This window comes from Chiloscyllium plagiosum, unplaced genomic scaffold (assembly GCF_037043375.1).
Source record: "Chiloscyllium plagiosum isolate Xiang-an unplaced genomic scaffold, Cpla_swu_hap1 HiC_scaffold_13, whole genome shotgun sequence".
Taxonomy (NCBI): Eukaryota; Metazoa; Chordata; class Chondrichthyes; order Orectolobiformes; family Hemiscylliidae; genus Chiloscyllium; species Chiloscyllium plagiosum.
This window is the reverse complement of record NW_028270151.1, coordinates 98491225-98563313: the sequence shown is the minus strand read 5'-3', so window position 1 is coordinate 98563313 and position 72089 is coordinate 98491225. Positions and strand designations below refer to the sequence as shown.

General features: G+C 41.2%; 1 pseudogene and 1 gene segment (V, D, J or C); both read right to left on the bottom strand.

The window, feature by feature from the left end:
• Nucleotides 1–36715: 36715 nt before the first annotated feature.
• Nucleotides 36716–57080, bottom strand: LOC148148386 (Ig heavy chain C region, membrane-bound form-like). The segment is given in 7 exon segments: nucleotides 36716–36975; nucleotides 37116–37243; nucleotides 40075–40404; nucleotides 40860–41168; nucleotides 43123–43434; nucleotides 46520–46825; nucleotides 57047–57080. Coding segments are annotated over 7 exon segments (1413 nt in total).
• Nucleotides 57081–58216: 1136 nt separating this feature from the next.
• Nucleotides 58217–58829, bottom strand: LOC148148385 (Ig heavy chain V region pseudogene; annotated as a pseudogene). The gene is made up of 2 exons (XR_015758982.1): nucleotides 58746–58829; nucleotides 58217–58617 (listed from the first exon to the last, which is right to left on the bottom strand). The product of XR_015758982.1 is annotated as an Ig heavy chain V region pseudogene (transcript).
• Nucleotides 58830–72089: the final 13260 nt, after the last annotated feature.

Sequence of the window (72089 nt, the reverse complement as noted above, 5' to 3'; positions counted from 1 at the left end):
AGCAGGTCTGGTAGAAGCTTGGAAAGGAAAATAGAGTTAAGACATCAAGACCAGTAACATTTCTTTCTCCATGTCCATCTCCTTCTGCCTTACGCACCCTTCCTTTTTATTGAATATCTCCTGACTACCAACTTTATACTCAGATCCTCTTTTATTACCTCGTCTCCAAACATTTTTCCAGTCTCTAAACTTACATCAGACGTGTTCCATCTCTCACCGCACCCAGTTATGACTGGAGGACTTCGAACTGAAAAATAAACTGTTTATATTTCCTTAGATTCCGGATGGCCAGGGACCAGAAGGCATCAGTGGACAGTTAGAACTTTCAGCCCATCTAGTCTGCTCGACCATTCGATCATGGCTGATATCTTTCCCAATCCAATTCTCCAGCCTTCTGTCTGTGACACTAAGCTCCCCTGAATTCCGGATCCAGTATATTTCCCAGAATGGGTCTGAATCCGCCCCAACCTTCTCCACATCTGCTGGCAGCTGATACACCGCGTCTGTGTGTGACGAGCACAGTTTCAGTCCAACACAGCAAACCCGGTCTGTTCAGAGCAAAGCAATACCCGCTGCGGGATAGATATATGGGTCTCTGGCCCCAATTGTGTTTTTGCGAGGGAGTAGTTAGCTCCTTCACCACTCACGGCAAGGACTGGTGCTTCAAAATGTGGGGAGAAAGAAAATAGGTACAAAAGTTTGGACAGGTTAGGTCAAGGGGTATTGTCAGCATCAGTGGAGTCCCTGCTTCAGAGCCTGAGTTTGAATTGCACAGACCTGGATCCAATTCGCATTCAGGAAATAAAGATTTATTTCTCTTCTTTTGGTTTATCTGAATGAAAACTATTTCCTGCTTCCACACAAAGCACAGACGCGGAACTACCAGAATCAATCCAGTGATTGATTGCATCCAACTAGAAGGATAATTGCGGCAGATACACGAGACACCTCTCACCGCAAATCCCCTCTAAGAATCTCGCCTTTCTCAGCTGAAACATCTCACTGTTCCTTCAATGCCGTTTGTTTTAATTCTTGGAATTCTCTAGCGACATCAGGGATGCATCTCTGTGCTGAGTACTTCCACGATTCTGTAAAGTAACTTACTATCGCAAGCTCTGGAGAAATTATGGATGGGCAGTGAAGCTGGTCCGAAAGAGTGACGTGCATATTCCAGAAATTCGTTTCAAACGGCTGCAATTTCGAAGTGGAAACCCGAAAGTATTCGGGAAAAAGTGAGAAGTTTCGAAGGGGGAGTAGGATAAACTGAAAGTCAATGATGACTGGCAGACGTGAGGCAAGAAGTGAATGAGGTGCTGTTGGTGCAAGGCTCAACGTCAGTGCTAATGGGTTAGCCCTTACTACCCACTGTTAACACCGACTCACACACCACTCCTGGTAAATTCACAACAATTACCCTGATCTTTTGGTATGAGATTCCCTCTGTGCACATTCACGCGTTTTATCGGACGCATCCTCTTTACCCTGTCAGATTACAGAGGGGAAGGCAATAGTTTGAAAGCAAAGCAAGAAGAGGTTGCCCTTTTCGGTGCATTTTCAGTGAAGGAAGACTAGCTGTGACCTGTTCTCTCCTGCAGGTTGATATATATTCTCATCGAGCAGCTTTATTACTGCAAGGAAGTCAGAGTTACTGTGATCAAATAGTTAATTAAATGCACAAACGGATTTGAAGAACACCGTATGTGGCTTTGTCAGTGAAAGCATCTGGTAATAACCAGGCGGGAATGGTGTCAAGTGCTCTGAAATGTTCCGTACATTGAAAGTCCATTGCATAAACTTAATGTAAAAGCGGTGTTGTTGATCCAATATCGCGACACTGACGGCTCAGCATGCTTCTTGTGTTTGAGCTCAGCCCGTTGTTATTTGGTGATACCAAGACCTGCCGCCTGCTGTGGACCCATTAGTCAATGTTCTATCCTGCTCATCCAACGGCGAGATTCTGTTCTCTGTTCACCAATGATTTCTCCATCTCTTCTACTTTTAGTCTCTCGCTGTCAGAGCAAGTCTTTTTAAAATAATGAAGTGAGGCAGGAAACACTGCAGACTTGCCAGGAAATGTTGTGGTAATAACGCATCCATTGGGAGATGACAGCTCTCATTGTCTGCTGTCACCATTCATTAATTTTAGGCAAACTGCAATGACGTCATTGAAATCCTATAATTGGAGAGAAACTGCTTTTCTTCTGGTCGGTTATGAATTCTAATTACAATTGTAAATGATCATATTTTGAGCGAAGAAATGTCACCTGACCTCAGACCTAATTGACAGAGATATTACCTGGAGACTGTGAGCCCAGTTCTACACACTCTGGCGGGGAGGGGGGGGGGGGGGGAGGGGCAGGGGGGCGGGTGGGAGGGGAGGTGGAGAAAGCTACGAAACAGGTATACTCTCAAACTGTCACCGAATTTCAGACTTTTTCCAAGAGTTGGAATAGAAATTGAGGGATATTGACAGACAGAGAGTGGGAGAATGTAAAAGAGAGTGAGATGGTACAGAGAGACAAAGGGAGACAAATAGATAAGCATACGAAGGTAGACACTGAAATCAGAAGCTCTCCAATCAACGTTGTTGCTCATTGACAGAAAGGAGAAGATAAAGGTAATGAGTAAGGCCAGCCTTTCACCAACTCAGGAGAACAGCAACAGCATGACAGCCGATATGACATTTTTCCTTTTTGCAGATGACGTATGTTAGCTAATGAGAGATTCTGATATGTATACTGATTCGTGAAGTGAAACTGGCAATTACCCTGGAATTAAAACAATAAAATGCACAAGTAACCTGATTCTGTCGATATGAAAAATTAAATCTTTTTGTCTCCACGGATGCTGTCAGGCCGGCTGAATTTGTCTGTCAATTCCTGTTGTTGATTCAGATTTCCAGGATTCGCACTTATTTGTTTTACGCTAGTCGGAATACTGTTTGTGACAAAACTCCATCAATTGCCAGCACCATACAACATTCCCTGCTTTGGGAAGGCTGTCAACAAGATAACCAGTCAGAGGAAATCTCCCATTGCCACAGCAGTAAGAGTACTGAATCCGTATCACTATCCTTCCAGGGAAATTGAAATATGGTACTATATGTTTCCTTAATGAATCCCCTTTTATTTTTTTCATTTGTGATCATTTTAGCTGCACATCAATTTCCTTCTTTCTTCCATTTCTTTCAGCGTGGAAAAGGCATTTCCACCTATCTGCAGTGCGGGAGACCGGATATTCATCTACTCCAATCCCAGTTTCCATGATGAGGCACTTAACCTTACATGTTCTGATGTTTCCAGGGTACATTTCAATGAGATACTTCCTGTGCTTTAAATGACACAATGATAGGACTGAACTTTGACGTGGTCACACTGTATGGTAATCGCCCTGAGAAAATCATCCTCATTATCATCCACACAGTTGGACAGACAGACAAATCCCCCGAGGGCAGAAGAGATGTCTGGATGATACCAGTTTAACGTGCTTCACATTTGCCAGTTTCTCCGACCACCTCACCGCAGCATGTCAAAGATTTCTTCAGCACAGAAAATGCACTTCAGCTGAACAAGTTTGCACCTGTCGAACACAAGTCCCTGACTTTTCTCGTCTCATTTTCCAACAGTTGGCTCACAGCTTCAAACGCAGGTGGTAGAAGTGTACATCTCAATGCGTCTCAAATTTCTCTAGAAATTTCTGCTTGCTGCACCCTGACAGGCAGTGGGTTGTAGATTTCCACCATGCCCAATTTGCCTGTTTTTGTTTTTAAGCTGACTCTTCCAGTCGAAGTCCGGGAGCAATTTCCCTTCTCAATTATTGGCATTTCTCCATCACCATCAGTAGGATTCGAGGCTAGATGGTTTAAGCCATATGTATTTCAATTCCATTGCCTTAAGCACTCATCCAGGACGACAGGACGACTCTGTGCAATTCACTTTCCAGTTCTCTTTCCGAGTGGAGATTAGGAAGAGTAAATCATTATTGGGTTTGTTTGAATCCAATCATTTCACAGCTTCCAAACGTGTAAAAGTTCGGTACATGGTGAGGCTGGCTGCATTATCCTGATGGATGGAATGGGCATTCAGTTAAAATAAAAACAGAACTTGCAAGAGAACCTCAACACGTCTAGCAGCATTTCTGGAGAGACATTAAGAGGCAATGTTTCAGAACGTCGTCAGCGCTGTGTTTTCTCCCACAGCTATTCCCAAATTGGCTCGTTTCTGCAGCAGTTTCTTTTTGTTTTCAGATTCCCACAAGTCACAGTTCTTGACATTAATCTTGGCAGCAATGCGGAAATGTCATTGTGGTTAGTCACACGATAGTGTTTCCATTTGGAGAATATCTTTTGACCTCATTAGAAACCGAAACAGTGCAGCAAAGCAAACAGATGCATTAAGGGCAGAAATCGCTGTCGCCTGGGGGCTCTTGAATCAGCTATCTTTCATTCAGCAGACTAATGCGCTGACACGTGCAATCCAGCACATCACACGATCCTCCACAGTACGCGGTTACTGAATCTCAACTTCAGTCTGCCTTCCCAGAATGACAACTGTCCTCTATCAGATGTATTTTTTTCCAAAATAGAGCCTGGGACGCTCATTATGGAGACATAGGAACAGTCTGATCCCACTCACCGCATGCATACCCATGTCACTTGGAAGCCTCTCTCCCACAATCGGGACAGTTTGGGTTCCAGCCACTCAGTTTTTGTCTGGCCCGAGCTTTTTCACTGTCCTCGAGTCCTCATATACAAAAGCGAGAAACCTTTCAATGTCTCAGATCAGTTCGTGTCCCAAGAACATCAGAGTTAATGTCCCGTCCCCTTAAAGAGGGGAAGTTTTCTTGACAGTTTCTGCTCAGTCCGACAGTTCACCCTTGCACATTCCCCTCCCATTCCACTTCCCAAAAAGGTTCTGAAGATCCACAAAGCTGGAGACTGGTTTCCATGTTTTGCCTCCTTAACATTGTTCCGCTCTCAAATGTCAATATTTCCCCCAAATCTCTTCACTATCCTCTGTCTTGCAACATGTCCGGGGATGAGAATTCCCTTTATGAGGAGAGAGTCCAGAGGCTGGTAAGTTTCACTTTGGAGCGAAGAAGATGAACCAGAGATTTCCTACGTCTGTTTATAATGATGTGGGAGGGAGCGGTGGGGAATGGGCGCTTTGACGAACAGGAAGAAAACTTGCCACCGTCAAGGGTCAGTACATAGAGGACTGTGATTAACGGAATCGAATGTAAAGTTGCACTTTTGCACAGTACAGTCAGAGAATACTGCAGAAACTCGATGCGTCCAGCAGTATCCGTGGAAAGAGAAACGGTCAAGGTTTTGATCGTGGCACAGTTCTGATTAAGAACTCGAGGTTACAAATCAAATCGAACAACTGGCATGGTTTGTTGAGAGTGTTCTTTTTTCAAGTTTGAGCGCGAAATCGTCCTTTCGGAATCATTGAAAAAGTAGTCGGCAGAATTCGAAACTGCGTGGGGAAGTCCCAATGGATTTATAACCCATCGCCTTTCCCATTCGGACCTGTGTACACATTTAACTCCTGTGCTTAATACATCTTATGAAATGAATGTTTCCAACCTGAAACACCAGTATTTGGCTTGCCGGTCCGCAGCCTGACCCCAGTATTCGCTGTCCCCCTCTCTTGGTTCAGAACGGAGTAGGATGCTGGGCGATCCAGTTGAATTACACATGTTGACGAGAGATAATTGTGGCTCAGCAGTTAGCACTGCTGCCTCGCATCACCATGGTCCCAGGTTTGCTTCCAACGTCGGGCCACTGTCTGTGTGCTGTTTGCACATTCTACCCCTGTCTGCGTGGGTTTCCTTTCACAGTCCAAACATGTGTTCGTCAGGTGAATTTGCCGTGGTAAAATGCCCATAGTGTTTGGTGCATTACTCACAGGGAAATGAGTCTGGGTGTGTTAATCTTCAGAGGGTCAGTGTGGACTGGTAGGGCCGAAGGGCCACACTGGAGGGAATTTAATCCATTAAAGTGGATGGGAAGGATCCATTTTCATGTGCAGAGAGATTAAAAAAAACATAGCAATGGATCGGGAAAATAAAAACTTTGTTGTATTGGTCCAATGCTTTCATCGCCAGCTGAGTTACTGAGGGTTACCTCAGATTACAACAGGATCTGTACCAGATGGGTCAATTGGCTGAGAAGTAGCAGCAGGAATTTAATTGAGATAAATGCGAGGTGCTGTATTTTGGGAAAGCAAATCTTAGCAGGACTTATGCCATTAATGGTAAGATCCTAGGGAGTGTTGCTGAACAAGGAGACCTTCGAATGCAGGTTCGGAGCTCCTTGAAAGTGGAGTCGCAGTAGGTAGAATAGTGAACAAGGCGTCTGACATGCTTTCCTTTATTGGTCAGAGTCCTGAGTACAGGAGTTGGGAGGTCGTGTTGCGGCTGTAAAGAACATTGTTTAAGCCAATGTTGGAATATTGCGTGCAATTTTGTTCACCTTCCTATCGGACAGATGTTGTGAAGATTGAAAGTGCTCAGAATAGATTTACAAGGATGTTACCAGGGTTGGAGGATCTGAGCTGCAGGGAGAGGCTGATCAGGCTGGGGCTACTTTCCCTGCTGCGTCGGAGGCTGAGGGGTGACCTTCTCGAGGTTTACAAAATTATGAGGGGCATGGATAGGATTAATCGACAAAGTCTTTTTCCTGGGGTCGGGGAGTCCATAACTAGAGGGCATAGGTTTAGGGTTAGAGGTGAAAGATATAGAAGAGACCTATGGAGCAATGTTTTCACGCAGAGGATGGTACGTGTATGGAATGAGCTGCCAGAGAATATGGTGGATGCCGGTATAATAGCAATATTTAAGAGGCATTTTGATGGGCAAATGAATGGAAAGCGTTTGGAGGGATGTGGGCCGGGTGCTGGCAGGTGTGACTAGATTGGGTTGGGATATCTGGTCGGCATGGACGGGTTGGACTGACGGTGTCTGTTTCCATGATGTGTATCTCGATAACTCTATGATTCTATGTGATCTTGAAGAAGATTCGCTTTTGCCAAATCTAATGTGCAATTCATGTCTGTTTGTGTCATCTGAGGTCAAGCTATGAAAATGTTTCAAATACTCACAGCTGGTTCTGCATAGTGAAGACTGATCTTCCGGTGTTTATTCTGCTCTGATTTACACCTGGGAAGATGTGGGACCAGTGGGCCTTATCACAGCGGATGGGATCAAACATGTAAGACTGACGTGAGGAAAATATTCTCTCTTTCGGAGGATAGCAAGTCTCTGGAAATGCATCCAACAGAGTTCTGTCAAGAATGGGTACATTCAAGGCTGATATAGACAGTTATTAGTCAGCCCGCAATCAAGGGCCACGGAGATAAGGCTGAAAAGTAGAGTTGAGGATTATACAAATAAGCCGAGATATCATTGAAAGCTGTCGCTGACTTGATGGACTAAAATGCTTCTGTCTGCTCTAATGTCTTTGCTCTCATTTGGAAAATGCTAGACACCATTTAAAATGAGGAAAAACACAACGTTCGGAAGAGATGTTTGCACTCAAATTGAGTCAACATTATTTATTGAAAGGAAAATCACATTTGCCAATTTGCCAGATTTCTTTGCTAACATGACCAGCGGAGCGGACTGTTCGGTACAGTCCTTTCGAATTTCTGTCAAACACTCAATTAGGAGCCATATAATAGATCATTGCACACTGAGAGAGTTCACGGTGTTGGGTAATAAATCAGCATTAACTGTCCACTGTCTACTCCCAAGAATTCACCGAATCGGGATTATTGAACAGTTTTCAAGTTGAAAACATATAATTAGTGACATCCAGAATGGTCAGTCATCAGGCTTCAATGATTTATCTGTCTTAATGACTTGAAGGAAGTGGCAGAGTGAAATGTGTCCAGTTCCGCTGCCGATACGCAATCAGTGAGTGGGCTTATTTTGATGAGGACGTGCAAATCTGCAAAAAGATATCGATAGTATGAGTGAGTGGAGAAATCTTGCAGTTTCATGTTGTGAGTGTGCGGTCATGCACTTTGTTAGCAATCATCAAAAGACAGATTAATATTAATATGGAAAGAAACCCAATAAAAGTGTGGTTCAGATGATTTCCAAGAAAAGACGGAAACTACGTCGCCTGTAAAGTAATCCATGACCAAGATATGGCTTATCTTGTTCTATGGGCCATACTTATTTTATTGATTATTGTTCTCCAAAGATTCTTTACAATAGAACCGGGAGTGGGAGAGGGGAAATTAAGATCACCCATGATTACTGCCATCTTTCAGCACTCACACACAGTACTTTTTCTTGTATGTCTTCTTTCTCAGTCTGGTTACTGCGAAAGGGCTTGTCAACTACACCTGCTGCTGACTTCTTTTCTCACTGTTCCTTATCTCGACACAAAACACATTTTACATCCTTAATTCCTGAATCAAGGCAATCTCTAATCATTGCATAAATATCACTAAAATCTCGGCATTTCGCACGCCTCTGAATGTCATCTTCCAATATTAATTGATTCTTTACTATGTTGTAATTGCACATGATAAGAGAAAGACAAAAAAAGACATTGGTGGACCTGGGCTTCACACGTGCGTTATTGAAGTTAAAACGCAGATTACTGCCCACAATACGATCATAGAATCTTCAGGAAGCATAGAATAAGTACAGTGTTGTAGGGCATGTCAAGAGTAGCACCAGAAACACAACAGAAATACTGCTCTGGGCTACTATATTGTATGTATTTCTCAATGAGCAATAGACTTTTACATGTGTTCCATCAGGAGGTACTTCACACAAGGAAGTAACCAGTGCTGCAGACGGTTATATAATCCCAGTTCCAACTCCCGGGATCAGAGATACTCAGTGTCCTGCATATCGATATGAGGAACAGCTGTCCGTGGCATTTAGGGGCCAGATGAACTTTATGAATGCAGCTCGCACGTTGTCAGCCTCTTTCTCCGGTATATTGTTTCGTGCAGTCCCTTGGTGGAATCTCGACAAATACTTTGTTCTGCACTTGACGGGTCTTGGGTCTTGTGTTCTCAAACCCCAAAAATCGGAAGCGGAAACTATTGATTGAAACTAATTTAATTCATAACACTCACAGGACCGCAGCATTTCACATGAACTTCAACAGCGCTGAGAATGTCATCGAGAAAGGGGAGGAAAAGGCTGGAAACCTTCTTCCTAGCTCCGCTGAAAATTCCAACAACAACTCCAAGGACCGGAGCTTCACCTCTTTCTGCTCCAAAACTCTATGGTTTTCTGCCGCAGAGAATTGCACCCTCAACTCCCGCGTGCAAGGTGAGGATACCAAGCCCTACACCATCAAGGATGGTAGTTAGAGCGAGGGCAACACCGGTCACTATCATATGGACAGCCACAAACACACTCTTTTCATATGGAAGTCGATTCCTTCACACTCTCTTCATTTTACCATCATCCCAGAGATTAATCTGATAAAACAGCTTTGCACTGCCTCTGTGACAAGGAGACCATTGATTTATAAAGGTCAGAAAGTCTGTCCACAATAGCCGAAATACTGCGTCAACAACACTCCACAACTCCGACACTTGATTCATTTTGTAATGAAGGCTGCCATTTCATTTCCTGTCCTGGTTAATGGATGCACTGCATGAATTCTGTTTGTGATGTGTGACCAAGGACATTCCGGTCCTTTTTGGCAAAAGCACTTCCCAACCTCTCACCTTCTAATAAATACAACATGAAAAGGAATGTATAAGTTAACAAAAAAGAACAAAGGAAATTTACAGCCCAGGAACAGGCCCTTTGGCCTCCAAGTCTGAGCCGATCCAAATGTACTATCTAAACCTGTCGGTCATTTCCTAAGAATCTATATCCCTCTGCTCTCCATCTACTGCATCTGTCCATACGCATCTTAAATGAATCTATCGTGCCTTCCACTGCCATCTCTGCTGGCAACGCGTTCCAAACGGCCACCACCCTCTGTGTGAAGTACTCGCCTCATGCATCCCCCTTAATCTTTTCACTTCTCACCTTGAAAGCGTGACCTCTCGTTATTGAATCCTTCACCCTGGGAAAAAGCTTGTCTCTATCAACCCTGTCTATACCCTTCACGATTTTGTAAACCTCAATCAGGTCCCCCCTCAATCTCCTTTTTATTAATGAATATAAACCTAACCTACTGAACCTTTCTTCATAGTTAGCACCTTCCATCCTCGTAAACCTTCTTTGCACCCTCCAAAAGGCGTCCATATCCTTTTGATAATGTGGCGACCAGAACTGTATACAGAATTCTAAGTGCGGCTGAACCAATGTCTTGTACAATGATAACATGACTTGCCAGTTCGTATACTCAATACGCCGTCCAATGAAGGCAAGCAAACCATATGCCTTCTTTACTACTCTATCCACCTATGCAGCAACCTTCAGGATACAATGGACCTGCACTCCCAGATCTCTCTGCCAAACAACTTTTCTCAAGGCTCTTCCGTTCATTGAATAATTCGCTCTAGAATTAGTCTTGACTGCATGCATTACCTCACATTTGCCTGGATTGAAAACCATCTGCCACTTTCCGCCCAAATCTCCAGTCCCTCGATATCCTCCTGCATCACCTGACAGTCCCTTATGCTTTCTGCTACTCCAACAATCTTCGTGTCATCTGCAATCTTGCTGCTCAAACCAACAGTGTCCTCTTCCAGATCATTTATTTATATTACAAACAACAGTTGCCCCAACAATGACCCATGTGGATCACCACTGGTCACCTTTCACCATTTCGAGAAACTCCCTTCAAATACTCCTCTCTGTCTCCTGTTTCCCAACCAGTTCTTTATCCACCTAGCTAAAATACCCTGCTCACCATATGACTTCAATTTCTCTATTAGTCTACCATAGGGAATCTTATCAAACGCCTTACTAAAGTCCATGTATATGACATGTACAGTCCTTCTTTCATCGAGCAAATTGCTCACTTCCTCAAAGAGCTCAATTAAGTTGGTAAGGCACGATCTCCCCTACACAAAATCATTTTGCCTATCACTATAAACCTATTCTTTTCTAAATATAAGTAGATCCTATCCCTCAGTACCTTCTCCACCAACTTTCCCACCACTGACGTCATGCACACTCGTCTTTGGTTACCCAGCATATTCCTACAACCCTCTTGTACAGGGGGACAACATAAGCTACTCTCCAATCCTCCGGCACCTTACCTGTATTTAAGGATTCCACAAAGATATGTGTCAGGGCCCCAGCTATTTCCCCTCTCGCCTCCCTCAGAAATTTGGGATAGATCCCATCCCGTCCTGGGGATTTGTCCACCTTAATAACCACTAGCCTACCAACACATCTTCGCTACTCATGTCAGCATGATCAAGACTCATCAAACTTCTATCTCTAATCTCAACATTCATCATGTTCCTCTTCTCAATGAACACTGATGCAAAGTAATCATTCAGAATCTCACCCATTCTCTCAGGTTCGACACACAGCCTTCCTTCGTTATCCTTTAGTAGACCAATCCTTTCTCTAGCTACCCTCTTGTTTCTTGTATAAGAATGAAATGCTCAGTGATTCTCCTTAATTCTGCTCACTAAAGTTTTTTCATAACCCGTTTAAACCCGCTTGATTCCTCGTTTAAGACTTGTCTTCCAGGGGCCGTTCTGTTCTTAGCTGCCTAGACCTTATGTATGCTTCCCTTTTCCTCTTGGCTCGTCGCAGGATTTCTCCTGTCATCCACGCTTCACGAATGTTGCACTTCCTATCCTTTGCCTTCAACTGGACATGTCTATCCTGCACTATCCTTAACCTACCTTTCTAGACATCCCACGTCTCAAATGTGGACTTCCCTTCAAATAGCTGTGTCCATTCCACATTTCCGAGCTTCTGCCGAATTTTGATATAATTGGTCTTGGCTCAGTTTAGTACTCTTCCCTTAGGACCACTCTCTTGTTTATCCATGAGTATTCTAAAACTTACAGAATTGTGGTCACTGTTCCCAAAGAAATCCCCCACCGCAACTTCTAACACCTGTCCTGGCTTGTTTCCCAGTACCAGGCCCAATATGACCCTTCCCTCGTCGGACTATTGACATACTGCAGTAGAAAACTCTCCTGGACATTTCTTACAAATTCCACCCCACCCAGACCTCAGACGCTAAGCATATCCCAGTCAATGTTGGGAAAATTAAAATCTCCCATCATCACTACTCTATTGCCTCTACATCTTTCCATAATCTGTTTACCTATTTGTTTTTCTACCAAATGCTCACTGTTGGGAGGCCTGTAATACAGCCCCAACAGTGTAACTGCACCCTTCTAATTTCTCAGCTCCACCCATAATGCCTCTATACCCAAGACCTCCATGGTGTACTCCTTCAGCACAGCCGTGATATCGTCCTTGACCAGCAATGTAACTCCACCCTTCCTTTTACTTCCCTCTCTGTCCTGTCTGAAGCATCTATATCCAGGGATGTTTAATTGCCAATCTTCACGCACTTACTTCAACCAAGCCTCTGTGATTGCAATGACATGATACTCCCAGGCACCAATCCAAGCCCTAAGTTCATCTGTCTTTCACACTATACTCCTTGAATTAAAGTAGACGCATTTTAGGCTCCCAGTTTTTTTTGTGTTCATCTACTCTCTGTCTACTCTTCCCTTTATGAATGCAATCTTCATAATTCTTACAGTCTCCGGTCTCCACATCACTGCCTACTTGTTTTCTCTTCTGGTTCCCAGTCTCCTGCCACATTAGTTTAAATATTCCCAAACGCATTAGCAAAAAACCCACTAAGGACATTGGTTCCAGTCTGGTTCAGATGTAGACCGTCCATTTTGTAATAGTCCCACCTGCCCCAGAACTGGTCCCAATGTCCAACAAATTGAGCCCCTCCTTTCTACACTATCTCTCAAGCCATGTGTTCAACCTGTCTTTTTTTAAATTTCTACGCTGGCTAGCACGTGGCACTGGTAGTAATCCCGAGATCACTACCTTTGAGGTCCTCCTCTTTAACTTCTCTCCTCGCTCCCTGAATTCTTTTTTGAGTTCCTCATCTCATTTTCTACTTATATCGTTGGTGTCCATAAGCACCAAGACAACTGGCTGTTCACCCTCCCCTTTTAGAATGCTCTGCAGCTGATCGGTGGCATACCTGACCTGAGCAACTGTGAGGCAACATACCATCCAGAAGTCCCATTCCAGCACAGAACCGCCTATCTACTCCCTTCACAAGACAATTCCGTGACAATGGTCCTACGAATCGTTTTACCGCCCTTCTGAACAGCAGTGTCTGCCATAATGCCATGAACCATGCAACGGCTGCCCTCCCCTGGTAAGTAATCGCCCCCAACAGCATGCAAAACTATATACCTGTTTTGGAGGGGGATGACTGCAGGGGACACCTGCACTGTCTTCTTACTCTTTTTCTGCCTTTTGGTCACCTATTCACTATCTCCCTCAGCAATTCCACACTGTGTTGGGACCTGCTCACTAAACGTGCTATCCACGGCATCCTCAGCATTACAGATGCTCCACATTGAGTCCATCCGCAGCTCCAGAGTCGTCATGCGGTCAAACAAGAGCTGCAGCTGGACACACTTTTTGCAAGTGTAAGAGTCTGGAGCGTCAGCCACATTCCTGAGCTCCCACATCAAGCAAGAGGCACAGGCCAAAGGTCTGAGTCAACCATTGTTGCTTTGCTAGTACAGTGGAAGTTTATAGTATCCATTTGCCTTACAGACATCTTACATGTCATGATTTTCCCTTATCCATGGTCTGTGTGCGTGTGTGTGTGTGTGTGCGTGTGTGTGTGTGAGAGAGAGAGAGAGAGAGAGAGAGAGAGAGAGAGAGAGAGAGAGAGAGAGAGAGAGAGAGACAGAGAGACAGAGACAGAGACAGAGAGAGAGGAGTGCTGACAAGAAGCCTATTGTTATTTTGGTATACTCTAATTATATTCAGGGGTTCAGCCTTTTTTTCATGAATGTTCATTACTTCGGTGTTTGTTTGGAACTGAGAATTAACCAGAGTTCAGAATGGTTAGGATAATATAACTTGAGCAGCTATGAAAAACAAATCTGTATCTGCTCAAATCTTTCATGTATTGACTCACAGTCCATGACTCACGAAGGAATGAATATAAAGCCGACATGACAAAGAAAGGCTAAAAAATAACTTCCGAGGACATTGGGGCGCTATAGAGAAATATAGGTTAAGTGAGTAGTCAAAGGCCTGACAAATAGAGCTTTACGTGGATAAAAGTGAAGTTGTCCATTTTGACTGGAAGAAAAGCATTTTGTTTTGTTAGAGGGAGATTCCATAGCTCTGACATGCAGTGGGATCAGAGTGTAACATTACCTGAATCACAAAGTGCTAGCAGTACGTAATTAGGACAGTGAATAAATGTTTTCCTTTTATCATGGTGGAATTTAAACACAAAAGTAGAGAGCACTGTTGAGCTTGTATCTTGAATGCTCTAACTCTTATCGGTCACGCTGTTTATGGAAGGAAGTAAATACGTTGGAGGCAATTCGGAGAATGCTTACCAGAATAATACTTACAGAATGACTTGTCATACAAAGGGAATTCGGATAGTCTAGGCTTTTTGTCAATTTGTGGTCAGGAGAGGAAGAGGCAAATTAATTGAAACAAGATGTTTCCTCTTACAGAAGGGACGAGAATGAAGGATTGCTGTCTAAATGTCAGTGGTTGCCCATTTAAAACACATCGAGATGATTTGTTTTCTCTCAAAATGTGGAAACTCTGGCACGCTATTAAAGCAGATTTATGGAATATTTTAAAGGCAAACATAAATAGTTTATTGTTGAGAGAGAGATGGCGAAAGGTTTTTCAGGGTAGGCAGGAATGTGGATATAAAGTTACAGTTAATGAGACATATTCATGTTGAATATCTAACTCATCCCTGTTTGTATGGGATGTGGCAGCTTGATTAAACTGATAAATTGGAATTTCAATGTAAAGATCCAACAAACAAGTTATAATGCTGAAATCCTCCATCTTCAGAGCTTTTTCAGTGGTTGAATTTTTCAAGTGTTTGTTTAAAATCACTTAATTTGTGCTGTAACACTAATTGCCGATATGGAAACTGTGACACTTCCAAGGCGGAAGAGATTCCAGTAATGAATGCAGTGATCACAAAAAAAGTTTTAGTCCAATGTGTGACTTAATTCAGATTCATCTAGAACACAACAATGTGAAAGAAAATTAGTGCCAGTTCCTGTAAGTTCTATGGAGGGGCTTCTGTCTGAGTAATGCCACAGCAATGCAACAAACACCAACCTACGGCAGTCACATTAACAAAGTTGCTTTAATATGTCTATAATGTTTCCATTTTTCTGATAGATTAGAGATTTTGTTTGCTTAAAAAATAGTTGCATCAATACAAATCCTTCAAAGTGGTCAGTGGAAAATTGGTTGCCCATACAATATTCAGATTTCAATTTGTATTCGAAAATTTAGATAGTTGAACTCTGAAGAAAGAATAAATATATTGAACAATTAGGTTTCCTATATCCTCTGCTCCCCTCATTCTGCCTGTGATGTCTTTCAAAGCCCCTATGAAAGTTTTAAAGAAAAAACCTACTGTTTTCCATTGTCCCACTACCTCTGGAAGTTGATCTACTTAATAAATACAGTTGATCAAAGAATATAATACTGAATCCCTGAGCATCCAGCAATTTTATACCAGCCATCAGCCAATTGTGAATACAAGACCTAGCTTAAAATATCTTCTTTCATGACTAATTTCAGCTGTGTATACTGTGAAGAACCGGGAAATCTAATTTCTCCAGGAACAGTTGCAGAAAATAAGTTTGCTCCAGTTTGTGTATAAATGATAATTGATTCAGAAATCAAAGATGTGAAAGGATATTGCTGGAGAGCTATTGTTTAGATTGTTCAGAGGCTTCCTCTTGAAAGCATGTGACAGCAGTGCAACAAACACCTTTGCAGACCAGACCACAGCAATCGCACTAAATTTGCATCTCTAATGCTTGCCTTGTTCCTACTGATTGATGCTCTTATTTAACTAGAACAACAGAAAGCATCCAAATAAAAACCGAAAGAACTGCGATTGCTGTAAATCAGAAAGAAAAACAGAGTTGCTGGAAAAGCCATTGCTTTAAAACATCCAAATCTCTTCAGTGAAACGTTTCCCCGTCATCAGCCCGGTCCTGAACGTTTTACCTCCCATTGACCTCTCTGGTCTATACTGCAAGGAAAAATTCCATCTCCCCGACATTCTCTGCCTCTCCCCCTACCTGTGCTCTGACGTCTTGCAAACCAGTTATGTAAGTTTGACAAAACAAATCACCAACTCATGCAGTTATCCTTCTGCAGTGTGAGCAGGTTTTTTTAAAAAACAGCTGAATAAGTGCTGTAATACTGAATCCAGATTCTTCAGCCGTTCCAGCAGCTGACACACAATTGTATATGCAGACAAATGCTGATTTCAGTGACTAAACGTGCCTGTTCAATTGCAAGCCTGGTAAAGTGACAGCCTAAACTGCGATGGAGATGGGAAACCGTGCCTTCCAAATCTAAGGCGGTCTCGAAAAAATATGTTTGATACGATATGTGACCATGATTTTGCTTCATTCAGAGTACAAGAAAGTGAAAGTAAGTTGCTTATGGTAAGTTGCTTATGGTAAGATAACGTACAGACCCCTCATGGAAACACCACACAGCAGTGCAGTGATTGCCATTCCCGACCATAGCAATCACATACTACCTCTCCATGATCCACATTGTTCTTTGGGTCGGAGAGTTCTTTTCAAAACAAACAGTTTCAGGAGAGGACATCAAGGAAGCTTGAATTCAAAATTGCTTGCAAATTTGGGTTACTTATTCCTGATCAGTTTAGTCTCTTAAAATGAATATATTCAAGAAATATGTATCCCCTCACACACTCACCCTTATCACCAGCTATAGTGTCCTATGAAAGGGGTTGAAGAATAAAGTCAGTATTGATTGCAGTATCCGTCTGGATTGTAAGAAGTTTAACAAAAGCAGCTGAACTCAAGTTGCACGACTGAATCCAGAGTCTTCAGCCATTCAAGCAGCTAGTGTGGAAACAGGCCCTGCGGCCCAACAAATCCACACCGGCCCACCGAAGCGCAACCCACCCATACCCCTGACCTAACACAACGGGCAATTTAGCATGGCCAATTCACCTGACCTGCACATCTTTGGATTATGGGAGGAAACCGGAGCACCCGGAGGAAACCCACGCAGACACGGGGAGAACGTGCAAACTCCACACAGTCAGTTGCCTGAATTGAACCTGGGTCTCTGGCGCTGTGAGGCAGCAGTCCTCGCCACTGTGCCACGTTCCGCACATCAATAATATTCAATAGCTGGCACTCAATAGTAGCTGGAGGCAAATGCTAACATAAGGACTTAATTTATCTTGCTTGACCAGTTACAGGCATGGCAAGTTTGACAATCCAAACAAACTGATCAGGAATGAGTGGCTCTCACATGGTGCCTTCATTTGCCCACCACTGACAAGATAATATAATGGTGCAGAAGGGATTGGGCTTTGCTCCTGAACTCCCCTCCACTTGGCCTGACTCATGAGAATCTTGGCAAGAGCAAATTGCCGTGGAAAATTCAGCCCTGTATGTCGAGACAGTACCAAAGGTCCTCATTGGAGACATTGGAAAATTGGTTGCCTCGTCTGCATTTGGCCCTGGACCTCTTTAGAAACTAGCTGTCCATGGCTTGAAATACTTACTCAATGTTTCCGGTTAATAATGATGATTTTATTGTGGATGTAGATGTACGCTTAAAATGACTGAATAGCACTTTTCTGACTATTAGCAGACCACCTGACAGTCCATAGAACAAGATGGTTGGAAAACTGTACACTCCAAAATCTATCATGAAAAAAGTAAGTCTGAAAACAATATGTGATTAATGTTTTGTTTCATTCAGAGTACACAAAATAGAAAGGAAATTACTTTCTAGGTACTTTTCAGGAAACATCACACAGCAGCACAGGGAACACCACTCCAGGCAAGAGCATTTGCATTACTGTCTCTCTGTTATCTGCATTAGAATTAGGGCTACAGAATGTTGGTTCAAGAATATTGTATTAGGAGAGGACATCAAAGACACTTCATTGTAAGTTTGCTTGCATTTTGTGATTGAAGTTTCTAAACTTTGAATATGAATACATTCAAGAACTTGATGTCCCCTTTCTGTCGCTAATCGTTATCACCAGCAACAAAGGTTTTGAAGAACAAATTCACCATTTATTGCAGTCACCCATCTGGAGTGTGACCAGTTTCACTCAAACGGCTGAATGCAGGCTGCAGTCCTGAATCCAGAATTTCAGTCTTTCAAACAACTGACACACAATTGTGGGATGGAGCCAAATGCTTATTTAAATAACTTCATCTATCTTTTATGACCAATTGCAGGCATGGTAAGTGCGATAATCCAAACTGCGATGGAAATGAAACCTATAGTCCATCAGGAACAACTGAAGAAATTAAAGAGTCAGTTTGATCCAAAGCGCAATTTAATTCCTGATTAATATTGTATTTGGAGTAAAGGTTATTGCTGGAGAACCAGCAATTCCCGTGAAGTTATGTAGATATTTCCTTCTGCATACATGCGAGAACAATGTCAAATACGCTATTCCAGGCCATAGTTAGTACATGACGGAAACTGCTGGGCTCTGCCTCCCAAGTGTGTATTTTTTCTAGAAGTTAGATTGTGGTGGTTTTTCTTAAAAACAAGCCATTTGCAGTAATAATGTTGTGAATTGTGGTGGAGCCCTGCTGCTTGGACTGAGAGCTGGACCCAGCGCTGCTGTGAATGATGGTACCATTAATGTTGGCATGCTGCTGATGTGGACTGATCAAGAAGCTGTTGCGGGGTCACTATCCCAAGAAGGAACCGGCCAAATCTAAAGAGCTGATGGATCAATTGGAGCAATAGCAGAGTGGAAAACCTTTCTGTGCCACTATTAATGTTTGCAATTGCTGAGCCAATACCCATTGATGAGGAAAGGTCAATCCTGTATGTAGAACCAGAATCCAAAGCTCTTCAATGGAGAAATTGGACAGTTAGTTGCCCTTCTCTAATTGCCCTATTCTCCTTATTTGAGACTTTTCTAGACTGTGCAACACGTGTAAAGTATTGAAGAAATGGGTTTGTCACATCCTTGCTTACATTTCCATGTTTCAGCCTCACTGTCAGTGGCTTGAAATCCTGACACTCCTATTCAAGTTTCTAAAAATGTTTTTATTCTGAACGTAAATGTTTGCTTCAATTGACTTAATGGCACTTGAAGACCATTTGCAGCTCTGAAAACATCAACTGCTGAAAGTGCAAGGGAGCTGGTCTTTCTGCTTCTCCAGAAACTAAGAAGGTCATTGAAAAGTAAGCTGAACACAATGTGTGACTGTCTACTAACAGCTAGCAGATCTGGCTGCATTTGTGGAGTGAAAGCAGAGTTAATGTTTTTCGTTGAATGACTCATGTGCACAACTTCAAATCTCTCTGAAGAAGGGTCACTTGTCTCAAGGTAAACTCTGCTTTCTCTCCACAGATGCTGCAAAATATGTTGAGTTTCTCCAGCAACTTCTGTATTTCTTTCAGATTGCCAACTTCCACAGTTTGTTATTTTACATTAAAGAAATTATTGACTGGCATATAATCTTTGCTCCATCGTTAGTCTTGTAAAAAAACATTTTAGGTGAAGCTTGCAGTGAATGCTGCAGACCTGATGCTGGGACTGAAACCTGGAGGTTTTGGCGTATGCAAAGGATGGTATATTGCCAGCAGTGACCAATGAAGAGATTCTTCATTGATGAAGGGCTTTTGCCCGAAACAGCGATTTTCCTGCTCCTCAGATGCTGCCTGACCTGCTGTACTTTTCCAGCTCCATTCTAATCTAAAATGAAGAGATTCTTGCCAGGGTTACTCATCAGTTGACGGTGCAGCTTAGTTTCAAGAGATGCTACTCCAGTAAGAGGGAGGACAGATCAACACATTTCTGAGCCCTACTGTTCATACTGATCATTGCTGAGGCTGCAAAGGTGGGCACAATCAGGGAAATGATGGAGGCAGGCCTGAGAGATCATGGAGAGTCAAGATGTCAAAGAGAACTGGTCTATGTCAGCATGGCTTAGCAATGAGAAGGTGCCAGACTCCCTCCAAGCCATTTTCCAAATCCTACCACCTCCCAGTTAAAAGCCAGTGAATAATTGAGCATGCATTAATACAAAGTCTTTCAATAATAATTTCCAGCCCTTCAATGTTCAGGCCTTCAGTTGTTCACTTCAAAGCACTGGACTGTGCAGTGAGGCTAAACATATTGAAAACACATTGACTACCAAACTCTCTGCTTCCCAATACTATGACATCGGCCACCTCCCCTCATCCCTATCGATTCAAAAAGAACAAACCATGGTGTCCTGCAAACCTCTGTGAAAGTTGAAAAAAAATCAACATATATTGCAGTCATAGCTTTTGAAAGTGGCCTTTTTTAAGAGTATGTAATGTGAAAAGGAAATTCTACAGCGCAGGAGTTTCTGTAAGATTTCTGGAGGAACTTCCTCTTGACAACATCTCTCAGTGTTATAGCAAACACCACCATTCCACACCACAGCCCATCCCAATATTTGCATTACTCCTGGTGATTAGAGTGATTCCTCTTTTTTTAAAAAAAGTGCTCTATCAGCTCAATAGAGCCTTTTGATCTTCAGGGTTTATTTTCAAATGTTTGCAAGTCATTTATAGGTGTAAGCCTTTTGTTTAATTTGTGTTTCACAATGACTTGTGGCTGGGGACATTTTGACAGACCAGATTGTCAGGAGGATGGGAATCAAAGTTTGCCAGACATGAGGAAGCAAGTTTGAATATGATCTGATTTTGATGTGGTTTAATTATGCTTCATTTGGAATGCAACAATGTGAAAAGGGAATGTTGAAGAACCATTGATTCCTTTGAAATGTTTTGTGCAACGCGACGAATGCCAGTTCAGATAACAACAGCTACATTAAAGAGGCTGCTAGACTGCCTCCCATGGAATTTAATATTAATGACAGAGTTGTCTTAAACAGTAGTACCACCACCCTAAATGCTGAGACGGGAAATTGCTTGCTGATCGATAATGAGGTTCTGTTTCTGGACATTGGAGCTATTGTGAAAATAGTGATGAATTGGGTTCCTCTCCTTCACCCCACCTCATCGCTTCTCTTTGTTTCTCTTTCCTGCTCATCCTCACTCCCCCACCCCCCATTCCACACTACCTCCAAAATCATTGCATGGTCTCCAAAGTTTGGTGACATTTGATGAAATATGGCTACATATTTGAAGACACATGGCTATGGATTGGGACCGGCTCCTGGCCTCCTCACCTTGGTCTATCTCCCATACAATGTCGCCATTGAATGCTTCGCACTTTTTATAATTTAAGTTGGACAGAGGCCATGTGTATCCACAGAGTCAGGCGCTTTCCCTAGTAATAGTTATTTGTTTGAATCAAGCTTATAAAGTGCTTTCATGGTGAATTCAATACAGGCAGCATCACATCCACACCGTTTCACTGATGTCATCAATGAATAAAATCCTAAATACTGGGTCAGAGACCTGTAATTACTCCCGGGGTTATTCTGGTCAGATCTTTCAGTAAACTCCGAACGGATGAAGGAGCAGGAAAGGAAAAGGAATAAAATTCTTTTTTCAACAAAACAGCCAATACTGACTCATATTACATGAACCTTCAGTGAATTTGAATAATGAGAAATTACTATATTCGGATTCTGAATCAAACATTGAGTTGCAAATTGTGCTTGCAAGGGTTACATTAGCAATAGTGTATGAAGACCTTAAGTTTTTTTTTCAGAGATAAGGCAGTTAAACTTGAATCCTTGCATTTTGGATGTTTTCCCTCTGCTCCAGTGCAGACAAGTCTTTATTTGACCTCTTTACTCCCCACCCACCAGCTCCTGCCCTCACAGCCAAAACTCTCGATGTTGGTAAGAAGTGCCAAATATTAACTTGGTGATCATGCACATATTTAAAATGATTTAACTGGTACTTTATGACCAGTTGCAGCTGCGAAAATGTTGACACCTCAAACTGTGAATTAGGCAGAAACCTAAGTTTGTCAGAAACTAAAGGGAACAAATTGGCAAGTAAGTTTGATCTAATGTCAGATTTAAATCTGCTATGCTAGAGATCCAATAATGTGAAAGGGGAGTGCTGGCTGCTGTTGTAAGATTATATCAGGGTTGCCTCATGAAGAGATCCCATGGCAGTGTGGTGAACACCAACAGAGATGAGAACAATCACAGATAACAACTACTTGACTGGTTCAGAAATGCTTGGCTTATTTTGAGAGACCAATCTTGAATCAGCATAAAACATTCAAAGTTTTTCGATGGTCGGTTGAATTTTGCTTGTCTTTCAGTATTCAGGAATGGCAAGAAACAATGGTGACATACTAAAGAAATTGTGTTCTCTTCTTTTCAACCTGTACTGTCTCTTCCACACCCCAACCCCAGCATTCCCTCATTGTGGTGTACTGTAGACATCCTGTGGAAGTCAAAAGAACCCCATACCATCACGCCCAAGATGGTTAATGATGCATCTTGAAAACAAAGTCCCAGCAACATTTGGCAGATCATAGGACAGCATTGTCAATACACTCCAGGGGGATGGGTGGTGAAGGCATCAATAACGAATAACATTAGCAAGATTACAAGACTGGGATTCAAGATAAACTGCTTGGTCATTACCCCCTCATTAACTTCACCATTACAAGGGTAAAATCGGGAGCATTGGAATCTTCACTGCTCACCTGGTGATTGGTTTAATGCAAAAATAGTCAAGAAGCTCAATATGATCAAAGAGAGAACAGTTTGATTGACTGGCAAAAGAACTAACGGACCTAATTGCCACTTCCTTCACCATCACTGAGCTACGATGTTGGGCTACCTAGCACTTACACTCCACGGAATGGACTACAGAATCTCATTACACTTACACTGAAAGGACCTTTCCTGTCTATAATCTCTATTTCTGATGAGAACAACGATCAGTGAAAGGTCTGTTACACCTGATTCTCACTTTGCATGGGTACCTCTGTTCTTTTATTATCACTATGGCTAATAATGCGATTTATTAAAATTGTAGTTATTGACTAGCTTAAGAAAACTAGTCGACCAGGCTTGGAATATTGAATCTCAAGTCTGCGATTTTTTTTTTGTTAAATTGCTTTGGACTTAATTCTTGATAAGTTTACTGATGTTAAATGACTTAATATGTGTTCTTTGATGAATTGCAGTTCTGGAAACATTGTCAGTGCAAACAGTGAGGAAAATGGGAATGCAGGTTCTTCTGGATCAAGTGAAGTATTTGCAAAGTAAGTTTAGTTGCAGGCACGACTAGTCATTATATCAGAAGTTAGTCATTATATCAGAATATGACAAACCATTAGGAAATACTGGTGAGCTGGTAGTTTGTGCAATGTTATACAATGATCAATGGTAACAACTCGGAGGCAATGATTTGATCAGCTCTCAAAGAGAAACCTGCCTATGTTCACTCCCAAGTCATTTTACTATGTGATACTGCAAAACCTCTCCTGGTGAAAATTGTAGATTCCTTTTGAAGACCTCAGTTGAAGCTGCCTCCACCACTACACTATTAGGCAGAATATCACAGTTTCCGAACTATGCTATTTTAAAAAAAAAAATTCCTCGTAACCATTGTTTTATTTTGCTGATCATCTTAAGTCAGTGTCCTTTTCTTCTCAAGCCTTTTTTAAAATAGAATCGGTACAGTATGGAAACAGGCCACTTGGCCCAATAAGTCCACACCAACCCTCCACAGAGTAACAAATCCAGATGCATTCTCCTACCCTTTTACTCTACTCTATCCAAATCCCTCATGATTTTGAACACGTGTAAAATGTCTTCTTCATCTTCTGTCCTCCATAAAGAGCAGCCCGAGCTTCTTCAAACTATCCACATAGTTGTCCAGTTGCTCATCTCTGGTACCATTCTTGTGTACCTTTTGTGCACCTTCTCAAATCCCTTCCTGAAGCGTGCTGCATAAATACTAGACATGAGGGAAAAGCAGGACTGTTTATAACCATTTGTCATAATTTCCTTATTTTGCATGTGACGGTCCTATTTATAATGTTCAGAATCCTAATGATATCTTCAATCTGCACTGCCAACTTCATAATTTGTGTGCATACACACAATATGTATAAAATGCATTAAATATTAGCCTGGGATCATTTAAGAAAGCATCGGTCATTGTATAAAAATAGTTTAGATTGTGTATAAAATGAACAAGGAACAATCCAGAATAATTCTGAGTTGGAGGAGGGCTGAATTCAATGGGCCAAGAGGGCATTTGAGCACAAATCTGGGCAATGTTCAGCTTCAGCTGTACAGTACAGCTTAACATTTCCACAAGCAGGAAATGGTGGCAAAAATAATACTCTAATTCCCTGCATGATGTTGCAAAGGATATGGATTATTGTTCACCCCAGTGAGAACCGTGCTAAATATAGACTGTTCAGAGGGGAAATAAAGAGTAAGGGAGACTGGCAGCTAAAATTAAAAGGGAATCCAAAAGTCATCATTAGTCACAAACAGTGAAAGGGTAGCAAAAGAATGAGTGGGGCCAATGATCATAAATCCCCTGTTTAAACTTCAGCGGGGCAGGGGTATTATGAAGAGGAATTTGATGTCCAGTTCATGGTGAAACAAAATGCAATTGGGACTTGGATGAGATGAAGTTTGACAGAATTTTAGAAAGGCTAAAACAAAACAAAATTGCAGATGCTGTAAATCTGAAACAAAAATGAAACTGCTGGAGAATCTCAGCAGATGTCTGGCAACATCTGTGGCGGGAAAGCAGAGTTAATGTTTTTGAGTCCTGTAACCTCTTGAGATTCTCCAGCAATTTATGCTTCAATTAGAAAGGCAGATTGTCATTGAGTGTTGGTAACTGATAACAGCTGAATTGGAGACACCTGAGGGTACAGAGAAAAGTAACATTGAAGCTGCAGTGGTAATATCCACAACACCCTAATCCTGTTCAAATACAGACATGGAATCAGAGACTGGCGAATCACAACATTTAAAATATTTTTATTCAATCCAGCAAACAGATTCATCTTAGTGGTGGGAAAGCTTCTAATGAACTGTAATCTCAGCCTCAAGCAACAATACTGGGAAATCATATGGACTAACTTTATACGCTGACTAGAAAATCTAATGTGTAACATGTTTACCTAAATCATCTGATGAAGGCATATAATTCTGAATGTTCAGTTTTATTGGATATTTAAGCCGGTTTAGAAACATATAAAATAGGAGCAGGAGGAAACTGCCTCTTTAATTGTAGTTGTAAGTGTTTGTTTGAAATGTCTTAATTTGTCCTTGCGTTCAATTGAAGCTGTGAAACAAACATGGAGTCCAAACTCTGTCCAAATTCTGAGGAAGTTGACAATTTGAGTTCACGAGAAAAGAAAGTGACAGTCAAAAAGTAAGTTTGATCCAATGTACGACCATGTTATGCTTCAGCATGTGTTCAGTCTCTTTCTGAACCTGTGCCAACCTTCAAAGGTTAGGCTATAGGATGTTGCTTGATTGGAACAACATTTCCTCAATCAATATTATGTGTAGTGAGATTAGTAATTCCCAGGTTATTCCCACATATCTCCCCATGGGATTATACCAACTCTTTCAGGTCATTTCGATTTTCATCTGGAAGGTAACTCAACAGTTTATCCCAGTTTTCCAGAATTTCCACATTGTTCAATTTAATTTGAAGAATGTCTAATTCACAATCATCTTGATGAGCTTTTGAACAAAGTCCATCTCTTCAAGCCACAGAATGGTCACAGAAATAGGTGGAGCAGTAAGCCATTCAGCCCCTTAAGCATGCGCTGCTGTTCAAAATGATGATGGCTGATTATCCAACTCAGTATTCTATTCTATCATTCTTTGATCCCTTTAGTCCGAAAAAAAACTATTATGTTTTGGACTTAATCAATTTCTATGACACTGAATTCTGTCAGGGTGAAGAAAAGTTTCTTCATTTTAGTCCAAAATGCCCGAGACAGTCTCCTTAGTCCGTGAGCCCTGGTTCGGGACTCTCCATCTGTGGAGATCATCCTTCATGGTTATCTAATTCTGGGCATAAATACTGGCTTGTGCTGCATCTTGTGATCTTCGCCTGGGTCATGTATGGGGAGGGTTGTTCTCTGTATTGCCACACTTTGACAGTGCAAGTTAACCTCTTGCTGATAGCAGGCTGGAAGCAAGTTGGCCATTTGTTGCTAAAAAAGAGATAGGACTGAGTGCTCACTGCCCATATTCAAAAGGGAAGAATGACCTACTGAGGAGAGATATTACAGAACTTTTTGTAGCTTTAACGCTGGACACTGAGAGAAATTACTGACTCCCGTAGAACACACAGGGAATCAGCAAAGGTGACCCAAAGTGCTGATTCCTAATTACACATATTGCACTTTCCAAATGACAATAGCCCATTGGTTGAGAGGTTTTCCTTTTTTTAAAATTAAAATGTTCAGCGATGTATGACACACCTCTGGAGGAGGTGGGACAGGAATCCAAGTCTACTAAATCTAATTTAGGAAAATAAGCCTACTGACCAAGGGTGGGGAGACTATCATTCTATCATCAGAGGTCTGTTTTGCACCTCACACAGAATTGGTGCAATTGCCCTTAATTGCTTCATTGATCCCTGGGGATGTAAATAATAAGCCACTTGTCAGAGCATTGTGTGTTGCTCAGGTCCAATGAGTATAATGCTGATCGTTGAGTCGGAGGGTTCAAGATCTACCCTCGGGGTTAGAATACACTAATTGATACTGCCACGGCAGTGCAATCCTGAAATAATCCTGCACATCAGACGTGTATGAGGCATTAAACCAAAGCCACACTGCCCTCTAAAGGGACTCTTATTACTTTGAATTAAAGTGAGATTATATCTGGTGTCCCGGCCAATACTTATCGCTCAATCCCGATGAGCAGATGATCTGGTCATCATCTCCTTCCTGCTTTTCTCACGGTACACAAATTAGATATCACATTTCTAACATGTGACTACATGATCAAAAGTACTTCGGTTGTTGTATAGAGCATCTCTGATTGAAAATTGGCTTTGTCAGAACCTGCATGTATTATTACTCAGCTTGGCCGTTCATTTTTCACTCTCTTGACCCTCTGTTGTAAGAAAGCGCTCCTTTCCAACTTCCACCAAAGGAGAATGAGACAAAGCTCAGTGCTGTAAAAGTTCACTTTATACTAACATCTGGATCAAACTGAAATACCATTCAATGCAAATATAAAACGGACTGAACCAGTTTTAAAGGATTAAAACAAATGATATTATTCACCAAAGTAGTGTATTGAAATATTTCAATAGTTTCTCATTGCGTCAAGTACAAGCAAACAGTGGAGTCTGTTACAATCTATTTTATCTTGTCTAAAGAACAGGCTGAGGAAAAGCATTGCAAGCTCTTTAAATTCGAGATGAGGAAAGGAATACAGTGTGGAAAAGTGACTAACAGCAGGAAAATTATTCTTCAGATTAGAATAGATGTGGAGTGGAATATACTAAAATGATAGAATGAGAGAAGCTAAAGTGGGATATTGTCAGCGGAATGTTTTATAAGCTTGTTAATATCGGGTCAGTCAGGATCTTATTGAATGGTGGAACAGGCTTGAAGCGCCAAGTGACATATTCTCATTTACTGTTCATACCTCGAAAAAATTTTGTTAGTTACTCGAGCGGAGGTATTAAACACATTTTAAACTGTTACATGGGCACATGCTGATATTTCCGTCTATGATTCCCTGGGATTGATAGTATGTAGTTGACAGTGGCCCCAGGGGTTCAGCACTTGTGTCAGAGATCTGGAAAGAGATGTTTAGGATACTCTGAGGTGGTATTAAGATGTTATATAAATGCGCAGCTTTTCTACTCTGCTAGGTTAGAGAGGATTTTGCTCTCTATCAAACCTGTGCATCATTTGACTTCAATCTGCTTTTCTTTGTTGCATTATTGTATGGAGTTTATTCTCTTAAGTCAATAGCCTGGGCTTTGCCCAAAGTTTGAGAGGTTTTTACTCACAGTGGTGAGTTTCTGTATCCCATGAGGTAGATTCATTGCAATCAGGAATGGGAAATATAGCAGATCAAATATAATGTTGTTAATTTTTATTACATCTTTTAACATGGATAACTATGTGCTGTTCTATGAACCACGAGATTTAAAAGCCTTTTTCAGTGGAGCCACTGCTGATTTACCCAATGCGCTATACTGGTGAACTCACTGATACTGAAACCTCTATAACCTGGGACAATGATGAAATAGAAACTGACTGGAACTGTAACTTATCAAGAAAACTAGGGATCAGCGAGAGGTTGAGGCCGAAGCTCAGAATACAGAGGCACTGCAAACCCAAACACCCACTGACACAGCTTCTGGAGATGAGTTTTGATGTGGTTCTGCATTATTCAGTTCTGATCTCTGTGGTTTGTGGAAAAAAATGATATCTGCTAGAAGACAACTGCAAAGCTCTCTTGCGATAATGTGACACAGAATCAAGTGAAATTTGGAGTTCTCCTTTTCGGGCTTCTTTCATCCTTTCAAGTGGCAGCTGAATTTGGTGATCAGGTATCAGTTACTATCAAATTGCATGAAAGGTTGATAGTGATTACTTTATTTGCATTTCCCTATTTCTGAGGTTTGCCCCATTTCTTTATTAAAGGGCCAATTGGTGTGAGATCTCTTTAGTGCTGTCCATAGGAGAGCCGTGTTCCTGCCACTGTGCAACTTCATATTAACATCTGCCTTTAAAAACAATCTCAATCTATGGTCACATACTGGTGTCGGAACTAACCAGGGTTCATAATAGAATGACTAATTCTTCAACTGCTGCAAACCAATATGGGCTAGATTTTCAAACGGTCATTATCACAAAGGTGCTTTTGGTGCCACATTCAGTATTCAGAATGACAATTAGGTTTTCTGTTAGTGCAGAATTTCTCTCTATTACATTAAATAATAGTGTGCTGTGTGTATGTGCATGTGGTTTGTTTCTATTTATTTCTGTTCCTCAATGGCTTTGAAATTGTTGTTGTATAGGATCAAAGGCAAAGTATTGTCTCCACAAGGACATTGTTGCTGGTTTTCCTCTGAGACCAGTGCAGAACTTTACCAGTTCGTTGTAGGCCTGATACATTATAGTTAAGTTTCACCTCTGCCAGCTGGTACGACATGGAAATTTGAGTATTGATGAAAATAATTTTTTTTATTTAAGTCTTTAATATTGTACTTGGCAGGACACTCTCAAAAATTCCAATGGAAAGGGAGAAAGCATTTAATCTGTCTGGGTAATGAGTGCTGATTGGTAAAGGCATGGAGAGTGGACCAGGTGATGGTTGGCAGTTAACTGCCAATGCTTGTTGTGATTCGACTAAATTGGTGATGGCCATTCTCTGCCTCATTTGGCATGACAATACCTTGACCACTCAGGCAACCTGCCAATTGAAAGCAGAACAAAGTTCAGTTGTCAACTGTCCATCACCATCTGACCAGGCCATTTTTCCATTGGGAACATCTCGATCAATCATTGTGCACTTTCCAAAGCAACAGAACTCTTTTCTTGTTAGTACAAAATGTTGTTTCCCTTTATGTCAAAATATTTCTGTATTTGCAAACAATCGTTTGAATTTGGGAACCTTTTGTTAACGGAGTATCCAACATCCAGCTGATATGATTAAAATGGAATCTAGTTTTCGAATTTGAAATTATTTAACCCCCTGATAAGCCCACTTTGTTCATGAAGATCCTCTTTGAATATTGTATCACTCTGGCTGTTGAAAGACAGCTTTGGAAAGTTGTTTACTTTGGTCAATTTCTATTTAATGAATGACTGAAACGGTGAAAAATGCATTCTATTGCATTTACAAAACTAAGATATCTTGTGAAATCAGGAGATGTGCACAGTGCAAATAAAAATCCCATTTACTGCTGGCCTGGACAAGACTGGTAAACTTAAACTTGTGCTTATAGAGAAAGGACTGAGATCTTAACTGGCTCATTATCATCTAATGTATTGAGTTTAAACTTATGTCGATCTCTAAATTCTTCAAAGCCTTGATCCACGCTGTCTCTTGTGCCCCTTATATACACACTCTGTTCTTTGGTTCTCTGATTGCTTTATATCTTTTTGTCCATGAGTATGGCCAAGCCCCCTTAATTAGCTGTACTTTACTGATAAACTTCCTCAGATGCCCTCTGGTACTCATTCTCTTTTTGAAAGCCTGCTTAAAAGCCGGTTTCATGTTTTTGGTCTTGGTCCTTACTCTTCTGATACATGACAATAAACTTCCCCTGTCTGGCATTTGATGAATCCTTTTCTAGTTTGGAAGGTCGAACTCGAATAAATATAGGGTTAAAGACAGGATTCTTGGCAGTGTGGAGGAACAGAAGGATCTGGGTGTGCAGGACATAGATCCCTCAAAATTGCCACACAAATGAATAGGGTTGTTAAGAAAGCATTTGGTGTTTTGGCTTTCATTAACAGGGGGATCGAGTTTGAGAGCCGCGAGGTTTTGCGACAGCTCTACAAGTCCCTGGTGAGACCACACTTGGAATATTGTGTCCAGTTCTGGTCGCTCTACTGTAAGAAAGATGTAGAGGCTTTGGAGAGCATTCAAAGAAGGTTTACCAGAATGCTGTCTGGACTGGAGGGCTTGCCTTATGAAGAAAGGTGGAATAAGCTCAGACGTTTCTCTCTGGAGAGAAGGAGGAAAAGAGGAGACCTGATTGAGGTATACAAGATAATGAGAGGAATAGATAAAGTCAATAGCGAGACACTTTTCCCCAGGGCAGGATTGACTGGTACAAGGGGTCATATTTTTAAGATATTAGTAGAAAGGTATTGAGGAGACGTTAGAGGTAGGTTCTTTACGTAGAGAGTTGTGAATGCATGGAATGCATTGCCAGTGGTGGTGGTGGTGGAAGCAGAGTCATTAGGGACTTATAAGCGACTGCTGGACATGCCACATGTTTAGCAGTGAGTTGAGGGGTGTGTAGGTTGTTATTATATTTTACATTAGGATTAAACCTTGGCACACCATCGTGGGCCAATGGGCCTGTTCTGTGCTGTACTTTTCAATGTTCTATGTTAAAGCATCTCATAAATGTGAGTATTTAATGTCCACTTTGGCAGATTTAATTGATTCTAATTGGAATGTATCTGCCAAAGCTTTAGCAAAACTGAATCAGCAAACAGCTTCAAACTGTGCACACATCCATCATATAACATTGCTGCTCCACATTAACTTTCAAATGCACTGCTCCATTCCAAATAGCGGACCACCCGTTCCCAATCATAGAAATTTGTTTCTGATGGATGGAAGTGGTTGTTTCGGTACTTCTGCCATTTTTATTGAACTCATCTCAAGTTACACTTTACAATTTAACACTCAGGACAAGACTGTTTGTGTTAAGCTTTATCAATTTTGACCAGTTTGCCAGCTCTTCATGTTCTTGAATATTGGAATGGGACTGGGTTCTATAAGCCCTCTAGGGACAGGCTGCAGGTCATTAGGTGGATAATAATAAGGGAAGGCTCTCATATTTCCACCTCCATAGTATTTTATTGATCCCAAATTAGGGAAAGGATGGCCACTCAGGTGGTCAATGTAGAGTCTACTCCCGCCAATGCTGGCAGTTTGTTAGCAGTAGGTGGGGCCTCCATTGTGTGGGAGACCTCCTCCTGCATCCTAGAGACACGCCTGCAGGATGTCCCTCCTAATGAAGTATCTTATGGCTCATAATAGGGCATCCCATCTGCATACTGGAACAGTCTCCTGTCCATGGTGGCGATCATTACGGGAACTGGAAGTCAGAGTAAGTGAGTGAAAGAAGCCGTGAGGGCTAGAGTGTTCACAACATTCCCAGGACCAGCTTGACAGGTCCTACTGAGACCATTAATAAGTCATTAAGGTCCCCCAATTGGTGCATGGACACTGGGTTACTCCTACTCCTAGTAAGAGTACTGTGATTACTGCTGTTTCAGTGCTATCAAACAAATAGTGAAGTGTGGCCATGTAATAAAATCATTTACATTCAGTGCTGAATACTTGAGACTTTTTTGTGAGAAACTTTATAATTCTTCTCGATGTTCTTAATACACTTTTTGTTTCATACAATGGTGATTTTCTACACAGGATTACAGAGGAGAAACAGACCATTTGGCACAATCAGTTCATGCTAGCGCATATGTTCTACTCAAGGTGTTTCACATCTTTTCTCATCTAAATCGCCCATTGTAATTCTCTATTCCCATCCCTTCCAAGTGCTCGCCTTGAAATACATCTAAACAATTGATTTCTACTGTTCCGACTGGTCACATATTCCCCGTTCTCATCATTCTTTCAGTGAAGAGGTTTCTTCTGAATTCCCTTTTGGATTTCTTGAGGTACTGTCTTATATTGACAGCCTCTAGTTATGTTCTACCCCGTAGTGAAATGTTTTCTCTGTACCTTCTCTTTTCAATACCTTTCATAATTTTAGAACTGTCAGCCTTCTTTACAAGAGAGAAGTGAACAGCGCAACAATTCTTCCTTGATATACACAGCCAGAAACTTGTGTAGCATTCTTATAAATCTTCTCTTCACTCTCGCTCATACATTCTATAATATGTCAACTCGAACAGCAGGCAATACTCTTAATTATAGTCAACCAAATTTCTATAGTGACCCTACTTTCAAATCTATCCCTTTAGAGATAAAGCTTAGAGCCTTGTTTGCATTTTTATGGCCTTTGGAACCTGTGGTGAAATTGTTAGTGACTGATGTAATTGTCTGAAATCCCTTTGTTTGTCTCCCTCACTTAGACGTGCATCTTTGAATAAATGACCTGCACATTATTCCAACCAAGATGTAACACCTTACGTTTATCTGTGTGGATCTTCATTTGCTAATTATTTGAACATGCCGTAAATTAATTAATGATCTCTAGCAACTTCTTGTAGTCCTCAGAATTGGCTACATTTCAACATTCCTTTCCAATTTGGTGTCATTGAATTGCTAATTATTTTTCTCTTAATTACATACAATATTAATTTGCAGTTTTACTTTATTTTGTTTTGAATTTTTAGAGAGGTGCAGTAATCGACACGGTAACTATAACAACTAAATGTAGAATGACAGATAGATGAAAATTATTACACACACAGGACTAATTAATAGACTCTATTAACTTCAAGGTCAAAATAGGGAATTATTTTTTACACGAATGATATGGTGAGATTATCCGTAGTGCAATAACTTTTTGTCCATTTCTTTTTTGTTGCAGTTTATTTCCCCAGGTCTTTCTGTGCTACTGGTATGAAATTGAAAAGGCACCCATCCTCCATTTTAAACTAAATGATAATAAAAAAAACAGCGTTTATATAAAATGTAACATGATTTATGAAACCATCCCTCTAGGCTTATACGTATTCACAGCCATGTAGAGTTATATAGGGAGAGGCTGAATGAGCTGGGGCTGATTTCCCTGGAGCGTTGGAGGCTGAGGGGTGACTTTATAAAGGTTTATAAAATCATCAGAGGCATGGATACAGTGAATAGACAAGGTATTTTTCCATGGGGTGGGTGGAGTCTCATCTAAACCTCGTGAGTGTAGGTTTAGAGTGAGAGGGGAAAAAGTTGAAAGTACCTAAGGAGTAACTTTTTCATGCAGGGGATGGTGTGTATGGAATGAACTGCCACAGGAAGCAGTGGAGGCTGGTGCAATTTCAACATTTAAAAGGCATCTGAGTGTGTAGACGAATAGGAGAGTTTAGAAGGATATGGGCCAAGTACTGGCAAATGGGACTAGATTAGTTTAGGATATCTGGTCAGCATGGGCAAGTGAGACTGAAAGATCTGTTTCCAAGTTGTACATCTCTATGACTCTATGACCTACCCCTTTGCTCTTAATGTACAAGTCAAATCTCTTTGGATTATCTTTAACATTATCTCCCAAGGTTATCTCATTTTCCTTTCTTGCCCTCCTCATTTCCCTCTTTACAATGTCCCTGCACCCCTTGTACTCTTAGGGATTCACTTGATCTCATTTCTCTATATCTAATATACGATTCATTCTTAATCTGAACCAGAGCCTCAATATCTTTATTCCTCCAGTGTTCCCTCCTCTTACCAGCCTTATCTTCACACTAACAGGAACATCACGCCTCCGAACTCTAGTTATCTCACTTCTGAAAGCCTCACTCTTGCCGGCCATCCCTTGAGCTGCAAACAGTCTACTCCAATCAACTCTTGAAAGTTTTTATCTCATCCTATCAAAATTTGCCCTCGCCCAATTAAGAACTTTAACTTATATATAATGCCAATCCTTTCCATAAATATTTTACAACTAATCGAATTATGACCCCGGCCCCAAAAAGCTCCCCTACTAAACATTCAGTCACTTGCCCTGCCTTATATCACAAGAGTAGGTCAAGTTTGCTCCTTCTGTGATAGTTACATCTACATATTAATGAAGAAAATTGACTTTAGCACTTACTAAATCCCTCACCATCCAAGCTCTTAAGACCATGGCTGTCCCACTTTATGTTTGGAAGGTTAACATTTGCTATTATTACAATACTATTATTCTTACGTATAAATAAGATCTTTCGACATATTTGCTACTCAATTTCACTCTGACTACTGGGGGGACTATTACAATCGCATCAAAGTAATCATGCTTTTCTTATTTCTGAGTTCCATCCACATAGCTTCACTGGACCATTCCTCAGAAATCCCTTGTGTTAGAACAGTAGTAATGTTTCACCACAAGAAAAATTGACTCCAATTTCCTTCTAGCTCTTCCTACTTCTGCCGTACCTTTGATGATGGGAGGGGCTTTGAACATAAATTATTCAATTCACTGGTGTTGTTTAGTAGCTGAAAATAAAAATACTATGGGTGACTTGGGTGATGGGAAATAAAAGGTTACATTGTGTGGAAGGAAAATTCTGGATAGAAACAAGAATTTTAAAAAACGAACTCCATTCAGTGTTTGGAGTCCTTGTTGGTTCAACATGTGCTTTGATCTATAATGCAAAATTACAGAAAAATATTAATAGCAATTTAAAATAAAATGTTAGGATATTGGAAGAACAGCTAAGTGCTTCAAAGCTTGACAGACGGCTTGTGGGAAAGGACATGGAAAGCAACAGGGTTTCCAGAACTTCTCATCTCTGCCTTCCCTGATCGAAATCAACCTGTGATTTATAATTGTTGAGGATTGTTATTCATTAATATCGGTGTGTCAGATAGATCTCAGTCTCAGGGAGGTGTGACCTGCTTCTTTGTTTTGTGATGAACTCAGGGGAACTTACAATAGTAAGGGGGTAAACCCAAAGGGGTGCAGGAGCAGAGGATCCCCCGTGTGTATGTGCACAAATCAGTGAATGTACTATGATACATGGACAGAAGAGCAAATAAACCCAACTTCATCACCCTACGCTGTAGAGAACAAACACACAGCAATTATGTTAAACTGAAATAAAAAGTCTCTTGTCTCACCTGGAATGTTGCATCTAGTTTCAGGTGCCACGTTTTTGAGAAAATGCAAAGTTATGAGATTGGGTGCGTGACTGATTCACAACACTATTCCCGGGATGATACACCTCACAAACTCTGAGAAATTGAGAATGTTCTCCTCTGCTGATAGTTTCCAGACTCTGTGACCAGTTGCTGTGATTGGTTCTCAATTCCGTCTTGTGTCATATGGATCTCAATGGCTGAATATTTCAGGTACTCACGAGCTGTGCCTTGCCTGATCACAGCGACCTCTGTTTTATAATTTTTGAGGGTTGCTGTTCAGTAATATCTCTGTATCAGACAGATCTTAGTCTCATTCCCTGGGATTCGACAGGTGTGGTGTGTCAAGTAGATCCCAGGAATTGTGTTCCATGAGATTTATGTGTGAGAAAAACTCCAGTTCCGAGATTCCGCCCTTGGATTGTGCACGTGTTGTGTCTGAATACCTGACTGAACGTTGACATTTTTGGCTGATGAATGTTTAGTTGGGCGCTTTAGGTGGCGATTTCTGCATTACTAACCCAGGCTGCCCTGACATTGGGAGTACTTTTAGTTTAGACAGTGTAGAGTAAACTTTCAAACTCCGTTGTCTGCCTTTTTTTCGGCTTCTGGTGGAGCCTATAAAATTATCATGAGGTGACCTGAGGCCGTGACCCTTGGTGCATAAGCGGAAATGTTCTCTAATCATTCTGCCTCTGGAGTGTTCCATCAGGCATATCGTGTGAAAGATGTATTTACATTAGTGGGCTGCATGGTAGCGCAGCATTAAACTAAATGGCTGGATAAAATACAACCAAACAGAACAAGTGAAAGTATTTGGCTGGGAAAGGAGTAGGATGTGGGAAAGTGTATTATTACTGACTGGCCTTGAAGAAAGAATTAAGCAAACTCAAGGTTAGTGCATATTCATTCGAGATTTAGTAACCATTTCAGAAAGCATTTTTATCCAAAAGGTTGATGTAAAAGCTAACAGAAGTGAATATCATGGATGGATGCCACATTGAGACGAGAACACATGCGCTGTGAGCTGGGAATTTTCTGTACATCAGTAAAAGTCACAAGAAAGGGAATACAAAGGCTCATCTGAAAGGGTAGGCAACCATTCTGAGTAAGGAACAAATAAAAACAAAACAAACGGGCTTCAAACAACTGGGAAGCTACAAATTCTTCCAACCACAACCATCTCAAAGATATCAAAGTAAGAAGGAAAATCCATCAATAATTGTCTCAGTTACACGCTGATAAACTGAAGTAATCTCACTGTTAGGGTCAGCAACAGGACAGATTGGAGGTTGGGAATTCAGAGACCTTGATAAGCAGATCAGGAAAATCAAAGGGGTCCACAACTCATTCACTTAACCTGGAAAAGAGAGAGAAAGCAATGATGCAGATATTTATGATCAGGGACTTTCAGATTTAATGTTTATTCACTTGGCACACTTAGAGATTTCACAAAACATATTGGGCTGCTTGGCGTGAGAAGGATGTGATTATTCTCACCTTCACCAGAGTGACGGCAGCGCTGTAGAAAATACTCAGGAAGAACAAGGTGATGAACGTGGAAGCAGTTGTCCAAATGTTGCTGTTATCATCCTCATAGTCTTCAATCCAAGTGCGATCTATTGAATCTATGAATATAAAGCCGAGAGAACGCATTCAGATTGTTTATTGATCCAGATCGATCTATCTCCATCCAAGTCATGTAATTGGAGACCATTACATCTTCATAAAGCAGTCAGGTATTTCTCAAGTGTGACTCTTATCTGGTTCTATTAGTGCATTATTGACTCAGCAAGAAATTACAAATACTAACTGCACATGTTCTTTCTTCATTGTCCATGTCAGAATTTTTTAAATTATTTTTCTTTTCATCTATTATTTAAGGATATTATTATTTGAGGAATGCTTATTACGAATGATGATTTTAATTATATCATTATATTATAAATATAGGCTGTGACAGCACTTTAGTTGAAAATTGTAGCCGTCTCTGAATAAAAGTTCAAATGTGATTCTCATCTTTTATATTGGTGACCAATTGCTTGGCAAATCATGATTATAAGTGACATCACAGTCAGGACATTGCTTCATATTTTAGTTTGTAGGATCTGTATATTTAGGAATAAGTTTTTGTACGTGTGTCCCTTAATTTATTTGATCTACTGCTTGGTGTGTTTGGTTTCCCTTTAATGTTTGTGTATGTGGTTATAAGAGTCTCTGACTTCACTCTAGCCCATGTTGGAGTCTGTGCATGAATAAACATATTCCTGTTCCTTTACTGCTGGTGTGCTCATGTGTTTGTGCACCTAAATCTTGGTATTTTCCCAGTGTGTAAGCATCATCATGCTAATATGCCACTTCGTTGCTGCCTATGCTTATCTTGTAATGTCTTTGTGAGTGTTCACTTTTCATTAGTGCTGTCTAAAACGTATGCTTATGTGTCTGTTTCAGATCCTACCTCCACTGGGTTATTTTCATGCTTATGCTTAATAAATGTTAGCATGCAATGTTATGTTTTGATGGATGTTTGTATTTATATGATGATGTTTGCTTGTGTGGCAATCTTTCCCAAACCATCTCCTGATCAGCTTGTTTGTGCTATTGTTTGTGGATGCTTGCTGATCCTTGTGCCCATTATCCTTATTTAATAAACGCCCCTCTATTTGTTCATCTATGCACTTGTGTGTCTGTATGTGAGACTCTGAATTTGTGTGTGCGTGTGATATTGTATACATGCTGATCAATGTGGTTTAAAAATAACTAATTAAGCTGCCTCTGTCATCGTATGTTTGTGATTCTGAAAATGGGAAAATAATGATATTAATGTTTATCTCTGTGCACTTACGTGCCTGTGTGAGTTGACATGTGGGAGGACATTTTTCGGAATTTGTATCTGTGTGTTCATGTGTGTATGTCTGTACACATTGTGCTGTATGAATGTATATGTATTCATGCCCATTTGTGTGTTACCGTGTGTCGATGTTTCTCATGGTTATGTGTGAGTACTCCTGTTCATTTGTGCAAATGATTTTCTTTTGGTGTATGTGAGTTTTTGTATGAGCTTAGGTGAGTGTTCAAGTACCACTTGCATATGTGGCTCTGTGCGAGTCTGCGTGTGTGACATCTTATCTATATGCACATTTGAGTGTGCACATAAATATGTGTCTTTAGGTGAGAGCCCATATATGTGTCATTGCGTGTGTATTTGCGATCATCTCTCTGTATCTGTTCTTATACCAGACTGCAATTTTTATTATTCTAATTTATTGTTCTAATTTTAATGCATTGCCCATAATTAGATTTGACCTTGGTGTTGCAGGAAACATTTCCCATCGTCGTGGAGAGATAAGCATTTTATGAGCAACTCCTCTGTTGCAGTGATAGAACTTTTGTCTCTGAGAGAAAAGGCGTCAGTTCAAATCCCCACTGCCCCAGAGATAACATTTCTGAATATGTGTATTAGAAAATGTCTACTTGTGTTCTGTATGTGAAACAAAATGATATCAGGTATTTGAATACCAGAATTGATCCCATGTGCTCCAGAAAACTGAGACAAAACGATGGAATTCAAACTGGGACGATGCAAACACCAGTTTTGGATTATGGGAATCAATGTTATCATTTGTTAACAGAGCCAAGCGTGTCTAACATGCTTCAAAGGTATTGTTTTGCATGGAAATGTTAAATCTGTGGACAGTAAGCAAGAAGCTGACTGTCCCTGTTAGCAACTGGTTTACATTACAGAGGACATCCACCATGAAAACTCTGCACAGGGAGCAAGAGGACAGACCATTCGTCGATCCCCTCCCCTCTGCTCCACAACAACTTATCTGTTGATTCTCTTTGGTGTGAAAGTGAAGATACACTCTGTCAATTCATGCACTGGCGCAATATCCCTGGCAGTTCCCCAGAAACAAAGGTTACATTCAAACTGTTCTGCACTCTTTATGATTGGTATGTTCCAATCAAATTTAATTTTAAAGGGTCTTAAATTTACATTTCCAACTGGTGCAATTTGGCAGTTTAAAACTGACATGAATTTTGTAAGAATGTCCAATTGGGGGAATCAAAAACACCAAGTTCAAAACCCGTGCCCTACCCTTGACATAAAATGGACATTGTCAGATTTTGTCACAGAGGGATTTAGGATGGATAAGGTACTTGGTGGAATCCTGCAATGAGTGAGCTTTACTCTGTCTCTGACCCAGGGTGTATCTGATCAGGGAACATTAACTGCACAAGACACTTGTTACAGACCTGTAAATATTCCACTTTAACTACACAGATGGAATGTAAGTCAGAATGAGAAACAACTATTTCAGTATTTAACACACAGCTGGAGGAAAAAAAAACACTTCATTACTTCTGTTGAATTACTAAATGCAACTTTGAGATTTTTATTGACATGAATTAACTGTGTCCATCAGTGCAAGTGAAATGTTTACAAAACTCGGTTTACCGCTGGATTTATCGACTGTTCTGTTGATGATCTTCAATGGAATCGCTTCATGTCCCACCACACAGGAGTAAGAAGCACCGCTGGCCCACTCCTCCGCTGTAATGGATAACAGGCTGTAGATGAAGAAGGAGGTGTTGTCGCTCTCCGCCATCACCTCGGTGTTCTTGTAGTTACTGGGATTCACCGGCTTGTCATTGTTTGTCCACTTGACGAAGATCTCTCGGGGGGAGAAACCTCTCACTAAACAGGTGAGGGAGAGAAACCTCTGAGCGGAGATTTCTTCTGTTGGTGGCAGGAGGACCGACACTGACGGCTCCAGCGGATTAATCACTGCAGAATATTTGAGACAAATATAAATCAACCAAAAAAATCCTGAACCGATATCACAATTTCACGAAATATTAAAATACGCCATTTTAAATTTGGGATTTATTCACTTTCGTTTTTTTAAAGGAGCAGTATGGTACACATACTGTTCAGTAAAAAAAGGAAAATTTAATGTGAAAGTTGCCTCCATGTTTCCAGCCCACAACAAGGGCATTCTGGCCATTTGTCATTGCTGATGGTGACGTCACAACTCAGGCTTCTTCCCACCTTATCTGACTTCATCAGGATACAATATCCTTTGGTCCATCTTTTTCTGAATCAGCTACTTAGCTATCCTGCCTTCAGATGCATCATTAATGCTCCTAACGGTGTTGGTTCATTTCCAATCAAAGCCTCTCTTGATGTAACTGGATCTGGATTACACATGGGATCCTTTGTGCTTTAATCTCACCGCTCACCTTTCTCCTTGTGGATGGAGTCTCTCAGCGGAGTCGGTAGATTCTGATGGTACACCACACATTCAAAAGTAATGCCACTCAGCCAGGCTTCAGTAGAAATGTCTAATTTGCTGATCACGCTGTCGGGATTCTGTCCAGGCTGCTCAGCAATCTCTGATTTCAGAGGCTTCTTTTCTTGTTTCCAGGTCACATTGACTCCAGAAGGAAGATTGGACACAACGCAGGTTAATGTCACCGTCGCCTCCAGTAAGACTTGTTCTACTGGTGGTGGGAGGATTTTAACGGTGTTAGGGTGGCACTCGGTATCTTCTATGAAACAAAAATCAAAGTCAATGAAAAATGCCCATTTCTGATACAAACAGCCAATCTTCAGATTACTCCTTCACAGGGTGAAGACACCACCTTCAAAATGGCAACTCCAACTGTTGCTGAAACGATGCTTACTATTGTTGATGTATTTTGATCTGTGAAACATTTGTGATTACCTATAACATACCCTGTGTAATTATTCCGAAAGAACACTGGCTTTGTAACAAGTGAAACCTGTGAAAAAAGTAAAATCATCAAAGATACCATCTTGTAACCCATGGAATTATCTTCTTTCAGAGTTTGTCTCTCACTTAAGACCATCCATTGATACTTGTGACAAGAGTAATCTGAATATAATGAGTTCATTTCCATGTTCATCACCTTTAGGTGCAAGTGCTGCTGGTCACACTGACTGCCAAATCAAATCCCAAATTTTGGACAGATTATAATAAATAATAATTATTCTCTTTGCAGAGTTCTAAAGTGTTACAGAAGCAGTGAACAGCCATGGAAATTCTATTCATTATATTTAACGTGATCAAAAATACTTTGCGTTATTGTTGTGATGTCATTCTCTAATTTATGTTATTGTTCCTCGTGGGCTGTGTTTGGAGTAGATCTGCAAACAAGACACTGAGTACAGCATTGGATATCGAGAAGGACACCCATCTCCTTAAGTCTTTCCCTCCATTCAGTTAGTTCATAACTGGTCTGTACTTCTACTTAATTTACCAAGCTGCATTTTTTAATTTCTTCATAGAGCAGGGGAGAAAAGAAACAAACAAAAGCGTCTTAAATTAATCTACAAACTCGATGGAAATGTGCACTAATTTTATAGACATCCACTACTCACTGTGTAAACATCATCACCCCAAACCAGGCTAAATCAGCCTGTCTCGAGTTCCTAGTTCATTCATCCCTATATCCCTATTACAGCATTCGCACCAGAATTTATTCTCCTGCCTCATCCAGTAATTACAGAGAGCATCTTAAAGCAGCTCAGTGAGATCACGTTTATCCCAGTTCATCAAATGTGATACCCACTTCGTCTGTGGTCTGATCCCATAAATGAAGTTAAAGAGCTCAGTACCAGATAAAAATCGATGTCGTACAATGTCCAACCAACAGGTCATTCCTGAGCAGGGAATGAAGCATTGAACGCATTTTGATTTATTCTCAAGTAAGGGTCACTGCATATTTTAACCACGTCAATTTGATAGATGTTCAGAATAAGGCTGTTCGGCCAATCCAGAGTTTAGATCAGAATGATGCTGGAAAAACACAGCAGGTCAGGCAGCATCCGACGAGCAGGAAAAACGACGTTTCGGGCTAAAGCCATTCTCCTGCCTTCTCCCCGTACTAAACAAGAGCCGATCTATCTCTGGCTTGAATACACACAATGGCCTGGCCTCCACAGCCCTCTGCAGCAACATGTTCCACAGACTCATCACCCTCTGGCTGAAGAAATTCCTCCCCATCTCAGTTCTAAACGGTGCTCCTTTGACCCTGAGACTGTGCCCTTGGGTCCTAGTCTCGCTGACCAGTCAAAGCATCTATTCCACATTCACTCGACCTCAGTCTCTCAGTATTTTCTATGTTTCAATCAGATATCTCTCCAATATCCCCCCTCCACCCCAAACTTACCCTTGAAGCAGCTACCAGGCAAGGATTCAGCACTCTGAATGCCTCTCCCAGCATGGTCTGGCAACAAACTATTTAACAATGCTCACTGTCTATATATCTATCTTCAACAGAGAGGAAACATGCTTTTCTGACTTGCCAAAAGGTTGAATTATGAGCAATGCTAATGTAACACTCAAACTGAAATGAGATACGTGGCATGTTGGGAAATGAGAAGCTGTACCGTGCTGTTTACTACGCCTGATAAATTAGTGTGTTTGATTCACATCAGAGTTCAGAATGATTTGTAGCTCTCTCAGTCTGTGTCTCTTACCCTGGAGTGCGGTGATGTTTTTACTTTGAGTGTTCTCTCCATGAGTGACCTGGCAGGTATAGACCGCACTGTTGTACCATTCACCATAAGGGACCATCAGCCGATTCGTCACCGAGAAGTTCCCATTCGCCTCACACACGGGAGACGTGAAGAAGCCAGAATCCAAGTGTCGGCCATTTTTCAACCAACTCACGGAGATTGACTTCGGATGGAACTCGATGATTGAACAGACGACGGTTGCAAACTTGCTGCTCGCGATGTCTTCACTGGAGCTCACAGTTAGGAGAAGGGTTGGTGGGAGAATGTCTGGACCTTTAGGAAACACATCGCATACATTATCCGATGAATTTCATAACAAATACAATCAGTTCTCATATATCAAGGATTCTTGTGGTTAATGGATACAAGAATCATAATTGTGCAGAGTGCTGGAGAAGCTGGGATCCACACAGAAAGATCAGCAGGACAATGTGAAAGGCTAAACTTAGAGGACACAGCAAGGGAGTCAAGGAGGCACAGAAACTATAGGCTGGTAACATCAGAAGGGAGATAGCAACGTTGGATGGTATTCGTTTTAATGACAGAGTCTGATGAACAAGGCAGACGAATTACTGGCATAAATGAAGATATGATGCCGTTGCTATCACGGAGACATATTGAGAGCCAGGCAGGAGTGGCTATTCAATATTCCAGGATTTAGTGCCTTCAGGCGAGACAGGGAAAGATGGAAAATGATGGGGGCGGGGGTGTGCGGTACAGAATGTTGCTTCTGTCGCAATTCTGACAAGAGTATTTTAGGCTGTAAAGAGAAATGAAATCATGGATACCTCCTTGAACAAAGGCAAATGGACAGTACTTCAAAACCAAAATACAGCAAACATAACGATTGGGAGAGCACGATAGACCTTACTATAGGTCCAAAAGACCAAGTGCAAATACATGGGCAAATTTCAGAGACATGTAAATTAAATAGGGGAATGAGAAAAAGAGGTTTTTAACTTCCTCAGCATAGGCTTGGATATTTATTTTGTCAAAAGTTGAGAGGGAGCACAATTCTGAAAATGCCTCCAGGAGAATATTTGAACAAAGTATGTGTTTAATACAGAGAATTTTAATCCAGACCTTGCAAGAGAGGGGTGAACCGGAACTTAACTTTAGGGAATGAAGTCGACCCTGTGGGTAAAACACCAATGGTGGAGCACTTTGCAGACAGTGATGGTAAATCAGTTGGATTTCAGATTGTACTGCAAAGGAATAGAAATTGGCCCAAAGTTCTGAAAAGGGGAAGGACAATTTTAGTAAGATCAGGTAATGACTTGACCAGAGTGGACTGGAAGCTGACACTTATTGGTAAATCTGAGTCAGAGCAGTGTGACACATGTAAGAAAGAGATAGGAAAATCACAGGGAGGGCATTTCCCAGGAAGCCACTGCGTGGAACCAAGAATGCAGCGGGCTCTGGACACCAAAGGGCATGGAGGGGGAGATAAAGAGAAACAAGGGAGGCTTCCGGTCTATACTGAAATCTCAAAACAATAGAAACTAATATGGAGTACAGAACGTGCAAGGGGGAGTTTGAAAGACAAAGGAATTAGAAGAGCAAAAGGGACCATGAGAAAATAATAGCAGTCAAAATAAAGGAAAATATTTTTAAAAGTTACAGGCTCATTCATAATAAAAGAATTATTCGGGAAACAATAATGCCCATTAAGTGTTATTATTAGAGTGGAGTCGGAGGATTAGGTTGTGGTCAAAACGAATGTGTTGTGTCAGTGTTTCCTAGGAAGAGGGACAGTGTGGGACAGAAATCATGGAGGGGTGTTGTGATGTACTTTCAGAAATTAGGACACATGACGTGATGTTCTGTGTTGTCTTGATGAATGAAAAGTGGTTATATTTCCAGGGCAGATGAAAAGTATACCAAGCGGTTGAGCGATGCAAAGGATGAAATAGTTGGGTCGCTGACAATAATTTAGAATTCCTGTCTGGCCACAGCAGTTGTGCCAAGTGAGTGTAGATCAGCCAACGTTGCACTGTTGTGCAGGACGAAGGAAGGGATAAATAATGAAAACACAGATCTGTCAAGCTAGTCTCAGTGGTAAGGAAACTATTGAGAAGTGAAATTAGTCTTCATTTGCAAGATAAATCAACAATTTTCAGCACGGTTTTATTGAGAGGAAGTCACGTGTAACAATTTGATAGTAATTTTCATAGAGATAATTCGATGTCCAGATGATAGCAATAATCAGAGCCAATGGGATCCGAGTTAGTTTGACAGATTGGATCTAGAACTGGCTGAGTGATGGGAGCAGGGGATAATAGTCAACGGGTGTCTGCGTGACTGGAAATCTATGTCTCCTGGTGTTCTGTGGAGATTAGTGTTGATTTCCGTGCTATTTCTCTTACATACCAATGATTGAGACTCAAATTTAGGAGGATTAACCAGTGAATTCACAGATGAAATGAAAACTGTCATGTTGGTAAATCATGAGCATAATGGCTTTAGATTGCAGGAGGATATAAAAGGGTTGATTGTATGTGAAGAGAAAAGTTGCAAATGGAAATTATTCTGAATAAATGTAAGGTGATGTAATTCGGCAGAAGAATCTGTGAGGTATGACGTTTTGAATGGTGGAACCCTGGAAAGGCCTGAGGATCTTTGGTGCATGTACCCACCGATCCCCTATAGTACTGTGTCGTCTGGATAAAGAGGCGAAGAAAGTGGGAGGATATTTGCTTTTATTAGCCTAGACATTGACAATGAAGAGTGGTGAGATGATACTGGAACTTAATAAAACACTGGTTAGGCCATACTGAAGCGTTGTGTGCATGTTATGGAAGGAATGTGATTACACTGAAGGCAGTATTGATGAGATTTGCCAGGGTCTTGCCTGGGTTGGAGGGTTTTAGTTATGAAACTAGTTTAGATAGACAGGGGTTTTCCTTGGAGCAGAGGAGAATTAGGGAGAAGATTATCATGATGTCTAGAATTATTTTAGGCATAGACAGGGTAAACTGGATGAAACCTTTCCCCTTGATGGAGAGATCAATGCCTCAGGGGCACAGGGTGAAGGTAAGGCCGGGAGGTTCCAAGTGGATCTCAGGGGAAAACAAAATCAAACAGAGGGTGGTGTTAGCCTGGAGCTCAGCACCTATAAGTCATGTAGAGACTGAGCCCCTCATTATAAGTATGAAGTATCCTTGCAAGGGCAAGTCACACAAGGCTGGCACATGAGACTGGAATAGTTAGGTGGCTGTTATTGATAGGCGTGAATTGGGTGGATCAAAGGGCCTTTTTCCTGTGCTGTATAAGGTGAGTCTGTGAAAACGGTTATAAATAATGCCTAATTCATGTTAATCACAGATGATCTGTTTATCTCAGTTCCTACAACACGGACCTGGACATGGCATTTCTTTGCTCTTGTGTGTCCCGCTGTGTTGAACCTCACAGGAGATTTTGCTGGGGCAATCTACTGCTGACCCGGGCAGGGTTAACTGGCTGCTCAGGGTGTAGGTTCCCTTCTTGTTTCTCACTGATGGGGAAATCTTCAATCCAGTCGTGATTAGCTCCCCACCTTTCTTCCAGGTTACCTTGGTGACGTCAGGGGAATAGTCCATCGCCAAACAACCAAAGATCACAGAACCGGTGTTGTGCTCCTCACAGGAGGAGACCAGGCCATAAAGCGTGGGGGGAGACGGTGTCTCTACAACAGAATAACCAATTGAGCATGTTAGTTTCTGTTAATTTGACCTTATCAGTTACTCAAATGTATCCTCAGCTGTAAACGTTTGCCAGTATGCTCCCGCTGAAGTCGACAGCATAACTGGGGTTTATTTTTGTTTCCTATCAGTTGCTGATCATGATCATTGGTTTCCTCTTTAGAAACATGACCTTGACCTTGACCATTGCCATATAATTTAGGAAGAAGAACATCCTGATCCCACCCCAGTAACTGTTTGAAGATCTCACCAACTGACACTTTCACTGGATTGCTGTGAAGAGCAGAGAAGTTCCACAAACTACAAACCAAGGAAATGCAGATTCAACGAAAGTCTACAGTGTGTGCAAACAGGCCATTTGGCCCAACAAGTCCACACCCACCCTCTGAAAAGTAACGCATCCAGACCCATTCCCCTATCCTATTATGCTACAGTTAACCCTGACTAATGCACCTAACCTCCCAATCACTGAACACAACATTTGCAATTCCCCAACCTTGCACATCTTTGGACTGTGGGAGGAAACGCACACAGACATGGGGAGAAAGTGCCAACTCCACACAGACAGTCACCCGAGGCTGGAATGGAACCCGAGTCCCTAGCACTGTGAGGCAGCAGCACTAACCACGGAACCAGCGTGCTGCCCCACGAAGTGCCGTGCTGCTGGAAATACCCAACAGCTGGCAGTACCCCCGGAGAGAAGTCAGAGTGAATCATAGAACATAGAACATTACAGCGCAGTACAGGCCCTTCGGCCCTCGATGTTGCGCTGCCCTGTCATACTAATCTGAAGCCCATCCCACCTACACTATCCCATGTACATCCATATGTTAGCCCAATGACGACTTAAATGTACTTAAACTTGGCGAATCTACTACCGTTGCAGGCAAAGCATTCCATACCCTTATTACTTAATGAGTAAAGAAACTACCTCTGACATCTGTCTTATACCTATCTCCCCTCACTTTAAAGTTGTGTCCCCCCCGTGTTTGCCGTCCCCATACTTGGAAATCAGGCCCAGTGAGCCTTCCTCACTTATCAATGCAAGGTAGAATGTTCTCTCTGGGAGGAAGGTCACTGCAGCAGCAGCACAGGCAGGAGCTGAGCACTGGGACGGGGAGGATGGCTGTCACGGCTGAACTCATGCCAATTGTCTGGAAGTTGAAACATCTCATTTACAATTATCTGAATTCTGGAGGCCTCTGAAAAATGGAGGACTATTAAGGTTCAGAGACTTTGGAGTGTTACAGCTGAGTATTTACGTAAATATGATTTGAGAAATGAACAAGTAATCTTTAACTTTAATAACTATCAAACTGACACACAGTTCACCACCAAACCTCATGTCTCAGACTAACCACTGCACTTATTCTGTCTAGACCTAAATTCCTACTCACATTGACAAACCCTACCCTGCTATACACCCATTCATGCCCGGAACACACAGCCCCTATCACAAGAAACACATCCAAGGCAATCCATATTGGTAGTGTAGCGAAGCAGAGAGATCTCAGTGTCCATGTACATAGATCCCTAAAAGTTGCCAGCCAGTTTGATAGAGTTGTTAAGAAGGCATACTTTGTGTTGGCTTTCATCGATAGAGGGAATGAGTTTCAGAACCACGAGGTTAAGCTGCGGCTGTACAAAACTCTGGTGTGGCTGCACTTGGGAGTATTGTGTACTGTTCTGGTCACCACATTATAGGGAGAACGTGGAAGCTTTGGAAGAGTTCAGAGGAGGTTTACCAGGATGTTGTTTGGTATGGTGGGAAGGTTTAATGAGGAAAGGATGAGGGTCTTGAGGCTGTTTTTATTTGAGAGAAGAAGGTTGAGAGGTTACTTAATTGAGACATAAAAGATAAACAGAGAGTGGACAGTGAAAGTCTTTTTCCTTGAATAGTGATGGCGAGCAGGAGAGGACATAGATGACAGATGTCAGAGGTTGTTTCTTTACTCAGAGAGTAGTTGGGCCATGGAACGCACTGCCTGCAACAATAGTACACTCGCCAACTTTAAGGGCATTTAAAAGGTCATTGGATAAACATATGGATGTAAATGGAATAGTGTAGGATAGATAGGCTTCAGATTGGTTCCACAGGTCAGCGCAACATCGAGGGCTGAAGGGCCTGTACTGCACTGTAATGTTCTATATTCTATATTCCAGATGGACATATGATCTCAATCCCTTTCACTCATTTACACTCCTGCCGCCCTTCACCTGGCCCATGGTGAATCTGGCCCTGACTGGACCTGGCACCATCATTTTCACAACCTCGGACAAAAGCCCACTATCCAAGACGTGAACTCAGTCCTTGATCACTGACCTCTCATCTTACCCAAGTCAACCTGTGCACATTGCATCCTATCTCCTTTCGCATCTGTCCTTTACAACCCACCAGACTCCGAGCTTTGCATTTAGACAACACGTCCTCCTGTCACTTCATTACAGTGACCTTCCACCCCCGAAACATCCTGGCACTCTGCCCACCTCTACACTAACCAGCCTGGCACAGTTCCCACCTCTGCACTAACCAGCCTGGCAAAGACAGATCTCCTGCATTTCAGCTCAAACTACCCCTCACCTACCAAGCACAATTCGACCAAATTATCCTGTGACCATTACCATTTACCTTGATGCCACCTTGCCAGACAGAGTGCATGCAAGCTTACCCAGCAGCCAGCCAACACCTCACAGCCTACCAGCCCAAACTCTCCCACATGCCCAGTCTAGCCCCTCACTTGCTCTCCACCTTCCAACTTTGAGCCTACTCCACCATAAAGTCAGTGAGTCATAAAGTCGTACAGCACAGAAACAGTTCCTTTGGTCCACCTCATCCATGCTGACCAGAGTTCCCAAATTAAACTAATTCCACTTGCCTGCCTTTGGCCCATATCCATCCCGACCTATCCAGTTCCTGGAGCTGTTCAAATGTCTTCTAAATGTTGGACCTATCTCTGCATTTACCACTTCCTCTGGAAGTTCATTCCAATGTTTTGGACAGGTACAATATGAAGCTCCAACTCCTGCACTCAGTGCTCTGACCAATGAAGGTACATGTGCCAAACACCTTCAACACACTAGCTACTTGAGACAACGCTTTCAAGAATCTATGAGTCTGAACCCTCAGGGTCCTCAGTGTTCAATATCACTACCCAGTGCCTTACCATGAACTCTGTAAGACTCTATGAGTCTGGACCCTCAGGGCCCAGTGTTCAACATCACTATCCAGTGCCCTACCATTAACTCTGTATGTTGTGACCTGATTTGTCTTCTCAAAAAGCAACACGTCGTATTCATTTAAATTACACTCCATCTGCCACTCCTCAGCCCATTGGCCCAGCTAATCAAGATTTCATTGTACGTTTAGATAACTTTCACTGCCAATTATACCACCAATGTTGGTGTTACGTGCAAACTTACAAACCATGCCCCATTCAATGTTTTCATGGCTTTCAACCAATATTGTACCCTGTTTGCCTTTCTCCCACATATCCGGAGCATTTTTTTAAGGATTGAAGGAATCTATCTCCTTATTGAAATCATTTTATGTTTTGTCCTGAATCAATTTCTGTGGTGGAGAATTCCAAAGTTTCACCATTCTTTTGCTGAACAGTAAACAATCAGGTTCAATATTATCGGTGTGTTGGGAAGACTGGTGAGCAGCAAGATTAATGATGATCCCATGAATGGAATAGCATTCTAGAGGGGCCACGGGGCCTTCTTCAGCTTCCAGTTTGCATGCTGACATGTCCCTTCAGCAGCATGTTCCAAAACTGTGATCCTTGAGGATAAGGGCGCACATGCGTGTAAATGCTTCACCTGAAAGCTCTCCTCCAAATAAGACTTCAACTTGACTCTCAATTATTTCTGTGCCGTTTCCTCTTCCTCAATCACAGCCATGGGACTCACTTCCTAACAGCGCTGTGAATGTGCTAATACCACACAAACTTCAGCAATTCAAATAGGCTGATGATAACTGGTTTCTCAAGGCGATATAAAAAGTCTGACACTTCCACACCTGTCTAGAGATTCAAACAACCACTGGAAGAATTGGAAATTATTTGAGGCACTTGTGTGTCTACACAAGATGACATGGTTTCCTTTTGTGTGATTTGACTGTGATTTCAATGAATGAACAGAGCTATTTCTTAATCATGCAATAGGAATGAAGCTTCCCTCATTTTTAGCAAGGCAATCACACATTATATTTCCTTATTCCAGGGAAGTATAGTGTTAAATTAAAGAAATATGATGATTGGGATCTTTCAATTGGAAATTGTCAGAGATTGAAAGTTTACTTTCATGAGCAATTAATTCCAGCCTCATTGTGTCACAGTACTCACAGGAATGTCTTTCAGAAATGGTGTCTCCCTTTGTTACGGGCAGTTGAATTAGTAAATCTGGGATAGTTTTTGCTTGTTAATCAAAGGTTTAAAAGAGTTTTAGCCAAAGGGAGACCTGTGGATTTAGCTCACAGATGCTCCATGATCTTAGTAAGTGGTGGAACAGCTCGAGGGGCTGAGTGCCCTCCTCTTGCTCCGACCTTCCTATCATTGTGTCATTCATTAAGCTAGCACTGGCGGTGAACACTTTTTATTAAAATATTTCAACAAATTAATTGTTTCACACATGCTTTAAAAAAAAACCTTCAGTTGATTATTTGGAATGGGAACATTGACATTCTCTATCTGAGTGATCAAAATAACTTCCACCCAATTACAGCAGACACTGCGCTCTGGAGTGTGTTGTTACTTCATCATAGTTTCTTGTGAAACTACAGCTGGAGATCAGGGCGCTCCAATTCAATGATTCTCTGATATTTAACATCTCTGAACATTCGCAATTTGTTCAAATGCATCTTTTCTCTGAAGAACGTGCTTCATCGAACACAACTTTTTTCAATGAAACAACAAACTTTAAATGCTAGAAAACCAAAATAAAGACAGAAATTTCTGAAGAAACTCAGCAGGTCTAGCAGCTCCTGGGGAGAGAAGGCAAGGTTAACCTTTCGCATCCAGAGACCCCCCCCCCCCGACTCTTCACCAAATTGTTTTCATGTTTTTGGCACAAGAGCTCACACCTGTTGAGATAAACAGTGATAACGTTGGCTTGACTCCTGTTGGAAAAAAAGAATTCTTAGCAGAGGTACTGGACGGTCTGAAATAGTAGTTGAAGATCAACTGAAAAGCTTTCACCATCTGCTGCAAGTGTTGGATTCAGCGGAACCCCCACCGTACTGAACAATCAAATTCAGCTACAGCACTGGTTTAATATAAAGTAAAACAGCCTAAGCATAATCTCATCAAATATGCTTCGAAAATGATTCATTCTGGATTAGTTATAAATGATATTGTCATAACAGCAAGTCAAAAGCTGGGATTTCTTTGAGCACTTACTCCATTAACACCATCTAGCGATGCCCAAAAGCTTGTGAACAAATATTGATCTGGAAAAAGCTGCTAACCACCAAACTTCTGTTTAATATCTAAGAGACACAAGTCAGGACAGCGATTGAATAGATTTCATTGGCCTCTGTGAGTGGAATTCCAACAAACACCCAGACATGTCAATCTGCTTTCTTGCACTGAAGTAACCTGATAAGAGATTGTGTTACATACCTCTCTAACATGTTGTAAGTGAACACAGGCCACCTGGCACAGAATCAGGGACTCTACTACAACATCACAACAGACCTGAACACAATGAGCTTGACACTATCACGGAGAACACAGCCCACATGTTTTGACAGTACATAAACCATGTTAGTTATTATCACCTTCCAACAACCAGGGATTGTTCCAGAATGTTTGTACAATGAAAGTAACATTTCAACATTTATCGAAGAATGCTTTGACAGCAGCTCCAAATTGTTCAAACTCTATGGGAACTACAGAGGAATAAATCTAGGAATTGCATTGCCATCAATTCACTGTCACTGGATTCCAACCTAGAACTCCCTTCCTCTTTCCCCTGTGAATGTTGCTGCACCAGACGGTCTACTTAGTTTGGAAAAGATTAAAATGTTTTGAAGTGTAATATGACCGTTTCCAGTGACATTAAAAGCTGATAATAGGTCTTCAAATAATAAGATGCAAAAAAATTCTGATTCTACATTGTGCCACAAAACATGTCCTGCACAACTGAGGCACAAAGAAAATATACAGCATATTTCCCTCTGCCTCGCTCAATCAAATATCTCTTGTTGCCAACAACCAATTTCAAAACTCTTGCTATCTGCCTTTTGTTCCTGAAACGTTCGTTCTGATTGGAACAACTTAGTCAGGGCTCTCAATTCTGAGGCACCTAATCGAATATTGTATTTCTGGCAGATAAAAGTGGTTTTGAAGCTCAAGATAAAATTGAACTGTCTGAGATTCAGGTATCCGAACTGGACAATTTACAAATGGTCAGGACCATTGACAAGTTAGTCAGAGATAGCACTTAAACAAACTGCACAACAGACTTAATCCTAGAGGATACATTGCTCAACTCCTCACGTCAAATATATTCACTGTAATTGAACATTCATCAGAGGAACTAACCAGAGGATTAATGTGAACAAGAATGTATTCACAATGAACATAAATAACCACTGAGTAAATAAACTTAATAAGTCATTGTATTTAACAAAATTATTGAGGTGGGAAATATCGCCAATTAAAGCACAGATCCGGAGGAAATGGATTATTCTCTAAATTGTTTTTACATATTCTTAAAACGTTCCTTGAACTGTGGAGATTTTGCATGCACTGCATAAAGTCAATACTGCATTCCAGTGTCGAAAGCATTTCTGTTGAAGGAATTAGGGCAAGGTCATTTTTTGTTAACTGCTTTTAATGAACGAAAATGTTTAAAAACGTATGAATTGAAAATATGCTTCTGTCTGGAGTTGCCCGCTTTAGCGGATGTCTAAGTAAATGTGGGCACTGCTGCCTCACAGATCCAGGTACCCAGGCTCGCTTCCAGCCTCGGGTGACTGCCTATGTGGAGTTTACACAATCTCCCCTGTGTCTGTGTGGATTTCCTCCCACAATCCAAAGATGTGCATGTCAGGTGAACTGGTCATGCTGTATCGTCCATCGTGTTAGGTGCATTAGTCAGGGGTAAATATAGGGTAGGGCAATGGGTCTGGGTGGGTTACTCTTCAGAGGGTCGGTGTGGACTTGTTGGGCCAAATGGCCCGATACATACTGCAGGAAATCTAATCTAAATGATTGTCACACTTAACTGATGTGAGCAGATTCCTTCCGATCGCGACATTGCAATAAATCGGTCAAGTATATTAATTAAAATAAATATTACTCTATTTTCAGTGGCTGAATAAACCATGTGCTCTGTTATCCTCTAGTTCATGTCTTCTGCAAATTTGTGAACACTGCATCCGTCTGAACACATCGATGTAAAATGAATTCTCTGCGTTTGCAGCAAGCACTCCCATGGTTTTAAGAGTAGGGTTCCCACAGTATAGAAACAGGTCATTTGGCCCAACAATTCCACACTGACCCTCTGAACAATAAGTAGTCCAGCCAGACTCATTCCCCCTAATTTATATTTACCCCGGACTAATGCACCCTAACCGACACATCCCTGAACACTATGTGCAATTTAGCACAGCCAATCACCTGACCTGCACATCTTTTGGACTGTGGTAGGAAACCAGAGTGCCCGAAGGAAACCCATGCAAACACGGGGAGAATGTGCAAACTCCACACAGGCAGTCACCCGAGGGTGGGATCGAATTTGGGACCCTGGCACTGTGAGGCAGCAGTGCCAACCACTGAGCCCCATGCTGCCCTGCGAGGTCATGAATGGATTATTTTAATTAATTTGAAATTTGGCCTTGGTCACATAATTCACTATAGCAGTTGTTTCGAAAGAATGACTCTTCAGTTGATATTTTGTTGTAAAATGTAACTATTTATTTAAAATGCACAGATTGGGAACACCTAAAGCACTGTGCAGATTAAATAATTCAGTTAATGTTTTATTTTATCCTGTAAATCCAGTTTAATCAGGGACATAACAATTAATTAACTCAAGTTACGTGTGAAACTGATCAAAGCAGTGAAACTGACCTGTTCTTCATAAAATTGAGCAGAATTTCCAAATGGTCTTTGCCAATGATCTTTTCCAGCCAGAAAAATATGTATGTCGTGTACAGCGGAACTGAAAGGTGTTTCTTGATCAATTATAACACAGTCATGGCATTTTTGCTCAAGAGCAAGAACTATTAGAACATTAGACTTTTGGAATTCTATTTATATTTCTCTATGACTTGTAAACTGTTAAAAGACAGACCTTGTGATTGAACTAGATAGTGGGGTTCTGAATTTGGATTGTAAAGCATGGATTAGATTAATCCTTAATTATTACTTTTCAGTAAAAATGGCGCCCAAAGGTATCTGTTTTCCCTTCATTTCTAAAACCTTTGCGATTTGTCTTTCACTTAATATTAGGCTTTATGAAATTTCACCTCGCATGCTGATCGCATTGAATGGGGAACCTGGAGCGGTTCACTGTCACCAACTGTGTTAACATTGCAAAAACAATGTAGAAACCAAAAACAGTTTCCCAAATATAACATATTTAATGTTACCCAAGCACAGTCCCTCCTCAACAGATCAATGATCACCAGATCACAACACGGTGTGTTTGCAGCAGAACGAGCTCTGCAAACATTTTCAACATAACCAAGAACATGATGTAACCTCACAAAAAAAAACAAATTGAAGTCTAACAAAGCTGCTCAGAATCCAGCACACTAATGATTAAATTGAACAGAAATAGCAAGTCATAACAGCAGCCTTGTTTGTGAGGGGACTTAACACTTAAAGCTGTTACGTTTCTGGCAACAGTTCAATTTATTTCCAACCTGTACACCCTTCTTGATCGTGACAATCTTGTGCAGCGCACAGTAGAGCGGTTGAAGGCATATATTGATTAATCACTTCATGGTCAAAACAAAATTACTGAATGGACAAATATTACCACATTATAATTTTAAGTTAGTTTCAATTACATAATCTGATCAATTCTGCAGTTTCAGATTTTAGTCCCAAATTTTATTTTGAATGAGGCTACTCAAAACAAAATTCAGTTAGTTTACAATTAGAACTGAGTTTTTTTTAAAGGCAATGCATTAAAAACTCGTTTTTTTTTCATTTCTCACACTTCCGGGTTTCTGCCTTAAGTTGTTTTTCAGACCGGTACAAATGGATGTAATGTTTTCAATCAAGCAGAGAAAAATGTGTCATATAATTTTAACAAATGCAGAAATGATTCATGAAAAACCAAACAACTTCACAAATATTGGTAATGAAAAGTAATCCAGAGAGTCAACCTCCTCACCAGAGAGAAAACACCGATTACAGAAAGCATGAAAACGCTGATCAATTTCACAAACTGAATATGATCCAATCAACTCAATTCAACAGAATCAAGGAAAATAAAATCAGAATCCAATCAACTCAGAACAACAGATTTGAATGAAACATAATCAGAATCCAAACAATTCAATTCAGCAGAATCAAATAAACAATTTCAAAAGCCAATCAACACAATTCAACAAAACCAAGTAAAACCAAAGTCAGAATCCAATCAACACAGTTCAAACCGAATCAACTAAAACAAAGCCAAAATCCAATCAACTCAATTCAACAGAATCAAGTAAAACAAACTCAGAATCTCATCAACAGAATGCAATATAGCACCGCAAGAAAATTTTATGACAGTTTCTAACCTGCTTGTCATCAACTAATTAACAAAATAAATGCGAAAATATAATCAGGGTAAGAACATATATTCAAGAAATTAATAATGATATTTTAGCATATTTTAATCATGTTTAGTAATGTCTCGAACATCTTTGAATTCTTAGCGTTTGTTGTTGATAATAAAACTCACAGTCAGGTGTCACTGACATTAAACATTATTTATAGCTGATGATTAAGAGACATTAGGTGTTTCAAGTAACCCAGCCACACAGAATACCCATCTGATCAAAAAAAGATACACCGAGCAACTGACTCCATCATCCCCATTGTAACTATTTGCTGAGCCTTAACTGAAGTCTGTAATCAGTCTGGACAAAAATCAATCCGAACCAAACCAAACTCAGCAAAGAATCTGAGTTTAATTTAATTCAGAAATTAGTCACATGAATAGAAAGTTATAAAAAAGTCACTAAGAAAGTTCAAAGTTCTTACCTGAAGTCACTGTCACCATGGTCCCTTGGCCCCAGTAGCCAAGATCGTCACAGTGTTACATCCTCTGGACTGGGTCACACAATAACTAGCTCTGTATAAAACAAATCAAAAATCTACCATCAATTTAAATTTTCAGAACCACAGGCAAAATAAAGTCACGATAAATCTTCATCACATGACTGTGCGAGTGAATTCTGATCATTCTTGATAAATTTTAATACTGTTTTATACTTCACAGAGTAACACATGAGCTGATTCTCAAAATCCCCAACTGGTGTATCATTCATTACCCAACACTTTTACAAATTAAATAGTGATACTGGCATTAAACCGCACAGAACTAATGCTGCAGTGCAAGTTAAGACGGTTTGTAGAAGTAATCACTGACTAGTTTCAAACAATGGAGGCTGAATAGGTTTTTGTATTGATCATAATTGCAGTGTCACTCCAGCTATATCACTGTGAGACACGTTGTGTCAAATACTATGACAGACTGTAAACTGTAAAATGCAGAGAATTTCTTCACTTCCGAGAAAGCAGTGATTCAGACTCCTCTAAAAATGATTCAGTGTGTTATTCCAGCTTTTACTATTCATTGTATTTTGAAAGCTTGGAATACTTTTCCAGGTTTGGTCTGCATTTAACTTGACAATCAACACGAAGAAGGTCGAAAAAATTATACATTTGTACAAACTAGCACTACTGGATTGCGTTTATATTGCATCTCACATTATTTCTCACTCCTGCCATGGTAGAAATCACCAATTTGAGATAAACACTTGTCAGTGGTTTTTGTATGAGGATGTCGCTGTGCACAACACTGTGACCCACTGTAGTATCACAATGATGTGGACCAGTACACTCATTCTCTGTTCTTTACTCGAGGTCTCAATTTTCATTTGACAGAGCCATTTAGTTCTGATCATGTTTAGAATGAATGCCATAGTTGACATAACAATTAGCAGTGATTTCCTGAGCTGTCAGATATATTAAAACTAACACTTTGTCAGAGCATTTAATTGATGGAAGTGTTATCAGTACATATGACATGCCCAAAACATTGTCCCATTGTGTCACCAGTTTGCTAGTTTAAATGGTACATTTCCTGTTTGATAGTTTTGTAAGAGGCAGCCTGAGGTCTGCTTCAGATTGCAGTTGGTATAATTGCATTTAAAACTCGTACTGACCGTCAGTATATGATGGAATTGACAAAATGTTCCCTCGAGCTGTTTTTGAACGGGTCCAGCCCTGGTTCCTCTCGCTGTGGTATCTTGCACAGTAATAGATGGCGGTGTCTTCGATCTTCAGGTTCTCCATGTCCAACGCGAAAATGTTGTTTGAAGTGTCTTTGGACGCAGTAAATCGACCCTTAATCGCTGGTGCATAGTTATTGCTGTTTGAATTATAGTAGTCCAGCAGCAACTCCAGACCCTGTCCGGGAACCTGTCGGACCCAGTTCATGGAGTAGCTGCCAAGATCGAACCCGCTGGTTTTACAGGTCAGTTTCAGGCTGCCTGCGGGACGGCCAGTCTCTGCCTCTGGCTGGGTCAAAACAACCTCCGACTGGACACCTTTAAAAAAGAAAACAAATAAACCATGAGCATTAATGTTGGTGAATTGATAGCTGAGTCTTTTACATTCCTGCCGTAGACTAACATTGAGACAGTCACAAAGAGAGACTTGAACAAAAAACACTCACATGATAAGAAAGTCAGTAACAAACTGAGAAAAAGTGTCGACGCAATCATTCTGATAACTTGTCGGAAGTGGTTCTGCTAAGATCTTTCTAAACAGATCCGACCCAGGAGTGTTGAATTACGGTCAAGTGCCCAGGATTTATATAGCCATCGGAAGGGGCAGGCTTACAGCTTCCGCGTGTTGGTTTCCTGCTGGAGGCTCAGACTGGATCCTGGTATCAGCTTGTACATCCCGAACACATGGGGTCATGTCTTTACATGAGGTTCTGCTTAAACATGGACACATACGCATCTTGGGATATTTCTTTTGCTGAATAGCTTCTTTGGAAGTAAATTTGAGTGGCTTCAGGTCTGTTTCACATGATAGTTGCATGTATTTTGTTTAAAAAAAAACAAATTCAACTGGAAGTTATCTCCCTTTATTTCTACATTCATTCACAAGCAGATAAAACTAAAATTAAAGTTCAAACATATTACTAGCTAATAAAACAGTTGAGCTTTTCTTCCCTGGATACTGCAAGTCTCTGTCGCACTCAACATAACATGTAATTCATACTAGACATTTCAAAATTCAATTTAGTCAACTGAATACAGAGCGTGTCCAAAGTGATTATATTTAGAATATTCAATTAGAAGTTAACTCCCTTTAATCCTACATTCCACCACAAGCAGATAAAGCTAAAAAGAACTTCAATAATATTATTAGCCAACAAAATGAATGACTTTATTTTTGCTGTCACTCAAAGTCTCTCTCACATTACAAAATAACATACCATTTCTAATCTGCGTTTCTAAATTCAGTTTCGGCAACCTAATATAGAGCATGTCTAAAGTGATTATGTTCAGAATGTGAGTGTATGTCACTAAACAGTTTGGACCCGGAGATTAGAAGCACCTCCTTACATTGCAGAATGTCTCTCCCTGCATTTCTTTTTCAAATTGCTCCGACACTAAAATGCACAGTAAAGGAAAGCTGTGTGCCTGAGAAACAAAATGTGAGTCCGCAGTGATACATAACACCGAGGTAAACTTTTGAAAGAGCATCAAATGAACTAGAACAAGACAGTCCATAACTTTTTTTTAAACCCTCAACGTCTAAACCATTGCAGGTAACAGTCTGGGTACATCAGGAATGTTTGGTTAAGTTAGAGAGTATTACAGTAATAATTACCACGAATGTAGGTTATAAACAGTACATTTCTCTGCTCACTGATAGCTCTGACAGGGCAGTTAACTCATAAAAATCAGCAAAAATTCACGGTTGCACTACACCAGTATTAACCATGTATAAAGGGCCCACTCAGTTTTAATGAGATACATGAATCAGAGAATGGTGTAACAAGTGATGTGAGTTTGAACCAATTGAATTTTGTTAATTTACTTTGAGATGATAACAAATGTTACTGCAATGTGGGATTTTGGATCCATTAACTTCATTTTCAGGAGCTTTAAAGATACTCAATAAACAGGCTGAACTAACCAGAACGTCACTGCATTCAATGTCCTGTTTTCTGATAGTCATACAGTGAATGCTGTATTCAGTGACTTTCCTTTTAAAGGGAGAAATGCCAAGTGAAATGCATCCATTGTGAGTAAATGGGAAAATATAGTTTGTTTGGTAGGATTTTACTTTAGTTGATTCATTTTCCCTTTACTCGGCCGGATCCAAGAATTGGCAGCAATTAAGCTGACTGCAGAAAAGGTCCTTGAGTTCCCAGTTTCATTTACTGGAAGCAGGTGGAGTTTCTGCAGTGGATCAAAGATATTTTGTCTCACGGTTGACCAGTTGGTGGAAAGCCAACTGCAAACTATAACCACCGCCTCCGCAGAAACAAAACGACTCAGCAACAATGCTGGAGAAAAGTTTATTTTCAGTTGTGTAACTTGGAGAACTAGTCACTCCACTCATTGAAGGAAATATTCGCAGAGTCTCAGACACAACCTTAACATCAACAGTTCATTCAAGGATCACTACAGCACTGTTTAGTATTGAGAAAAATTGATCAATAGTCATAGAGTCATGTAGTGATACAGCATGGAAACAGACCCTTCGGTCCAACCAGTCCATGCCAGTCCTAATCCCAAACTAAACTAATCCCACCTGTGTGTACTTGGCCCATATCCATCCAAACATTTGATATTTATTTACTTATCCAAATGTCTTCTAAAGGTTGTAAGTATCCACCGCCAGATCATCCCACACACAAACCATTCTCTGTGTAAAAAGTTGTCTCTGATCTCTTTTTAAAAAAATTTCTCCTCTCATTGGAAAAGCATGTTCCCTATTGTTTAAATCCCCCACCATAGGGAAAATACACCAATGTCTGGGTCAAAAATTGAAAACAATCCCAGCTCCAAACATTTACAAAATATCACTATGGATCTTCCTCGAATCCAAAAAAGATTGTGCCCTTTGATCAATGATTTGTAAAATTTACTCGCGTATCTACTGTGATAGACGTTTTCAAACAACTTCTTAAGTGCATATGGTTCACATCAATCGGATTAAAGTAACATTTCGTGCGCTACCCCCACACACAAAAAAACAAGTTTGTTGACACGAATTGCTCTGAGGAAGTCTACGATGGATTCTTTTATCAAATAAAATCATTTCCAATGTTGTGAGAGCTCGTCTATCTTCTGTGCAATGGTCTGAATTTTAAGTTGTGTCTGACTGCAGATGAAACTGGCTGATCTGGGTAAAAGTACAGTTTGTGCCTTTCACATTGTGAATGTATATTGCTGACTTTAGTTGAATAAAGAGATGTTGTTCCAGCATCGTCTGGCACCATTAATTAGACCATTAATTTCCACATCACTAACCGTAGAGTCAGGTGTAGTTTATTGATATGTGATATTTTTGAAACGAAAGCTTCGTACATTTCCAGTACGAATCATGTCAATTAGAGCCATTCACCTTTCCACTCATGGCTTTATAAACTTATATGAGGTCAACCCCCACCCCGAACTCTCACCCTCCAGTGACAAAAGTTACAGTCTATCTGGATTTCCAACGGTGACTCTGTTCCCTCACATTCTGCTGTGAAAGATCCTCCTGCCACCCCAGATCCACAGACAGTGTCCCTTGTTACTAGTTCAAAGAAATGAAAGGAACTTCTCCCACCATATTGTTCAATTTTAGTTGGCTTCAAACACTATCACAAATAAATGTTCATGTCATTGCTGATTTTTGGGAGAATTCCGTGTACACAGTATCTGCTGAAATACCTGTAGTACCATCCTGAATCTGGTTCGCAGGTTCATCTGTTGCTCACAAACGCAACCAGACATCAGGGAATAGCGAACATCGCCCACCCCCACCCCTCCACCTTTCCCCTCTGTACTTTGCACTTTGTGAAATCCGTGTTGTCAATAATCAGTTAAAAGAAAGTTTTTTTAAAACTTTCTTAATTCATGTTGCTGATCTTGGCTGAATAAAGGTATGTTGCTGTCAGCATTTCTGGGGAACATGTCTGCATTTTTTTCATGTCAGTTTACAATGATATTAAGTCAAGAATAGTCAAAATATCCTGAGGAACAACGTTTAGAAATGGGCCTATTAGCTCCTCAGGGCTGCACCAACTGTTTGAATATTGATACAGTTCTGCCCCTACTTTTTCCCCATAAGCCAGGATTTACAACATTGGAGATCATATCGATGTTGATAATGGATTAGACCCTACACAATGTTCCCGAATGTTTACAGTGCTATCACCTGCACGGTTATGGACAACATGCTATAAACTGGGTGTTGGCTGGAAGGCTTTGTCTTCACGCGATACAGGCGCGATGGGCGAAGTGATCTATCTCTGTCGTGAAAACTTCCTACTACTCGAAATTCATCTTTCCTACTTTGTCTCCAGGATGTTGCCTGGAATGGAGAATAGGTCATACGAGGATAGGTTGAGAGTGCTAGGCTTTTCCTCATTGGAAAGGCGAAGGAAGAGGGGTGATTTGATAGAGGTTTATAAGATGATCAGGGGAATAGATAGAGTAGACAGTCAGAGAGTTTTTCCCCGAGTACAACAGAGTGTTACAAGGGGACATAAATTTAAGGTGAAGGGTGGAAGGTATAGGGGGGATGTCAGGGGTATGTTCTTTACCCAGAGAGTGGTGGGGGCATGGAATGTGCTGCCTGTGGGAGTGGCAGAGTCAGAATCATTGGTGACCTTTCAGTGGCAATTGGATAGGTACATGGATAGGTGCTTAAGCTAGGACAAATGTTAGGCACAACATCGTTGGCCAAAGGGCCTGTTCTGTGCTGTATTGTTCTATGTTCTATGTCTCGTTCAGAGCCTCCACTTCACATGATTCATACCGGAAATATTCCAAGCATTCGTTTCAATGAGATCAATACACCCCACCTGATAGTCTGGCTAGTGATGTGGAAATTAATGGTCTAATTAATGGTGCCAGATGATGCCTGGGACAACATCACGTTATTCAACTAAAGTCAGCAATATACATTAACAATGTGAAAGGCACAAACTGTACTTTTACCCAGATCAGCCAGTTTCATCTGCAGTCAGACACAAAATTCAGACCATTGCACAGAAGATAGACGAGCCCTCACAACATTGGAAATGATTTTGTTTGATAAAACAGTCCATCATAGACTTGCTGAGAGCAACTTGTGAATATTGCTTGATTTCTTTTTGTGTGGGGTAACACATTAAATGTTACTGTATTCCGACTGATGTGAACCATTTGCACTTCAAGTTATTAGAAAACCTCCTTCACAACAGATATGTGAGTAAATTTTAGAAATCATTGATCAAAGGGACAATTTTTATGGATTCCAGGAAGATCCATAGTGATATTTTGTAAATGTTTGGAGCTGTGATTGCTTTAAATTTTGAACTAAGACATTGGCATACAGTGCACAACTTCACAATTTGCTGTAACATGAAACTCGCAGCCACTGTGAACCTGGAAGGCGATGGTTCAGAATTTAACAAGGACCTCGCAAGGTTCGTGGACTGGACCAACAAATGATTCATGAAATTTAACAAAGGCATTTCTGAAATGATTAAGTTAGCTAGGAAGAATGGCGAGACACAAATTCACATCTCTGTTTGCATTTCAATATACTATAAATTACTTTTCTATTATATCCTAAAATACTTGTGTCTTTGTTCATATTTAATACACTCTATCTTGTTCCGGAGCTAACACAGTTTCTTTATTTAATTCACTCAAGACTGTATGCTGTATTTTTGCCTCAGTATTGACCAAACTCGGTTTGGTGCCAGCTTATACCACTTGAGCTGCTTTTTCAGGAAGTGAATCTCTCCACCTGTTTTGTCAAAATAATCTGTTCATGCTTAGATCAAAATAAATCCTGTTAACATCATCCCAAATTCAGGCTCGGTTATTTTGTATTTATTCATTGGAAATGAACAGAATATGACCGGCCTGTTCTTAGTGGAGTGGGAGAGGGAGTTAAAGTGGTCAGCCACGGGGCCGTGCGGTTGGTTGGAATGGGTGTCCCAGAGATGTTCTCTGGAATGATCCGCAAGTTAGTGTCCTGTCTCCCTGATGTAGAAGAGACCACAGCAGGTGGAACAGACACAGTGGATGACATTTGTGGAAGAATAGATAAATTGCTCCGGGATGTGGTAGGATCATTTGGGGCCTTGTCGGAGGTGAGGGGGGAGGTGTGGGCTGGTGGAGGGGCATGGACCTGACGAGGGAGTCGCGGAGGGAATGGTGTCTCCGGAATGCAGATAGGGGTAGGGAGGGAAATATACCCCGAGTGATGGGGTCTGTTTACAGGTGGTGGAAGCAGCGGAGGATGATATGATGTATGCGAGGTTGGTGCGGTGGAAGATGAGGACCAGGAGGGCTCCCTGTTGCGATTGGAGGGTTGGGGTTCAAGGGCATCGTCAACCACATGGCAGGGGAAATTGCAGTCTTTGAAAAAGGAGGTTATCCGGGATGTTTTATGGTGGAACTGGTCCTCCTGGGAGCAGGTGCGGTGGAGGCAGAGGTATTGACAATAAGGGATGGCATTTTTACAGGAGGTTGGGTGGGAGGAGTGTAGCCCAGGTAGCTGTGGGAGTCAGTGGGCTTGCATTAAAAGTTTAGTCGGTCACTTGAGATAGAGGTGGAGAGGTCTAGGAAAGGGAGGGAGGTGTCCGAGATGGTCCCTGTGAAGTTTAGGTCAAGGTGGAAGGCTTTAGTAAAGTTGATGAACTGTTCAATCTCCTTGTGCTAGCATGAGGTGGCGTTGATACAGTCATCAATGTAGCGGTGGTAAAGGTGGGCAATGATATCGGTGTAGCTGTGGAAGATTGACTGTTCCACATATCTTACGAAGAGGCAGGCATAGCTGGGGTTCATACAGGTGTCCATGGCTACCCCTTTGGTTTGGAGGAAGTGGGAGGATTGAAAGGAAATGTAGTTGAGGTTGAGCATGTTCTGCTTGGTTTGGCGTGACAGGAAGAAACGGAGGGCTTTGAGGCCTACATCATGGCGCTTGGATGTGTTCGGGGCCTGGACATTCTGTTCTCTCTGGGGCTGAGCAAGAGCTTGCAGTTATTATGGAACTGCAAGGGCAATGGCTGGGAACTCGGAGAAACCAATGTTTAAATCTTCTGCTTGAAGCACATTTTGACCAGAACATTTAAACACCACAAAGCTCACTGTAGGAAATGCCAGGGCTGCAACCTTTAATAATATTTGAAACTTTGTTAAAAATAGGGATTTTTAGTGATAGTTTCTGAAATAATCAAGAAAAGAATTAACCGTTAGAACAAGCTCTTTCAAAGAGAGAGGATTTGCAAAGATTGAAACCATACAGTGCTGTGCTTTATTTGAATTCAATGTCGGTCAGAGTTTGATACAGCCAAGGTGATCTCTCCATATATTGATTCTGTTAATCTGACACACCAACATACCTGTCTGTACAAAACTGTATTATTTGTTTAGTTGATCAAAATTTAGGAAACAGATCAAACAGAATGTATTCGGCTGGGAAGGTGATTGATACAGAAGACAGAATCAAAAACTGGGAACATTCAATCTGAAAAGAGAGTAACAAGTAGTACAAGATCAAAGACATGACAAGGTGCATGTCGATATGTCCCAGACGTTAGTGAATCGAATGAGCTTGTTAGATGGTCGAGAGACTCGTCCAATGATGTCCTGGAATCAGACCGCGAAACAGAGATCGAAAGGTCAATTTGCAAATGTCACTTCAATGTGATCACTTCATACTCTGTGTCCTGATATAGGCCACATTGGCAGATGTTTCCGCTAGATTGCATCCCCTGGGTTTATTTTCTGATCAGAAGTGAGATGTGTGGCTTGCTGCTGGCACATAGAAACAGGAAGTTGTGTGCCAGCTAAGAATGATACATCAGGCGTTACTTTCCGTATTATCAGCACAAAGTCTTCCTGCCTCTGAGGGGGAACACACACTGACAGTGTCAAGAACAAACGGACAGATTGCTGTTGGTTTCAACACTGTATTCAAGTCCATTCCCATTTCCCAGAATGAAACAGAAGAGACACAAGATTATTTCAGCTAGAGTAAATTATCTGTCAGAGAGATAAGAAGAGTTGTCATCGGGTGAAAGGAGCTAAGTGACAATGTATAGTTTCACTCATGAACCTATGTTTAAAAGTAGAAAGCTTGAGGAAAGTTAATAAGTAAATCTAAGAGACAGCATTCATTAAAAGTTGGAATTGTAAGGTTTAAGCAATAAAATTCAGCATGGCTTTGGTGGAAGTGATATCATATCGGAAGTGGTTGATTCTGTTTTCCGGAGAGGCAATGAGATGTAACATCGGGTGTAAAAAGTGGATGTAATGCTTCTTGACTTCAATCAGGTTTTTGACCAGATCTTGCATCTTTAATATGGTAAGGGTTCATGGGATGTGGTACAGTCTGGCAAATGCATCGAAGTTTTATTTGTTGGCAGAAGGTAATGGTCGAAGGTAGTCATTGTGAAGACATCTTGTGTCCAGTGGCTTACTACATGACTGGTTGCTGGATCCTTTGATGTTTGCAGCGTATATGAACGGTCTAGTCAAGTATGTAGCAATTGTGATCAGTAAGTTCAAAGATGAGGTGAAAAACGTTTGGTTTTGCAATTAGTGAGGAGGAATGCCAGTGTGACAGCGATGACCTTGCCTGTCGGAGAGAAGAATTGAAACCAGAACATTATATCCTAAAGTCTATGAAGTAAAGCATTTTCGAGACTAACAATTTAAGCGAATATACGATGCATTGTTGGAATCTACACAATACAAAGGATAAGCGATCTTCTGTTGTGAATATCCACATTATGGCGTGGGGGTTGGAATTATAGTCTGGAGATATTGTGGCTAGACCATTCATTCACGAAACAGGGGTCTGAGCCCACAGTGCTGCCACATCAAGTCGTAATTAAAGTTGATAATTAAACAACTCATTGAAGGAATAAGCTCCACAGATATTCCCTTGCTCTGCTTTGGAGAGCACAACACATCAGCGCAAAAGTTAAGGCTGAAGTATTCACAGCACTCTTCAGCCAGAAGTGCCAATTGTCTAATCCATCTCGGCATCTTCCATAGATCACCAATATCACAGCTACCTGTCAGCAGGGAATTCGCCTCCCTCCATGTGAAATCAAGGCACTGTTGGGCGGGGTGTGGGGGGGGGGGGGGGAGCTGCAGGGGTTACTGCAAATGCTACACAGCCTAACAAAATTCTGGCAATAATACTGATGACTTGTGCTAGCCAAGCAATCCCGGTACAGCTAAAACACTGGCATGAACAATGTGGAAAATAGGCCAGGCACGTCCTGTGCACAGAAAATAGGTCAAACCACCCTGGCGAATTACTGCCCCATCAGTCCATGCTCAATCATGAGTTAGGTGTAGGGAGGTGCTATCAAGCAGCACGAGCTCAGCAATAACCTGCGTAAATGTGGGTTACGCAAGGCCTACTCAGCTCATGTCTGAATTACAGACTTGATTTAAACATGGACAAAGAACTGAATTCCAGAAATGAGGGGAGAGTGAAAGCCCTTGACATTAAGGTCACATTCGACAGAGTGTGATATTATGGAGCCGAGCAAAGCTGGGTTCAATGGGTATCAGCTGACAACCTCCCTGCTGCCTGCAGTCATACCTCACACATTGAAAGATGACTTTGCTTGTTAGAGGGCAGTCGTCTCAGCCAAAGCAAATCTCTGTTGGAGTTCCTGAAGAAAGTGTCCTTGGCACAATCATGTTCAGTTGCTTCAGCAATAACCTTTCCTCCATCAGAAGGTCAGAAGTGAAATCTGCATTAATCTCGCACTTTTTTGTGACTCCTCAGTCCACATTCAAACGCAACAAAATTTGGACAATTTCCAGACTTGAGCTGACAAGTGGCACATAGCATTCACACCACAAAGCTGCGAGACAATGACCATTGACAATAAGAGACAACCTAACCAAAACCCCTTGACATTCAATAGTGTTACCATCACTGAATCCCTCACCATCGACACCCTGGGTTTTATTGTTCATTAGAAATTGAGCTGGACACTCCATATAAATACATTGGTTGTACGACCAGGCCAGAGGCTAGGAATACTGCAGCGAGTAACTCACCCTCCTGACTCGCAAAGCCAATTGACTGTCTAAGAGACAGAGGTCCGGAGGCTAATAGCACAGCTCGCCCCTTGACTGGATAGGAACAGCTTCAACTGCACTCAAGAAGCTTGGCATTGTCCAGGACAAAGCATCCCACTTGATCAGTAGCACATCCACAAGCGTCCATTGCCTCCAAATCTGATTCTTAGTACCTGCCATATGCACTATCTAAAATCCTACACTGCAGAAACTTAGCCACTTCCTGAGACAGTACCTTCCCACTACCACTTGCATCTCGAAGGACAGGAGCAGCAGATACAAGGGAACAGCACCACTGTAAGCTCCTCTCTAAAACACTCGGCATCCTGACATGGAAATATGTCACCGATCCTTTACTGTAATTGGGTCAAAATCTGGAATTCCCTTCCTCAGGCCATTTTGGAACATGTTATTTCAGAAAGGCAGCTTACTGCCATCTGCTGATGGACAACTACGGACAACTAAAAGCAACTACCATGTTCCAGGAGTCAATAAAAAAATCATTGAAGCTAACATGACAGTTTGATAAAGTGGTTGAGGACGCATTATGAGTATGTAATAAGCAATCAAAAGGTTTGGAGTCAAGTTCCAGAATCAGTCCCTACCATGGTAGCTTCAATTAATAAAAGAGTATGAAATGAAAATGCTGGAATAATGAACGATAATCACAGACCTACCAAAGGTTTGAAGCATGTTACATGGTTCAGTATTGTCCTTCAGAGGAGGACGTCTGACCTTCCTACCTGGCCTGCACTACCCGTTCAACAATAAGGTGATGCTCCTTTCCTGTGCCGAACCTGACTAAGGAACCCATCAGGAGAAAGTGAGGACTGCAGGTGCTGGAGATCAGAGTTGAGAGTGTAGTGCTGGAAAAGCACAGCAGATCAGGCAGCATCCGAGGAGCAGGAAAATCAACGTTCCAGGCATAACCCCTTCATCAGGTATCCTAATGAAGGCCCCATGCCCGAAACATCGATTCTCTTGCTCCTCGGACGCTGCCTGACCTGCTGTACTTTTCCAGCACTACAGTCTCGACTGAGAAGCCATTTGGTTGTAATAAAGCTTCTTAAGAAAGATCAACCATAATTAGCCGAGCAAGATGGCAGGCCTTCAAAACGGTAGCTGATGACCATCTTCTTGGGATATGTGACTAATCTTTTCATAAATCAGTGAAGAATTCAAAAAATGCAAATTACAGTGAGTCAGGCTCTTCAGACAGAGTCCGGTACACAGTTTAGATTGATGACTGGATGCAAAGTCTCCTGTGACGTTGCTGTGAACAGCAGGAGAGTTCTTACCAGTATTGCACTCCAATATTTGTTCATGAGGTAAAGTGTCAGATTTATTGCATTTCTGTTTGTGGCCGCTTTCTGTGCATTCCCAATATTAGGATCACAGCGGTGACACCATGACACCAGTATTCCCAAACTCCAGTTTGATGCTGAATGGACGGGGTTTGGAATACCATCGTTTGCCCAGGGTGAAATTTGAATTCTAAGAAAGCCTGGAATCGGAAAGAAAGCCAAATGGTGACTATGTCACCCGAGTCAATGGGAAAATACAAAAACAGCTGGTTCACGAATGACAAGGCATCTGTCACCTTTCCATGGTCTGGCTGACATGAGATTCCAGACCCACCGTGTTCTGAAGTGGCTTTAGCAAGCTATTGAATGGACAGTTGGGGATAGGGACTCATTGCTGACCCTTACCAGAAAGTAATACGTGTAACAAAACCTCACAACAACTATATCAATTAAATGTAATTGTTGCGCAGTTCCTGATGTCATTTCAAGTATTTCATGTGAATATTCTAAAATGCACTTTGAGTGATGTTGCACCGTCTAAACGGACTACAATATAAATTAGTGGGACATTCAGAGTAGGAGAAAGTGAGGACTGCAGATGCTGGAGATCAGAGCTGAAAATGTGTTGCTGGAAAAGCGCAGCAGGTCAGGCAGCATCCAAGGAGCAGGAGAATCGATATTTCAGGCATAAGCAACACATTTTCAGCAGCGACACTCAGAGTAGAACCAGTTCAACATTGAAGTTTAATTGCAGAATTTTCAGCACTGAATATTTAACCTAAATAAAAGTTTTAAATTCTTTATCATTCAGAAATAACTAAAATCTGTTGCAATTCGTCTTCATAAATTGGTATTCACTTCTGAAAATGGTCACTATTCTTAAAATAAACTTGTTTCGATTTGAATCTTACCAACAACTCACTTCTTTCATCTGGCTTTGCTGTCCCCATCACTTCATTGAAACCAATTAAGCATTTATGTAAATAAACACAGAAATAGAATTCTCAGAATAAATTACAGAACAACAAAACCGCAATTTATATTACCCCACAAGCACAGCACACGAATTGTGGAAAAAATGCAAACAACTCAATGGATTCCAATACTAATTGATGTTAGGACTTTTTAATACATAATTTGTATACTTGTTGAATGACAGAGGTATCAATTGTCATGTTTAGTCCAAAAAAAACTATAATTAAGTGATACATTGGCACAGCTAATATTTCTGTCTCTCTTTTTCTCTCTTCCCCTCCTGCCTCCCCCCATTTTCCTTTATATCTGATGCCTTGTTTTGCCTCTCCACAATCGGACAACGTTTTCCTTAATAACATGAAGCCAACACCTCACCAACATATGCTCTCAGCCAAATTCATCCATTTCTTTCGAGAGATTTGAGTCAGTACAACCAGATTTTCTCAAAAATCTGTCTGAGTATTGAGTGATCTGGAAATGCTTTATCGGAAAGACTTTACTGTGATAGTATTTTCATTGTAACTCAGCAGTATTATTCTTGGCTGAGGAATGTTTAATGGTTCAGTGCAATGCATATTTAGTCTATAATTAACTTTTACTGCACATGTCATGGAATGTTTAATATTGTAGAGGGTGATTTATTCTGTGTCGACTCTGTATTGTACCTGCTCTGGGAGGGTTTTCTTTAGGGAATCCTGGATGCGGATCTATACTGTGTCCTAACCAAAATGTATTTGACATGTTTGCATTGGACGGCACGATATAGAGGGAGATTTACCCAGCACATTACATGAGCTGTACAATCACAGAAAACATTTGATGTAGCCGTGTAAAGGGGCTTGAACTCCTACCCACTGTCATTCTGATTTTGAAATGCTTGATACCAGAATAAAAAGGGAACAACACGATGCATCGAAACTTTGTTATACAAGTAGAATATCATCCACAGGCACAGACATACATACACACATAAGCAAATCATCTATGAACAACCCTTGCAGTGTTTAATGGATAAGTGCAGAGAGACCTTTAATATGCAATGTGTGTATTCCATGCAATGCATAATGACAATGCGTTTGATATGGTAGTTTAAATGTAGTTTTGATCTGTCTTTAACCTTTTCTGTGATAGCTGTGGTTGTGTTTGACAAATATTCAACAGAACTGGAGGACTATAAATGCAGTCACTGCATTAGAGGCAGAATGCAATGCCATCAAACAGGGAGAAAGGCGATCTCTGTCTTTTTTCATGATGAGGAGGCATTGAAGCAGCCGGGCTTCAAACATGAAATGGAGGTTAATTTAAATGAGGCCGAGATAATTCTGAAAAGACTAACTTAGAGCAAAGGTCAATGATAGGGAACCAGAAGCAGCCTGTTCAGCCAATGGAGTTTGATCTTCCAAACAATGACATCATGACGAAGCTGATCATCCTCACCTCCACTTTCCAGCGTTTTAACTG